This window comes from Ictidomys tridecemlineatus, chromosome 11, assembly GCF_052094955.1.
Source record: "Ictidomys tridecemlineatus isolate mIctTri1 chromosome 11, mIctTri1.hap1, whole genome shotgun sequence".
Lineage (NCBI taxonomy): Eukaryota > Metazoa > Chordata > Mammalia > Rodentia > Sciuridae > Ictidomys > Ictidomys tridecemlineatus.
In genome coordinates this window covers 117,099,681-117,171,769 of record NC_135487.1, presented here as the reverse complement: position 1 = coordinate 117,171,769, position 72,089 = coordinate 117,099,681, and the positions used below count along the sequence as shown (strand labels likewise).

The 72,089-nt window shown below is 40.1% G+C and overlaps 2 protein-coding genes across 3 annotated transcripts; one reads left to right on the top strand and one right to left on the bottom strand.

Annotated features, from left to right (window-relative positions):
• Window positions 1–18,676: 18,676 nt before the first annotated feature.
• Window positions 18,677–31,068, bottom strand: LOC120890507 (T-lymphocyte surface antigen Ly-9-like). Its single transcript, XM_040287276.2, has 6 exons — window positions 30,962–31,068; window positions 26,478–26,828; window positions 23,020–23,292; window positions 22,441–22,782; window positions 22,072–22,338; window positions 18,677–19,090 (listed from the first exon to the last, which is right to left on the bottom strand). The coding sequence occupies exons 1-6, from the start codon at window positions 31,008–31,010 to the stop codon at window positions 19,011–19,013; spliced, it is 1,362 nt and encodes a 453-aa protein (XP_040143210.2). The 5' UTR covers window positions 31,011–31,068; the 3' UTR covers window positions 18,677–19,010.
• Window positions 31,069–44,692: 13,624 nt separating this feature from the next.
• Ly9 (lymphocyte antigen 9) lies at window positions 44,693–71,037 on the top strand. 2 transcript variants are annotated; one of them, XM_078027159.1, is made up of 10 exons: window positions 44,693–44,823; window positions 46,856–47,182; window positions 57,743–58,009; window positions 58,511–58,846; window positions 60,442–60,711; window positions 62,164–62,265; window positions 63,222–63,275; window positions 66,337–66,623; window positions 67,487–67,558; window positions 70,711–71,037. In XM_078027159.1, the coding sequence occupies exons 1-10, from the start codon at window positions 44,703–44,705 to the stop codon at window positions 70,777–70,779; spliced, it is 1,905 nt and encodes a 634-aa protein (XP_077883285.1). In that variant the 5' UTR covers window positions 44,693–44,702; the 3' UTR covers window positions 70,780–71,037. The 2 variants fall into 2 exon arrangements, with proteins under 2 accessions (XP_077883285.1, XP_077883286.1); XM_078027160.1 differs by having other exon boundaries at window positions 66,295–66,623.
• Window positions 71,038–72,089: the final 1,052 nt, after the last annotated feature.

Genomic DNA, 72,089 nt, shown 5'->3' with positions numbered 1-72,089 from the left:
AAAGTAGATTTCAAATCAAAGTTAATCAGAAGAAACAAAGAAGAACATTTTGTACTTCTTAAGGAAAGTATACATAAGCAAGACATAACAATTATAAATATTTATGCCCCAAAACAATGGAGCATCTATGTACATCAAACAAACCCTTCTCAATTTCAAGAATCAAATAGACCACAATATAATAATACTGAGTGACTTTAACACAACTTTCTCACTACTAGACAGATCTTCCAAACAAAAACTAAATAAGGAGACTATAGAACTGAATAATACAATCAATAATTTAGACTTAACAGACATATATAGAATATTTTATCCATCAATGAGCAAATATACTTTCTTCTCAGCAGCACATGGCTCCTCTTCTAAAATAGAACATATCTAATGCCACAAAGCAACTCTTAGTAAGTAAAAAAAAAAAAACCAGGGATAATACCCTGCATTCTATCAGACCACAATGGAATGAAATTAGGAATCAATGATAAAATAAAAAATAGAAGCTTCTGTAACAAAATAGAGACTAAATAATACACAATTAAATAAATGGGTAGTAGAAGAAATCAAAGATGAAATAAAAAAATTCATAGAGGTACACTGATACAACATATCAAAATCTCTGGGACACTATAAAGACAGTACAAGAGGAAAGTTTATTGCATTGAGCTCATTCATTAAAAGAATAAAAAGTCAACAAATAAATGACCTAACACTACATCTCAAAGCCCTGGGGAAAAAAAAAAAAATCAACACCAAAAGCAGTAGAAGACAGGAAATAATTAAAATCAGAGCTGAAATCAATGATATTGAAACAATTGAAAAAATTAACAAAACAAAAAATTGGTTTTTTGATAAAATAGATAAACCCTTGGCATGCAAACAAGGAGAAAAGAGAGAAAACTCAAATTACTAAAATACAAGATGAATAAGGAAATATCACAATGGACATGTCAGAAATACAGAAGATAATTAGAAACTATTTTGAAAATTTATACTCAAGTAAAATAGAAAATGTCAAAGACATCAACAATTTTTCAGATATATGACCTACCCAAACTGAGTAAGGAGATTATACATGATTTAAACAGATCAATTTCAAATAATGAATAGAAAAAGCGATCAAAACCTACCAACCAAGATAAGCCCAGGACCAGAAGGATTCTCAGCCAAGTTCTAAAAGACTTTCAAAGAAGAATTAACATGGATACTCCTCAAAGTATTCCATGAAATAGAAAAGGAGGGAACCCTTCCAAACTCATTCTATGACACTAATTATCATACTGACACTAAAACCAAACAAAGACACATAAAGGAAAGAAAACTTCAGACCAATATCCCTGAAGAACATAGATGCAAAAATTCTCAATAAAATTTTCGCAAATCACATACAAAAACATATTAAAAAGATAGTGCACCATGATCAAGTGGGATTCATCCCAGGGATGCAGGGTTGGTTCAACATAGAGAAATCAATAAATGTAATTCATCATATTAGTAGACTTAAAAACAAGAATCATAGGTTCATCTGAATAGATGCAGAAAAAGAATTTGACAAAATACAGCATGTTCAAAACACTAGAAAAACTAGGGATAATAGAAACATACCTCAACATTGTAAAAGCTACCTGTGCTAAACCCAAGGCCAGCATCATTCTAAATGGAGAAAAAATGAAAGCATTCTGCTAAAAACTGGAACAAGACAAGGATGTCCTCTTACACCACTTTTATTCAATATCAACCTTGAAATTCTAGCCAGAGCAATTAGACAAACAAAAAAAATAAAGGGATATAAATAGGTAAAGAAGAACTCAAGCTATCTACATGTGCTGATGACATGATTCTAAAAAATTCCACCAGAAAACTTCTAGAACTAATAAATAAATTCAGCAAAGTATCAGGATATAAAATCAACACCCATAAATCAATGCATTTCTATACATCAGACTTTTAGAATATAAAAGTTAGTCCAGTTGCAAACTCTTATCAATATTTAATTAATTGTATAGGCCTTTAGAAATATTTTGAACCAAATAATTAAGAAAATAAGCTTAATTATATTATATTCTTTTTATAATTTACAGGATATTATAGTCCAATGATAAGAGAATTAAATATAGGCTTCCAGGCCACAGTAGGAACCCTCCTGCCCATGAAGTTAGATATGGGGCCATTTGCAGGATGGGGAAAATGAGGCAACAATTGAATGCCAGAGATCTCTTTTTGGATATCACCTTTCCTGAAAGTTAGAATATTACCAATGAAATTTTGAGGGGTCATAGTATCATAAGAGAATGAATTATGTTCATAAACAAGGTGAATATTGAGGCAGATACAGGCCTAAAAGAATACATTAAGATATATAAGACAGAGATTATCATCAAATAAGATATAACTGTTGTAAATCAGTTTCCCTGGCTTTATTTTGGCCTTCACTGTATGGCTGTAAATAATACCCAAACAATAGGGAGTAATTTAAATCATATGGATTTTTAAAGAGTAAACATGATAGTATGTCTAATCTTATTTTGTTTCCTAAAAATAGTTATATAACTGAATTATATTTTTAGCTTCTTAGATCCTTATTAAATTAAGAATCCAAATTAAACATGGTTAATTACAAATTTCTTTTAAGAAGTATAAGTGAAACGTTCAGTGGCAGTGCATCCACATTGAGTCCTCCTGGCTTTGAATTTTCTATAGGAAGTGGCATCTGGATATAACTGTCTTTTATCAATTTTTTGAAGATCAATCCAAGACATATCTGTCACCTCTAGGGGTTTTACATTGACTGGCAAAGCATTTAAATACTTCATTCATTAAGGAAGATGCCAAATTTTATTGTAGAATGATTAGAGTAGTAAAATATTGGTGGATATTCTGTGGAAATAACTGGGTTGTATGGTAAAATTCTACTTTATTAATCATTCTATTTTTAACAACTATCCAGATATATAAATACAGTCTTAAATTTTAAGGATGAGTATGCTCACTGTGGGACCAACAAACATGTAGTTAGGTTTCTACTGCAACTAGTATGCTTAAAGCCCATCATGTAGATGGGTGTACTATGAGTATCTGTCATGTTCCTCACGACTAAAACACTCAGGGTCACTCCAGGGGAACTGGGCTGCATGAAATAACCACACAAGAGACAGAGATACCTTTTTCTTTGGGGTCCTGTGACTGCACCTCTGACCTTAAGGGTTCACAGAAAGAGATAGAGATAGAGATAGAGAGAGAGAGAGAGAGAGAGAGAGAGAGAGAGAGAGAGAGAGAAGGCACACGTGCTGAACACTTTTATTGAGGAGAAGCCATTCAAATGAGGCAAGGGGTCAGGTTTCAGGGGGTTGAGTCTAGCTTGACTGACATCTAGAAAGTCCCCACCCAAAGGCAGAGCAAGAGAAGGGGACACACAAAGGGCATTTCCATGAAACATTCTATCCCAAACAGGGCAAAAGGGTAGTATTACAAAGGAATAGGTGAATGTAGCTCAACTCCATGGGTGACACACCTACATATGAAGACATGCCCTCAACTTCCTGGACTAGGACAATGTCCAGGTCACTATGAAATGTAGTGACTGGTCAAAGCCTCTCACTTCAGGATGGAAGGTGTGGGTCATTCAGAGTGGCTCCCCACATATTCCCCCTTTCCTAATATTTAAAGGCAATTGGGGAATTATATGTTTCAGTCACTGGATTCTTGATCTGATTGATCTACAAATGATCTACAATTGATCTACAATTGAAACACAAAAGGAATTAGTAGAAAATATATTATCTCAATGACATAATTAACTTGGAAAATCCAGGTTATTATTACTATTACTCTGTCAAACATTCATCAGAAGATACTTAATCTTTTCCCAATTTTATTGGGAAGCATTGCATTTGGCCATAGTAAAACAGACATCTTCAAATTTCATGGCATTTAAGCCTTTCCACAAACCATAGAGCAGAGGGCTCATTCACATTATTCATTACATTGTCTTCTAGAGCATTTTAATTTAGTTCCCATCCTTCCATCAGCACTTATCTGACTATGAAGGATCTTGGAAGTAATTTAAGTCAAACATTAAGAAAATCCATATGTTATAAGTTTTAAAACATAGCCACAAAACTGTAATTATAGAAGTAAAGAATAATATTTAAAGTAGTCACTTCAAGGATCATGAGAGCAAGAGTTTTCCTAGGTCTGGTTAATTGGCATGCACCTGTTTTAAAGCTTGAACATTAACTTCAGCATATTATAGCTCTGAAATATTAGCTGGCAATAACCAGTGATACAATAAGATAAGTTGCATTCTTATAGGATACAGTATATTCATCATCTTTTCTCTTATTTCTCACATTTAAGGAGTCTATTAGGTCTATCAGTAATGTAAATACTCTGAAGGTAGAAGTCAAACATCAAAACATCTTTTTGGATGCCATCTCACTGAGAGTTAAAGTTTCTAGGAGTTATGGCATCCTCATGTAATTGTTCTTGTCCATTCTAGGACCAGCCTAAAATATATCCACTATTTCTAGACATCTTGGGTTGTACTGACTAGACATGTACAATACATCCACTCAGAAAAGGTGTCAACTTCTATTGTAAAATGCTTAGGGCAACAATACATTGGTGTGTACCTTATGTAAATAACTGGCCTGTACAGGAAAAAATATATTTTAATAATCTTTTTGACAATTGTCCATATAGGTAAATATAGTCTTAATCTTTAAGGACCAGCATGATTGGCTGATTTAGGTTTCTTATATGCTGTCTTTTTCTCAAAAGATACTCCTAGTCAGCCTGTTTACCATAGGAACAACATACAGGTATAACTGACCATTGTAGTCAGTACAGTTAATCTAGTTATATGGTTGGACTTTCCAGTCCACACTACAATGTACATTAAAAATGGACCTGAGAAATGGGTCCACAGAAGTCTCTTAATAATTTTTACTTACCTGATAAGCTCGTGAAGCTGCGTGGTTGTAAACTGTGCAGTTGAAAATTTACCTTCCTGTGCCAGGTTTCTCAGTCATTATCATGATGATTGGTTTAAACTCTCCTTTGAAATCTGATTTAATTTACTGAATCATGTTCAGTAACATTAAGACTCTCAATATAACAATTTAAGAAAAAAATTTAAGACATTTGTAAGATCTAGTGTGTGCCTGTGGGGTCCTGTTTTACCCCCTTTCTTTATTTAATAAAATTGAGTAAAGGCCTTCTTTATTGGTAGTAATTGAGGTTATATATGAAAATTAGATATCTTTTATTGATTATTATAATTTCCCAATATACAAACCAGTTAATCCATCTTAACAATTTAAAAATAACCCTCAATCTCTTTCTGAGAAGTCTGTTCCAGAATATTATCCTTTACTTAGGTTTCTCTTAATTTTCTTTTAGAAAATATGATTGTTTACTTCCCAGTATAGGGAGTAGTATATAAATCTTACCATATTTTTTATGGATAATAAGTCCAGTCAGAGAACTGGATAACACCAATTAATTTTTAACAAGTTTTGCAACTTTTATTGTTTAAAACTAACACACAACTCTAATTTGGAGAACCTCGTCCTAATAAAATATTCTCCCAAATCTCATAATTATCCCAACAAACAAAAGTAATATGTAAGAGTTAACAGTGTCTTTGAATTCAATCAAATTTAGTCTCCAAGGAGAATTGTCAAAATTGGGACCTAAGTTAGCAGTTTAATATATTTAGTGCTTAATTAAGGATCTGAATTTATTCACCAAATTTAATCTTTGCCTTAAGCAGTAAGAATCATTAGGCAATAAATACCTTTCTTAAATGAATTAAACTTCACATTTTAATAGGTCTTTATCATGTCAAAATATGGACAAAATTTTAGCTTACATCAGCATAGTAAAATAGAAAAATAGTTTGAAATATCCTTGAATTAATCAGTTGAAAATTTTATAGTCAGTCCAGTACATATGTCTTTTTCTCAATTGTTTTGACTTTCTATATCATCTGTCTAGATAATGATAAAAAGATCTTTTTATTTAGTAAAATATTTTTATCATTAAAATCTAGAATATAAAGACCTTGTTTCACCTAAAGATGATTTCTTTTTTCTTCTTAGAACTTCTATTGTGTGCTTCCTCTCTGTTGAAGCATCTTCTTTTCCTTTTAGAACTCTTTCTGATTATACTTTGGAATAACTTCTGAAAACCTTAGAATCTAAACAAATTATTGTACCTTTATAAAAAATGTCTCAATGAAAATCTAGTTAAAGACCTTAGACATTCCTGTAGGCAGAGTCATATCTGTTTACCATTTTATAAAAGTTTGTAAAAATAACTTTGAGAATTAGACATTGCTTGAAGGTTGTATTTTCTCTTGAAAGCAAATTTATAGTAAAATATATTTATCTCAAATATCTGTAACTAAAGGCAGAGCATCAGATAAATGCATGTATAAAAGGTATGAATTATGGGTTTTCTGTTGAAGAAAAACAATTAGAAAAATATATATTAACTAAACAATTAGACATGTTAATTATTTTATGGATTAACAACTATAGGTTGTTAAATAACTATGAGTTATTTAAATACCTAGAATATATATATATATATTATAATTTATGCCCTTAATATATATATATTAAGGGCATAAATTATAATTGTATTAACTTTTTGTACCAAGTGGTTCTTAAGATATTTGGAACCATTTCAACTTATTTTTAACTAGGAGTGCACTCTCCTATGTGACATCACATGATGTAGCTGAAATAAGATCCTCATGTATATTTTACTTATTTTTTGTAATTATATAGTTAGGAACAAGAATAAGGATTTTTTGTTCATCACAGGAACATTGCCGGCTTTTGTTCCTGTGGCAAGCAGATGCACCCTCATAACCTCCAAAATTAAAAGCAAAATATAAAGAAGAATATGTTTGATATCTCTTATCAGTAGAACCTTATTTAGTAACACACATAGAGAAAAGTCAGGAAATTTAATTCAAAAATAATTTAAATTTAGGGCTGCAACGTAGAACCCTGTGGAATTAGATTTTGCCTGAAAAAGATATCTTTTGTTAGCATTTATAGGTGAGCATTCTTAAAAATTTAGGAGCTGGGTAATTCCTGGTAGAAGGTCTGAAACAGAAAGTATTACGAGTTAGTGAATGGGAAGCAGGACCAGAAGTCCTGTCTGAGTGACAGTAGAAGGACCAACGGGAAGCCCGTGTGAAAATGTGGGAGGCGAGACCAGAAGATGCGTCTCCCTGCCAGGCTTTGGGTGGTTACCATGGTGAGGGCAACAACCTGGAGCCTGCTGCCCATTGAGAAAAGCTCCCCGAGTTTCTCTAGACAGTTACATTTCACTTGATTTGTTTATATTTCCCCTGGGCAGGATTGCATGGTGGGTAGCAGCTTGCCTTGTCTCTGACCTGCGCTTGCAGCTTGTGTCCTCCTGTATTTTGTACTTTTCCTTACAGCACCGTGGGACTTTACAAGTGAGTTTTAACGGCAGACACCAGTGTTACTATCAGATCTTAAGGCAGTCTGCCTTTGGCACCTAGGTCAGGTTGCTTAAGGATTAAAGGCACTGCTGGTGGTGGGTCTAGTTACAGACCCCATAGAGAACAGCTGCTAAGTTACAGCCATCTGTTCTGTAGGACAAGAATGTAGCAAAGGGGTTCAGTACAAACTTCCTGAGCATTTACAAAAATAAGAAAAAAAATAAAATTCAGTTCTCTACAGGTGAAGAATCCTTGCATCAAGTCTCATCACACAATTTTCTTTCCATTTTTCTCGCTCTCCAAGCACAAACCTCTAGTACATAAATACCAAAAAGTTTTTTATATTTCAAAATATAAAGATTTACAAAAACAATCCAAAAAAGTCCACAAAAGTCCTTTTCCCATGGGAGAGGACTCAACAACATATCCCATTAATTATCTTAATAACTCTTTACATTTATTTAGGGTCTTTAAAATTATAAAAATAATTTTTATCTTTCTAAAGATGAAGTATTCCCAAATATTGAAAAGCTTAACTTCACAGATTCTTCTTCTGTCTAATTCACTTACTTTCTACAATTCAGCCCACAATACTCTGAAACCCTAAGCATGCTTAACTTCCAGATAGAAATTCCAAACCCACTAAATTTCTAAAAATCACTCTGGAGTCCCTGTACGAGCCATCAATTGTCACGTTCCTCACTACTAAAATACTCAGGGTCACTCCAGGTGAACTGAGCTGCTTCCACACTGGAAGGAGGAGAGGGAGCCTGTGTTTGCTTCATTTATACAAGGGGGCTTCAGAGGACTTCACTGGAATGTTATTTTCCAAATAAGGTAGGAGGGGGGCTATCCAAGCCCAATGGGTAATGCCCAAGTTCAGAGCTACAGAGCAGCCTCTCTAGCCGAGTGAAAACTGAGGTCACCACGTCCTTTGCATTATAAGCCACAAAAGGACTTACAATTCAAGGCCAACATCTCCTTGGCTCCAAGGTTGAGTAGAGACTATTCAAATAGCTTAGGCATGGCCACCCACAGGAAGCCACTGTGGTGATACCAACTGGTGACACCAATTACCCCACGGTGGCAAGGTTGCTTTCACTGGTGATGACAGTGAAGGCCTCTTCCACTGGGGAGACAAAATAATCTCATTAGAAATTAGGAAATTAATATCTAAAGCTTCCTTGAGGTCTCCTCATAATTCCCCATTCCAACTCACAAAATTCCATGCTTTTCCAATCAATGCCCTCACATTTACAGATACCTGTGAGGCTGGAAGTTCCATTCAGTCAATTCCAGAACAAGGTTCTGAGTTTGCTTTTCAGTAATCTTATCCCTATGACTGCAGGAAGTAGGAGACTCCTAGAGGCTCCTTTGTCACTTGAGTTGGGAATTTGAATCTCTAAGTTCATCTTTTTCTCTCACCATTTTACTTACGCTATCCAGAAGCCTCAGAACCAAGGCAGAAAACTCATCCTTAAAATTGCATTCTTGCAGAACCACTCTTGTTAACAAAATCTGTATTTGTTGACATTCCTCATAGAAATAGAAAAAGCAATCATAAAATTCATCTGGAAAAATAGGAGACCCAGAATAGCCAAAGCAATCCGTAGCAAGAAGAATGAAGCTGGTGGCATCACTATTCCAGACCTTAAACTGTACTACAGAGTAACAGTAACAAAAACAGCATGGTATTGGCATCTAAATAGACCTGGAGACCAATGATACAAAATAGAGGACACAGAGACAAACCCACATAATTACAGTTATTTCATATTAGACAAAGGCTCCAAAAACACATATTGGAGAAAAGATCATCTCTTCAAAAAACAGTGCTGGGAAAACTGGAAATCCACATGTAACAAAATGATTAAACCTCTATCTCTCACCATGCACAAAACTCAACTCAAAGTGGAACAAGGACCAAGGAATTAAACCAGAGACCTTGTACCTAATGGAAGAAAAAGTAGACCCAAACCTCCATCATGTCGGATTAGGCCCCAATTTCCATAATAAGACTCCTATAGCACAAGAATTAAAACCAAGAATCAATAAATGGGATGGATTCAAACTAAAAAGCTCCTTCTCAGCAAAAAGAAACAATCAGTGAGGTGAATAGAGAGCCAACAGCTTGGGAGCAAATCTTTACCACAAGCACATCAGATAGAGCACTAATCTCTAGGATCTATAAAGCACTCAAAAATCTTAACCTCCAAAAAACAATCAATAAATGGGCCAAGGAACTAAACAGACATTTCTAAGAAGAGGATATACAATCAATCAACAAACATATGAAAAAATGTTCAACAACTCTAGCAACTAGAGATAATGCAAATCAAAACTACTCTAAGATTTCATTTCACTCCAGTCGGAATGGCAGCTATTAAGAATACAAACAATAATAAGCATTGGCAACGATGTGGGGGAAAAGGCACACTCATACATTGCTGGTGGGACTGCAAGTTGGTGCAGCCAAACTGGAAAGCAGTATGAGATGCCTTGGAAAACTGGGAAAGGAACCATCATTTGACCCAGCTATCCCATTTCTCGGTCTATACATAAAGGACTTAAAAACAGCATACTACAGAGACACAGCCACATGGATGTTTATAGCAGCACAATTCACATTAGCTAAACTGTGAGACCAACCTAGATGCCCTTCAGTGGATGGATAAAGAAACTGTGGTACATATACACAATGGAATATTACTCAGCAATAAAAGAGAATAAAATCATGGGATTTTCAGGATAATGGATGGAGTTGGAGAATATAATGCTAAGTGAAGTAAGCCAATCCCAATAAACCAAAGGCTGAATGTTTTCTTTAATATGAGGATGCTGACTCATAATGGCAATGGAGGGGGAGCATGGAAGGATTAGATGAACTCTAGATAGGGCAAAGGGGAGGGAGGGGAAAGATGGAGGCATGGGAGTAGGAATGATGTGGAATGAGTTAGACAGTATTACTCTAACTTACATGTATGAAGACACAAATGGTGTGAAAATACTTTGTGTACAGTGACTTGAAAAATTGTGCTTTATATGTGTTATATGAAATGAATTGCATTCTGCCGTCTTGTATAACAAATTAGAATAAATAAATAATTTAATTTAAAAAATCACAAATATTGGAGATAAACTCCCCCAGTTTGAACCCTGGGCTCTGCTAATTATAGCACTGGACAAGTTATTTAAGCTTCTGAGCTTCAGTTTCAACATTCACAATAGGTATGTTAATGTAGACATTACTTACTACATAGGATTTTTGTGAGGATTTCCTGAGTGTTAACTAATTAATTAATATGTAAAGTAACTTTAAGAACTGCCTGGCACTTATTATTAAATAAATGTTTTCAGGTGCAACTCTGGAAGAGGAAAAAAAAAGAAGAAAATGTTCTATTAAGATGATGAAGTGTTTGTTTTTTCTTAAATACCAACAAGTGACCGCTGCTGGCATTCTATAATTTGACAATAAATAAATTTCAAAACAAAAAATTAGATATTATATTACCTTTTTATTAAAAAAAAATGGACTTCACGGTTTTATATGTATAGAGAATGCAGTGATGTTCTTTGGATATTAAAACTTTTTTATTAGAAAAAAATGTTCTAACTTTATTTCATAAGATAAATTATATCCTGTAAATGTAATTAGAAAATGAGTTCTATAAATTACTAAAATCCTAGTTTCTTGTAAATATTGAGTAGCAATTACAACATATGAAAGGAATAAAATTCGCCATCTTTATTTTCTTGGATTCTAAAAAAAAAAAAAAAGAGGGTATGGTGCCAGTGGTGTGCTGCCTGTCTTCCCCAGGGTTAAGGACACCTAAATTTGTTGCTGTTGCTCTTGTATACCCCGCGCATCCCAAATGAGGCAGAATGAAAAAAAAAAAATGGATGAGCTGACAGAGAAACTTAGAGAAAAAAATAAATAAAAGAATTTTCAATTAAAAATGAGAAAAAGGAAAAAGCTTATGCTCCCAATAGTGATTGATGACCAGCCAACATTACTTTTGCTACCCTGAAACCAGGTGAGAAAAAGAAAAAGAAAAGTAATTCTTGGCATCATATATCTTTTAATCCTGTGAGTATAAGCAAGGTGCTTGGTTGTTCCCCGCCCCCCACCATATTTGCTCATTTGCTTGCTTTGGGGGTTAATGTAAGGGGGGTTGTGTGGTGCTGAGGAGCAAACCCAGGGCCTTAGGTGTGTATGAAAGCACTCTACCACAAAGCCACATCCCCAGCCTTGCTTAGGGTCTCTGAACCTCAGTTTCCTCTTCTATAAACTGAGAAAAATAGTTTCTACCTCAGAGTGTTATATAGTAAGATTAAGTGTTAAATGTAAATTATATACATTATTTATATAAATGTAAATTTTATAAATAAAGGATTAAACAGAGTATTTTCAACATTTTGACAAAAGTTACTTCATTTTAAGGATATTTCCTATTTATATATTTCACTCAAACTCAGCCTCTAGACATTTAAGTGTAAAGAGCAAATAAAAACCTGATAACAGCTGTTAATCAGACATTTAACAGGCCTGTGATAAGAGGTGGCTGACCAATACCCACAAGCCAAGGAAACTAGCTAATGATCCAGTTTTATTTATTCATACAGCCTTTATGAAAGGCTTATCAGCTATGAGGCTCTGAGCTCTTTGGCGCCCATCTGGCTCCTCCTGCCCCTAGCTATATGCATGTGCTACTTTCGCTCCCAGTAACTGCATGTAGAACTTCCCCAGGAGCAGATACAAGCCCTGCTGAAGGAGGCTCAATAGTCTTTGCACATCTGGAAGTGTTGCAGGCACAACTATCTGCCCTTACATTTCTCCTCCTGGGCAGTCAGGCACCAACCCCTCTGATTTTCTGGCTCTTCTCCCCACCCCATAAGGTTTCCTGCTTGACCTAGTACCTGGACATATCATATCTACTGACTCATGGTCAAATCCTGCCTGACTTCCCACCCAGGCCTGAAGTGCCCACTGCCCACACCCTCCAGGTCACTGTGGCGGCATAGAATCCCTATTTGGTGCAAGGACCCCACTGGAAAACAAGCTTCAAGAGTGGAGGATTATTGGGTTTTTCATTCTCTGTTCTGTCCCCAGAGCCTAAATCCGTGCAAAATTTTTATTCAAAACTTACACAGAGAATTTGAGGACTATAAGAAACTCTAGGGATTGCTTACCCCAACTCCTTCATCTCAGAGGGAAAATGAAAGCAAGATGCTTAGAGTAGTTAGAGGTTTTTCACCAAGTCTAACTCCTGGTTAGCTCTCTGCTGCCCCCTTTGGGCTCCAGCTGACAAATCACACACAAATTCAGTCATTTTATTAATCAATATTTGGATTTGTTAGGTTTTGTTTTGGAAAAAATATGTAAAACCTGGTCAAAAAAACCTGCACATTAAGTTTCATGAGCACTATGCAAAATATATGGTATTACCATGAGTAAAACTGTCAAATGGTATCCGTTTCTTAAAGTCTTCTGGGGGAAGAATAGTGAAATAATGTAATAAGGAAGAAATCTCAGAAGAATACAGGAAAAGAATGGTTTAGAAGAGAAAATGTAATTGCTCTAGGAGACAGGTAATTCCCATAAGATAAGAAGAGAAAAAAATCCAAATATCGCTTAATACTGTCTGTTTCTGAACTTCCTTATTGCTTCAAAATTTAAAATAAACATTCAGCAAAGATATAAAAACTCCCTAACCAAACTCAGAATGGTGGAATAGGCAAATAGTAATGGACAGGTAGTTTTTCCAAAGAGACTTTCATTCAATCATTCATTTTTCAGTCAGTCACTCAGCAGACGTTTAGTGAGCACCTCCTATGTATGACCAAGAAGCTGAGACAAAGAGGGCGTGCACATGATCCCTAACCGCAAAGAGCTCCCATCTGATTAAAAAAAAAAAAAAAAATCATGAAGAAACAGCTAGACACAGATTGAGTTTAGAGAAAGAACTGTGGGAACACAAAGGAGGAAACTCTTCACGCAGGAAGAGCCTAATAGGATGAGGTAGGAGCCCAACGGAGAAAGGATGAGGAGCCCCAGAGAAGAAGTTTGTGACCCACAGGGCATGCGCAGTGACCATAAGAATTTAAAGGTTGCACTCGGAGGTGCAGAGAGGGGTGGATAAAACTGTAGAGAAACCAAACTGTGGCTTTTACTTTTCAGCCAAAAAAAAAGTAAAGGTGGGAGAGCCCAACAGGTTTTTTTGTTGTTGTTTTGTTTTGTTTTGTTTTTTTCTGTATGGTCTGCACTGTCAACTTACTTTTATAGGATGACAATTTATTTCTAAGGGTCAGCCATTGCCTTCTCTTTCTCCCTGTTTTCTCCTTCCAGCCGTACAGAAGAGAAGCCAGACAGGAGCTGCTGCTGCAAGCAGCTGAGCAACTCGAAAACAGAGCTCACACCTCACACCTCAAATAATGTCACTAGATGCCTATATCCCTGGGTTTGGGGGAGGCTACTGCGGGAGTTGAGGTATCTGGGGCTTTCCATACCTCAGGACTCTCTCCGTCAGGAATCAGCCTCTTGTTCTGCCATCAAGCTGAGGTTGGAGGCTGGCCAACGAAGCATTTCACTCTCACAAAACACTGTTGATTTCTCCAAGATCTTGAAAAGAGACACTGAACTAATTCTTCCTCCTTGCCTATGAGTTAAGGGATGCTGGTTCTCATCAGATGCAAAGAGCAAACAGTGCTCTGTGACAGGTGTGGGTTTACAAGTCTGTGCCTTCAACAACTGTGCATTAGCTTTTGGAATTCCTGCTGTCTGGGGTGTCCAAATAACAGATGTGTGGAACAGTAAGCAAGGTAGCTGATACTCTGAATTTCTTCCCTAGCTCTAAAATTTTATTAGTTTTTTTTAAAAATAAGCACAAATATTAACTAGTTAGTAATGTTGAATTTTGTTGAATGCATAATTGAAACAAGATTTGGTTCCAGCTCTGTATTTATTTGCTTTAACTAAAAATTTAGTGGTTAATCTCTGCTCTTTGTTTAAACTATTAATTCTTCCTGCAGAACCCTCCCTCCCTTTTACTTCAGGTCAATTTCCTAGACCTTTGAGGAGTTTGTTGTTGATATTGTTCTTTATTTCTTGGTGTGTTTTTTTTTTACTTTTTTTTTTTTTTTTTTTTTTTGGAACTGGCAATTGAACCCAGGGGTGCTTTACCACTAAACTACATACCCATCCCTTTTTTTATTTTTCTATTTTAAGACAGGACCCCATTAAGTTACTAAGGCTGACCTTGAATTTGCAATCCTAATGCCTCAACCTCCGGAGTCATTGGGATTACAGGTATCTGCCATTGCACCCAGATTTTTTTTTTAACATTTTAAGTATTTCAAAATACTACGTAGATAGTTTTTAAATTCAACTTGTACAATAAACTTGTGATTTAAAAAAAATAGCAAAACTCTGACACATCACACCCAGAACTGCTACTTCTCATAGGCAACAAATATGAATTATTTGATCTATTTATTTTTCTTTTTTTGATACTGGGGATTGAACTCATGGGCACTTAATCACTGACCCACATCCCTAGCTCTTTTTTTATTTTATTTTATTTTATTTAGAGACAGTGTCTCACTGAGTTGCTTAGGGCATCCCTAAGTTGCTGAGGCTGGCACTGAACTTGTGATCCTCCTTCCTCAGCTTCCTGAGCCACTGGGATTATTTATTGTGATATCATCTTAATATTTAGCAATAATATATTTGCTCTACCATTTTTTCTAAATTTTAAACATAATTTATTGATTCCTGCTATGAACATAAGTACTTCATTCCCATTTCCCTGTCCCCACCCTGTCCCCCTTCGTTCTCTCTATGGCTCCTCACCAACACACAGACCTTTCTGCCCACTTTGTAAGGACATGTGATGCCATAGCTTTTTTTAAATTAGACTCAATGTTTGTGCTAATGTGCATGCACACTTGAGTCACGTAGAGTATTATAATTCCATGATTGTACTTCTAACAACTCTGTTTTTCCTGTAGTTGACAATGTCTTTTCCCAGTTATCTGGTCTTGCTGCACAGCTCTCACTCTGAGACTTCTTCAGTTCACCATTCTGACAAGTCCTTTGCCCCCAGGAACACTTACACACTTTTGGTGTGAATATAAATGAGCACAATGATGATGGAAATCAGTATGGAGGCTCCTTTAAAGACTAGGAAATGGAACCCCCATATGACCCAGCTATACCACTCCTTGGTGTTTATCCTAATGAATTAAAGCCAGCGCACAATAGCAATACATGCAAACCCATGTTTATAGCCAAGCAATTCACAACAGCCTAGGTGTCCGTCAACAGAGGAATGGATAAAGAAGATGTGATGTATATACACACACAATGGATGTCATTTGTATGAAAATTGTTGGAACTCGGAAAAAAATCATGTGAAATTAACCAGACTCAGAAAGTCAAGGGTTATATGTTTTCTGTCATATGTGGTAGCTAGAGAGGGAAACAAAAGTGGGGGGAAATGGATCTCATGAAAATGGAAGGAAGATGAAAAAGATAGGGGAAGGGGTCCAGGGGAAGGAGGAAGTAGGAGAAAGGGAAGTACTGGTGAATGAAATTGATCAAATTATGTTATTTGCGTATATTTGACAATGAATCCCGGTATCATGTAGAATCATTATGGTCCAATAAAATTTTAAACTACTACATCTGAAAACTACTACATCTGAAAATGTCAGAAATACTGGTAGGAGTAATAATTCAGAGTGTACCTATAATATATCATTATAGTGTATCATTATAATATCATTATAGTTTCCTTTACTTAAGTAAATGAAAAAGATTGAGGGGTTTTTTAATGCTTCAAAACATCTACAAAATATTTTTATGTATCAACTGGCAACTTGTTACAGCACTTTTTATACAGATATATTTGTATTTTGTAGTGTGCTAGGTCCAAATAAATGAGTGGACAGGAAGGAGAAGTCCTTTCCCTCTCTTGTTTCCTGTATCTCTTGTTTTTCTCTCTTAGTTTGCTGTCTGAGTGTGGTGAGACCTCAATCCAGTTGGTTTGGAGACTGTCTTTCATGTTACAGGCTATCCTCCAATAGTCTGTGATCTTGTCTGTCTATTTATATTTCAGAATAAATTGCCAAAGAGTTTATAATAGGTGAAGTTTGTCAATTCTCACCGTGAGTGAAGTAGGAAACAAGGTAATCAGGTGAGAGTGAGAAAACAAGAAGAGATCCAAGGTTTCTCTCATGCCTAAATTTTCCTTCTGGTTCAGTTGTTTATGTACGGCTCGAATCCTTCATCAACCTACCTAGCTCTCTAGAGCAGCTTGCTGTCAAAACCAGCTATAAATGCCTATTTTTGCCCTTTTTCTTCATCAAGTAATTTAGCATTCAAGGAAATTTTAGGATAAAGATTCCATTTCCTTCTTCCTTCTATCAAAAGCAGAAAAAAGAAAACATACTCTAGTGTGTAGGTCCCAGGGCTTTGTGAAACCTCCAGATAGTCTTTAAATCTTATCAGAAAATAATACCAACTCTCATCCATCCATTCATTTGTTCAGTGAATATTGAATTCTCTTTACTAGTCAGATACTCTGCCAGCTCCTGGGCTTACAGTTATGAAGAAAACAGAAACAGGACTTGTCTGCCTCTCCCACCAGACGATCAGCTGGTTGGCGGGGGAACAGACAGTAATCAAGGAAGCCAACAAATAAGTGCATACTGGCAAACTGTGATAAGGGCTTTGTCAAAAATGAGCCGACCATACCGTGAGAACAGAAAGGAGACCCATTGCATAGAGGAAGGGGATTCGGAGGAGGAAAGGGCGAGGGGAAGTACTGGGAAGCAAAACTAATTAAATTATCAGTGTGTGCAGAAATCCCACAATGAAACCCACTATTCTGTATAATTATTATGCACCGATAAGAAATGATTCAAAAATGAGATGGCAACTGTTGAAAAATAAAGCTAAGCACATTGAAATTGTTTAAGTTATATTTGAGGCAACAGTGATTCAAAATCAGGCAGCTCTACACCACAAGAAGTTCAGGGTTACGGGGGAATATGAGGGGAAATCATTTTTAAAGTGTTTATGGGAGTAAGACAAATAAAACATCTATTTGGTTAAAAAAGGAAAGTCCCTAGCTAGAGCTCAACTGGTAATTTCTGACTGGTTGGGTCACACTGGGTTGAGTTTCTGTTTGCTTCTTGAGTTACCTAGAACACGGAAGCCATCTCAGCCTAATGATTTTATTATGTTTTTATTAGTGAGTTATAAATTCTGTATAATAGTTGGGGCTCATTGTGACATATCCACACATGCACATGACATAATTTGCTCCATTTCGTTCTGCAGTACTTCTCCTTTCTCTCTCTTCTTCCCATCCTCCTGATCTTCCTCTTTTCTACTGGTCTTCTATTTATGTTTTTATATATATTTTTTATTTTACTTATTTATTTATTTTAGTACCAGGGATTGAACTTAGGAACACTTAATCATTGAGCCACATTTCCAGCCTTTTTTCGGTTTTTTAATTTATTATTATTATTTATTTTAAGATAGGGTCTCACTAAGTTGCCTAGGGCCTCTACTAAATTGCTGACACTAGCCTTGAACTTGTGATCCTCCTGCCTCAGTCTCCCAAGCTGCATGGGCCATTATGCCTGGCCTATTTGATTATTTTTTTAATTGGTATATGATAATTCTACACAAAGTAGAACTCATTGTTATATGTTATGTTATATATTCATATTTGTACATAGTATAATCTGGAGGGTTTCATTCACTAGTATCACCCCTTTCCTTCTCCTCCCTTCCCCTCGATCTCCTTGCCAAAATTATACTATAGAGCTATAGTAATAAAAACTGCATGGAATTGGCATCAAAACTGACAACAGAATAAAATAGAAGACACAGAGATAAGCACACAGATACAGTCATCCCATCCTTGACAAAGGTGCCAAAAACTTACCTTGGGAAAAGACAGTCTTTTTAATAATGGTGCTGGAAAAACTAGGTATCCAAATGAACAAGAAGAAAACTAGATCCTTATCTCTTACCCTGCACAAAAATCAATTCAGAATGGATCAAAGACCCAGGAATTAGACCAGAACTTTGTAACTGCTCAAAGGAAACATAGGATTAACACTCCAACATATGGATGCAGACATCAACCAATAAGACTGTTAACATTAATAATGTATACAAACAACACTTAATAATTTTATTAACTTTTTATGTTTCAAATCATTCCATTTTCCTTAAGTGAATAAGCTTCCTTTTTCTTTCTGACCATTTTAAAACACACGTAAACAAAACATAAACAGATTATTTTGAACAATTAGAGGCGTAGCAGCTTGTTGGTAATTTTGAACTTAGTTTGCAAATAAAATAGATTTTATCCTTCAGTCAATATCAGAGTCCCTCGCTCACCCACCTCGGAAGGGGCTGCATCCCCTGTGCTCCGTGTGCAGAATTCTTAATCTCTGCCTCCAGCTGACTGCTTGCTTTCTATTCTTCTTCTTGCCCTCTGCAGTGTCAAATTCAAATCCACTCAATCCTCAAAGCTCCCAGGATCCAAAAGAGGAGAAACTCTTTCCTCAGGGAACAAGATAGGAGGGAAGCTGGATGAACAATGACCACTGGTTAGGAATTGGAATAAAAGGTAGAGGAAAAACTGGGGAAACAAAACCAAACAACAACAACAACAACAAAATAGGAAAATGGATTTTCAAGGTGGAAAAGCCAGAGGCATGAACAGGAAGGATGGCTCCTTTAGAAAATGAAATCTATGAATAGAGCTGGAATATCCTCCAGGCCTCACAGAGTGAGAGGGAAAATGTCAATATCTGAAATTAATATCATATTTCCTTGTGTCCTGTGACCCCCAGAACAGATGTTCCAGGGTTTTTTTTTTAAGTGCACTGTAGTTATACATTATAGGGGTTCATTTTGACATATTCATAAATGCGTATAACATAGTTTTCTCCATTTTTGAGACCTTCCCTCCGCCATCTCCAACCCCTTCCTCTACTCTGTTGGTCTTCTGTTTATTTATAACTGACTGGAATGCATTGTGACATATTTATACTTGCACACAGAATAATTTGCAGACCCACGTCTTCAAAGACCTATTACCTGTTGTGTATTGGAGATGCAGAGAAAGATAAGAATGGATTTCAATGACAGTTCAGTGTAGGAGGCAAACACATAAAGCCCAGAACATAGCACATTCAGTGCTGTGTTTAACACAATACTATACTAAAGTCATTTACTAACATTAACCGGAAGACAAGTTGGTCAAAAACTGTCGGATACAGGTTGTATTGACTGTAACTGTGAGTTCCCTGAGGGCTGGGAATTATCAGAATCTTCTTCACTTCTACTTCGGTGGAACAACAAGGGTGCATAAAACATCCTCAGTGAATATCTATTACTAAAATGAATAAATAGATGCTAAGATACTTATACCTTAGATAGTGGGCAGATACCATAGACATGTTTTTTCTTTAACATTTAAAATTTTATTATTAGCCAGGTGCAGTGGCACACACATACAGGTGCCACTGCACTTGGCTAATAATAAAATTTTAAATGTTTATTATTTTAAAATTATTAATATTTTTATATTTAATTTTTATTTAAAAATATTTAAATTTATTATTTAAAATTAATAATAATAAATTAGTATTATTTTTAAAAAATTTAAATGACCCAACTCGGGAGGATCACAAGGAGGATTACAAGGTCCAGACCATCCTTAGCAACTTAATGAGACCCTGTCTCAAAATAAAAAATAAAGAGGGTTGAAGATGTAGCTCAATAGTAAAGTGCCCCTGGGTTCAATCCCCAGCATTCCCCCAAAATATCAATGTTTTTAATTAACACATCATATTTATACATATGTATGAGGTATAATGTGATATTTTGATATATGTATACAATGTGACATGATTAAATCAAGTTAATTGGGGCTGGGAATGTGGCTCAAGCGGTAGCGTGCTCGCCTGGCATGCGTGCGGCCCGGGTTCGATCCTCAGCACCACATACCAACAAAGATGTTGTGTCTGCCGAGAACTAAAAAATAAATATTAAAAATTCTCTCTCTCTCTCTCTCTCTCTCTCTCTCTCTCTCTCTCCTCTCTCACTCTCTCTTTAAAAAATAAATAAATAAATAAGTTAATTAACATATTCATCACTTCCTTCAACTATCTTTTTATGGTGAGACATGTGAGATTAATTCTCTTGATTATTTTGAAATATATAACACATTTTTTTTTTGTTGTTGCTAGGAACTGAACCCAGGGCCTCATGCATGCTAGCTAGGCAAGTGCTGTACCACTGAGACACATCCTGTGCCCCCTATAATATATTATTATTGACTATAGCAGCCCTGCTAACCAATAGATCTCAAAATCTATCATCTTGTCTATCTGAAACTGTGCACTTTTCATTAAACATCTCTCTATTCCCTACAGCATCATAGGATTTTAAGCACAAGCACTTCTTAAGTTTGAACTAACCCTCTGGCAGTGCAATCAGGAAGATGATTGGGAAAGAAAGTGGTTAGGAGGCTACAGGTTGTGGCTCAAACAGTTACAGGAAAGTAAACAATCGACTGGTGGTGGTGGGAAAGAGGAAGCCTCAAAATGCCACCTGAATTTATGCCTTGAGCAACAGAAGAAAATGGAAGGAGTAGAGAAAGGCCCAACAGAAGAGCAGCACCAGTCCTGAGCAGGATTGTGATCTGGAAGAAGAGGTCCCCATGAGAGCGTCACCCAGGTGACTAAGGAAATGTGTCAAGTGCTGGGAGAATTCAGAATCCACTGAATTTTTAAAAAATGTTTTTGTAGTTGTAGATGGACAGAATGCCTTTATTTTACTTGTTTATTTTTATGTGGTGCTGAGGATGGAACCCAGTGCCTCACACATGCCAGGCAAGTGCTCTGTCACTGAGCTACAGCCCCAGCCCCAGAATCCACTGAATTTAACCACTGGGATATTGCTGGGGGCAAACCAGCAGCAAGGGATTGCAAAATGAATGGTTGAATAACTGGAGAGGGTGGGCAGCTGCTGTTTCAGAAGTCACTGTTTCTAAAAAAAGGAGAGAAACAGAATGTGTTTTAACCAAGATGATTTCCTGCCAAGGCCTGTGACCCAATTGAAAAGGAGAAGCCAGGGGAGGTCATGACTGCCCAGCAGAGGATCCCAGTATTGGTCCCTCTCAGACCAGCTCTAGGCAGGGGGAAAGAGCTAAGGCTTCTCTAAGGACACAGTCAAGGGAGGCCTGGGATCCCTCCTTGTGGACTCTGCAGGACTGAGTGGGAATGGGGAGCACCTTCCTCCAGGGACTTCCCCAAATGAGCAGAAGCCCAGCTGAGTCTGCAGCAGATAGAGGAGAAAAGGATCAGAGACTGACAGAGAAAGTGGACAGAGTGGGCCCTGCGATGGTGGTTCCAAAGCCCTCATCTCCAGGTGCAAATTACAAACTCTCCCTTTTTCTTCCTTTTTTAAAAAATCTGGATCCAAGAGGAAGGAAGGAAGGAAGGCTGAGAATTTGGACCTCACCATGAAGAAGTAAAGGGTTACAGAAGAAAGCCATTACCTGAACAGAGGGGCCTCATGGGGATGGAACTAGAGTTCTGGCTGACTGGATTCCTGGCAGTGCAGCGGTAGCTGCCACTGTCCTCAGATCTCCAGGAGACCCTGAGAGTGGTTCCTCCATGGGACACAACTTCCCCCTGGCCGTGGGGGTCCCAGCTGTACTGAACATCTTCTCCAGCTTCTTCCACGAAGCAGGCCAAGGTGACGAAGCAGGTCCTGTTCCTCATGATCTGGGAGCGGACAGTGATATTGGGCTTCTTCAGCCTCCCTGTGCCAAAAAGAGTCTCAAGCTATAAGAGAGCTCAGGTCCAGGGAAGTAAGAAAGGACAAGGATGAAAAAATTAATGTGCATCCCTCCTCCCCTCCTCACCGTAGACATGCAGGGTGAAATCCTTGGTGATGTTGGTCAGGGGAGAACGCAGACTTATGCAAGCTTTATAAGTGCCAGAGTCCCTCAGCCCCAAGGGGCTAATTTGAAGAGAATAATCATAATGAGGGTTGCTCAGTCGTCCACTGTATGGTCCCTGAATCTCAGAAACCAGGACTGGCTTGCCAGCTGGTCCGGGTTGCAAAACAGCAATAAGCCCTTTGGAGCTCCATGTGACACTTTCTATCTCCTGCTCCACTGGGACCTCCAGGGGCAGAATGGCTGACTCCCCAAGGGTGCCAATCACTATCTTTCCCACTGTGACTTCTCCCAGGATTCCTGACCCTGCAGACAGAGAAAGGAAAGTGTCAGTGTCTCCCTGCCCACTAAGGAAAGCCACAGACTTTGTCACTCCAGGCCCACCCACTCTAGGCCCATCTTATCTTCTCAAGGGTGTTATTCTCCCCTCCCCAGGGCCTGGAGAGAATCAGGATTGCTTCTCCACCTTCTGTCTACTCTAGAGCTGCTGTTCAGGGTGCATGCTTGAGTTCCTGGGGTACCTGTACTTAAGGATCCAGGTACCTGTACAAATGTGTGGCACTGAGACCAGGTGGGAGCTGCTGTTGCTGACTGGGTTCTTGATTATGCAGGTAAAGGTCAGAGCACTGTCCTCTGGCCTCAAGGAAACACTGAGGACAGACCCTCCATGGGATATCACAGTCCGGGGACCCAGTGGTGTCCAGCTGTAGGCCACAGTGTCTCCTCCACTTTCTGCCACACATGTCAGGATGATGATGCAGTTTCCATTATCACCAATCCTGGAGCTCAGTGTGACGCGGGGTGGGACCAGCTTTTCTGAGTGTGCAAAATGGAACAGAGTGAGGACTGGGAAACCCTATGGACTTCTACTTTACAAGATAGAAAACACAATACATTGCAACCCAAAACCCTGCACCACCCCTGAGTTTACAAAAGGAACAACAGAGGCAGGATCTGCCCACATCTACTCTAGAGTTTTAGGCTTTACGAGGTAATGTCACTTAATATCTCTTTTGATTTCCAGAACAATTCCATGAGCCACATAAGGATGTGTTATATCTGTTCTATTTCACAGGCTTAGAATGGTTAAGTAATTTGCCCAAAGTGATGAATCCCAAACTCAGACCCAGTGGATTTGGCCTGGGTTCCTACCCCTATATGGAATAAAGAGACACATGCCTGGGACTGTGTTGTAATTACATCTTTCCCCAGTAGGGGGCTCTATGGCATGCCCTGAGCTTCCAAATATTGACCGGGGCCTGGAGAGGATGTGGTCCTGTGTTTTTGAGGTTTCTTCCACCCACTTCCACTGCCTTGCTATCCTCTTCCCCCTGGCCCATGCATCCCATACTATTCCTCAGATGCCCCCTTCCCATTATTTGCCAGAACCAGGAGCATTTGGGAGAGGAAGCAAGAACAACAGACAACCCAGACAGGATTGACCAAGCCATAGAGCATGGGAGGAGGACACTCTGCTATTCATCCTCAGTCCTGTGGCCCAGCTCACTGCAGCCCCGAGTGTCCCCTGGGAGGAAGCAACTTGAACTCCCACTGGTTAGTAACTTTCTGCTGCCTCACCGCAGTGTCTTATAGACCAAACTCTAGCATGGAAACCCTTTCCCCTTTGATTTTTGCAGGCTCTCTTCTTAGATCCTTCACTAGTTCAGAGAGCTAAAGATTGTCACATGCCAGTGTGAGAAACGCACTCATCTGTCAAACCCAAAGAATGGACTGAGCGACATGAGGTCTAGCAAAAAGCAAGGAGTTTTTCAAGTGCAGGTGTCTGGGGAAGCAGGCACACCCAGATTGGGTACAACCAGCATTCTGTCCCCTAGAGCACAAGGTCCCTCCTCTGGTTCTTCATTGTCTGAGTACTATGGGGTATACAGCCTTCCCGAACGCCAGCTAAGTTTTACTATCTCCAGTTGGGTTATTCAAAGAAATACACCTTTTGTTGTCCTTACTTCCCTGGGTTCTCTGGTGGCAGGAAAGTCCCTTTGGATTGAGTCCCTTTGGGTGAGAACACAGTGCATCTCTGTTGGTCAAGCTGGGCCCCCTTCTTCTCACCTCCTGTTTGTCAAGAGGCTATGGATTTCTATATTTGGTATTAACTGTAATTCTTTTCATTCTCTCCCCTTCAGCTGCCTTTCTTACATGCCAAGTCATTTTACATTTTAAGCTAAATATTGCATTTTGAAAATGGACCACCAGACTTTTTATGTCTCATAACGGGAAGCCAAGGAACCAGGGCACAAGACACAGCATCAGGATACCTAAATTCTTGTTATGGTTTTGATATGAGGTGTCCCTCAAAAGCTCCCATGTTAATGTAGGAGGTGATATGGTTAAATTATAAGAGCTGTATCCTAATCAGTGGATTAATTCATTTGATGAACTAATAATTTGAATGCACTACCTAGGTGGTAACTATAGGTAGGTGGGGCATGACTGGAGGAATAACTCTCTGGGCATGCCCTTGGGGATCATATCTTCCCCAGGCTCCTCCCTCTCTCTCCCTGCTTCTCAGGCACCATGACATTCTGCCTCACCTCAGGCCCAGAGCCATGGATTCAGCCAGCCAAGGTCTGAACCTCTGAAACAGTGAACCAAAATAAACTTTTCCTCCTAGCAATGACTGTGAGACTGACTGGTTGGATATTTTAGGTCACAACAACAGAAAAACTAACACCGTTCTCTTTCCAAGTCTTCCACCTGCTGAGTTCTGTGTGGTGGACTTAGTTTCCTTAACTGAGAATACAAACCCTTGCCTGCCCACTGGCAGGGCTGTTGTAAGGCACCAGTGACGTGGGAAATGCTCTGTGAAGGATAAAATCCTGGCTTATTTTTATGGTTGTGCCCCTGGGCATCAACCCAGAGTGAAAGGCTTAGGGGAGTGCCTCCCCCTGGTAGATCAGTAGACCCCCATCTCTTGCCCACAAACCGATCAACACTATTCCATGTGGAGCACATCTTGCCAGGATAGCCATCAGCATGTTGAGAGGCCTTTCCCACCAGCTTTGGGCCCACCCTAGTGAACATCCTACCCAGGTTCCCACAGCTCCACCCCTCTTGTTGCTAAGAACTGGCTGTAACCAGCCCAGGCCCCAAATCTCCAATCGTGTGTACCTGACAAGGGAGCAATCCCAACATCCCCCACTAGACCAATGGCTCCATCTCATGGGAATATTTTCTAACACACAACCAAGGAGAATGGCAAGACTCCCACCTTCCTCGGTCAGTTAGTTTCCCTGGGTCCCCCTCAGTCAGCCTCCCTACCTTGCCCACCTAACCACTGCGGGGGAACCACTCTGCCATGACACCCAGAGACCTTGAACATCTTCCTCAGGCTAAATTTGAACCACAGCTAGTCTGTATTGGGCCAAAATTTCAGAACACAAGAGGCTAAAAGAACTATCCCTTCTCTCCCTCTCCCTCCCTCTCCCTCTCTCTCCCTCTCCCTCCCTCTCTCTCCCTCTCCCTCCCTCTCCCTCTCTCTCCCTCTCTCCCCCTCTCTTCCCTGGAAGGCAATCAGGAGACACTTCCTTGTAGCCTTGGGCTCTAATGAGGTATGCGGCTTCCCCTGCAGAAGAGAGCAGTGGACCATAAAACCTCCTCATTGCAAGAACAGACTCCCCAGCATCATGTGTCTCACAGCTTGCATCACAGTCATCTGACTCCTTCTGCTCCAGTGGTATCTTTTCTGGTGAGTGGAACAAGGAACTGGGGAGGCCTTTTGGTGTTTCTTCCTTTGACTATCTGTGTAAGTAATGAACTGTCTGAATCACAAAGTGACTCAAGGTATCTTCCAGATCAGCCAGGTGCTGACCCAGGCTTTGACATTTTTTAGGAGATTCTCTCTGGTAACCTTAATTTAGATATTTTTTTAGAGTAAGCCTATGTCAGTCTTCTAATTGGAAAGTAAAGTGTAAATGTTACTAAATATGACTAACAGTGACTGTGAAACTGACACGGCCCCCATCCACCTGCCCCAGAACACTCACCAAAGACTTGCAGCTGGTACTCCTGGATATGAGTGATAAGGGAAGTCCTCAGGTTAATGTGGGCCCGGTAGTACCCTGCATCCTCTTGGCTCAGATTGCCGATCTGCAGGGAGTGGCCTGGACCCACCACATTCATGCGGCCCCAGTACCGGCTCTCCGCCTGGTAAAAGGTGTCTCGCCCTCCACCTTCTACTATGGTGACTGTGGCAATTGCCCCAGGGACTGAACGGGACATCCAGGAGATGCTCTCTACCTGCTGTTCTGGCAGCACATGCAGGGGCAGAGTGACAGACCCTCCTAGAGTCCCAGTTATCACCAGAGGTGCTGGGTCCTCTCTGGACATTCTTGGACCTGTGGACACAGAATAAAAACTTCAGGGCATTCTGACTGAGCCAGGAGGTTACAATGGGCCTGAGTCAGGAAAGGGATGACCATCCCCATGTCATAGATGAGAAAATGGAGACCTCAAGCATATTGAGGTGGCCTGCCCAAGGCTCCATAGCTAGTTAGTGGTAGAACTAGAGCAGGAGCGAGTACCCACCCCTTCACGTAGGAGGCTCTTCTTCAGTATCAAACTCATTAACATATGATGAAATAGCTACCCAAAAGCTATCCAAGGACTCCCAGGTGCCAAGTGCAAGGGAAACTAGGGCAATTCTGGGGAAGTACCTGATGATCCCTGCTGTCACTGGCTGACAGGCTAGGTCAGAACTCACCCGACCCAGCCCCATCTACAACATAGACTGTCTGTCGTACAGCATCCCCAGAATTGTTTGTCTGTCCAGCCACCTCTCAAACGGAAACCAGCTCCTGTGAGGCCCATCAAGATTCCTGAAGTGCATTTTTCTGGGGCAGGGGGACTAGTGTAGTGCTGGCCAAGCCAGTTTAGGGTGCTCAGTGGGCCAGAGGTTGAGATCCCAGCCTACAATGAACTTAAGAGAAGAGTGTAAGCCCTCAGGCACCAGGCAGACTGCTCAAGTTCAAACTTTTGCACTACTAGCTGTGTGATCTCAGGCAGGTAGCCCTCTGAATCTCAGTTTTTTCTCCTGTAAAATAGAAATGTCATCTAGGATTTCATAAAGGTTAAATGAAATAAAGCAAGAAAACATTATCTAATATTAGTACTTATAATAATTATTAGAGTAAATTATTAGAATTCCTTCTCTTCCTCCTCCCTCTCTTCCTCTTCCCCCTCCCCCTTTTGAGGACTGGGAAATGAACACAGGATCTTGCACAAGCAGAGCAAGTGCTCTACCAGCTCTTTTAAATTTTTTAATTTTTTGACAAGGTCTTACTAGGTTGCATAGGCTGACCTCAAACTTGCACGATCCTCCTTCCTCAGCCTCTCAAGTACACTCTTAGTACTTTTTTTTCTTTGAGACAAAAAGACAAAACTCACTAAGTTGCTTAAGGCCTCACTAAACTGCTAAGGCTGGTCTAGAACTTGTGATCCTCCTGCCTCGGTCTCCCCAATCACTAGGATGACAGGCAAGCACCACTGTGCCTGGCACTCTTAGTATTCTTAAAGATACGTAACATCATTGGAATAAATTAGTGAGTGCACCAAATTTGCACTCCATTAAATCTAGTCATCATCCTTGTAGAACACTTTTTAAGGATTTTTAAAAATTTTCATTCATGCACTATGATCATATACAATAGTGGGTTTTGTTGTGATGTATTTGTACATGCACATGACATAACTTGACCAGTTTCATTCCCCAGTACCTCTTCTTTCCCTTCTCTTTTCCCCTGATTCCCTTCCTCAACTCTAATGGTCTCCTTTCAATTTTTGTGAGGTCTCTTTTTAAATTCTTTTCTAACTTCCACATAGGAGAGAAAACTCCTGACCCTGGACTTTCTGAGACTGGTTTGTTTCACTCAACAAGATGCTGTCCGATTTCATCCATTTTTCCTCAAATGACATAATTTCCTTCTTTGTGGCCCAGTAAAACTCCATTGTGTATAAATACCACATTTTCTGTGTCCATTTATCTGTTGAGAGATGCCTAGGGTGGTTTCATAACTCGGTTGTTGTGAATTGTGCTGCCATTTCTCAGTAGCATGGACCATCTCTGTATTTTTGCCACATACACATGCAATCCCAGAAGGCAGAAACTCTGAAACTGACACAAGGGCTGTCACACAGTTATTTAGAGAGAAAAGGCAGCACGGCTCAGGGAGGGATCTGGGTCCTGATTTGAACTTGGATTTGGAAGCACTGCTCATATCACTATCACCTAAGTCAGATGAGGAGCCTCCTTGTTAAAAGTAGAACCAAGAAGTTCTGTGGTCACCATGAGTGGGAGGATGCACACCATGCTGGGGACCACAGCATCTTGGTGTGTTCACCATAGAACCCACTGGACAGCTCAATGCTCACGTCCTCCATGGAGGACGTGAGGCTAGCTCTGCCTGGAGCCAGCTTGTGGGAAGCATCCCACAGCAGGGTGATACTGACCAGTAGACCTTCCTCTCTCCAAACTGGGCCCTAGGTCTGATATCGAGCCTGGGGGAACCCTACCAGGGACAAGCAGCTTTGTGTACCCTTAAACCCTCAAGTACAATAACTCCCTGGGCTCAGTTCAGGTTCTGTTCCCTTGATGCAGCCTTGTCCAAGCTCCATACTTCTAGCCCAGCCATGCCTTCCCCTATTTCTGAGATTTTATTGGCTAATTTTGTTTTAAACATGTACTTCCTTCTGCCTCACACAAATATGTGTGTAGTGTGTCTTTCCCCAGATTCCGTAGCTCCCCAAAGAGAGAAGACGGTGGAAGGGATTAATGCCTGACTAATAAAACAAGTCAGGCTGGGTGGGTTCACCTCATGGGTAGGTGTGGTGGGGTGAGTGTCAGGCTCCTTGGCGTGAATCCTGTTTTCTGACACTGATGAAAGGAAAGTGAAACAGAGGAGTCAGAGGCAGGACACAAATCCCAACAGCCAGACACTTGGCTGAGCACTCTGTACACATATTTCATTTAATCCTCCTCAAAAACTTGTAAAGTAGTTATTCTTCTTCCCGATTTCCATATGGAGATCATGAAATTTAAAGAATTTAAGAAACTCGCTCATACTCCTCAGCTAGGGAGGGTAGAGTTCAAACTAAACCCAGGTGCTTCTGACCCTAAAATTGATGCTCTGTATGCTACCCTGTACTGTCAACAGCAGGATTTCCCACACTGAATTCCTCCCTCATGTCACACTGACACCCCTTTTCTAAAACACACACAGTGATCACTAAGGAAGGGCCTGACCAGAAACCATGACATGGAGACAGCTCCATGTGCATGCTCTGCAGTTGAAGCGGGGGGGTGTTACAAGAATCCAGCTTCTGGTTTCAGTTCTCTCTTTAATGGTGGCTCTGTGGTTCTCTGAGACTCTTGTTGCTGCCCTGTTCCCATAGTTGCATTCTGCTGAATAGTTGCACTGTGCTGACTTTCAGTTTCACTGACCACCTGCCTGTGCCAGTGCATGGTCACTGAGGCTCCCAGCCCTGTCTATCATCTGAAAACCTGGTGTAATACTACTACCTGCCTTATTCACATCCTAGTGTTGCATTAGAGATCAAAATGTTTTACACATAAGTGAAAGTCTTTATTAACATCTGCAAGTTTTAAACACATTAAAGAGGTTTATCAACGTGTTAAAGGCCGGAGTAGGGACAATCTTGAAGGCAAGTGACTCTGATAGCCAGTATACTCTGGCCCCACCCCCTGCCCACCCCACTCCCACCCCACTCACCCTGGAGGGGGAACAAAACTGAAAGCTTGGAACTCAGGAGATAGACCAGAACACAGCCCCTCACCACAAATTTCTCAAGAACTATCTTCTTTTAACCCACATGCCAAGCCATCTCCTGCCAGGGATCAGATCCTCATCAGGGGCAAGCAGTGAGAATCCAGAGGGGCAGGAAGAGCCCACAAGGCGTTGGGCTTGAGATCCTCTACTGAAGTCATTTGGGGGACAAAGAAGTCCCTATCCATCATGAGAGGTGACTCTTAGGGACTAGCAAGAGAAGTAAAAGGTGGAACAAGACACAGAGCACCTACTACAGAACACAAACCCCAAGCAGCATCCCTATGGGTCCTTAAAAACCTGAATGTCTCAGGAAACACACTTGAAAGGGCAAGAAGCAGAAAAGGCAGGTCCTGGAAGTGGGTGTGGCTGATCCCCTGTCTGGTGCCCCCATCACTCAGCCTCTCTGGAAATGTCCAGGGTTCTTGTGCAACATCAGTAGAAGAAATGTGAGGATCACAAGGACATGGCTGGGCCTGCATGACCTAAGATCATTGCAGAGGCGTAAGCACATGTGTGCACATGCATGCACGTGCGCACATACACACAACACACACACACACACACACACACACACACACACACAGAGTCTGGTTCCCACAGAGGCAGCACCTTCAATGAAAACTGCTCATTCTTAGACTAAACCATTGTGCAGGGCAGGTAGAAGATTGTGGGAGGGATGCACTTACCCATGAGAAGACTAAGGAGGAGCCAAGACCATGGCAGAGAAGGTGCCATAAGGATGGGCCAGCCTTGCAGCAGCAGGAAGATTGTGTGTGTGAATGTGAGCCCACAATGTGAGCCCACAAACATTTCCTGTATTTGGTGTCACCACTTTAATCATACGTAGTTTTCAAGTCACAAGATGTGAAGATGAGGGGGACACAAAAGAAGGAAGGATGAGAATCACCACAGTGAGCTATTTAAAAACCCAAACCACTGCACATGTGGTGCGAGGCTACATCACGTACAACCAGAGAAATGAAAAGTTGAGCTGCAATTGTGCACAATGAGTCCAAATGCATTCTGCTGTCCTATATACCTAATTAAAATAAATTAATTAATTAAAAAACAAACAAACACAAAGCTAATGATGCCACAGACTTACTTTAAACCCTTCAGGGGTCTACTATCCCTTACAAGGCAAAGAAGTCCAGAATCAAAATCCCGGTGGGCAAGGCCCTTTATGATCAGCTTGCATCTTGTTCACAATCCCAGCTTCATGTTTCATCATCAAATGTCACACCTTGTGTGACTCCAGTCATGCAGAATATTTCTAAAGCAGTCCCCACCTGCTTTTCACTATTTGTTAAGTTGTAGATGGGCACAATACCTTTATTATATTTATTTACTTTTATGTGGTACTGAGGATTGAACCCAGTGCCTCACACATGCTAGGAAAGCGTTCAACCACTGAGCTACAACCCCAGTCCTGGAAATTAGTGCTCTATCTGACCTGCAATTCATTTTTCTTAATTTTTTTATTTGTTTTCATTAGTTATACATGATGGTAAAATGCATTTAGGCACTTTGATATATCATACATAAATGGGGTATAATTTCTCATTTTTCTGATTGAGCATGTTAGAGAATCACATGGGTCATGCAGTCATTTTATGTACATGAGGTAATAATGTCTGCTTCATTTTACAATCTTTCCTATCCCAATAACCCCTCCTCTCCTTTCACTCCCCTCTACCTAATTTAATAATACAAGTTTTCCCTAGCACCACTCCCCTTATTGTGAAATGGCATCCACATATAAAAGAAAACATTTGGCCTTTGTATTTTTGGGATTGGTTTATTTCACTTAGCATGATATTCTCCAACTTTCTCCGTTTTACCTGAAAATGCCATAATTTAATTCTATTTAAAGCTGAGTAATATTCCATTGAATATATATATATATATATATATATATATCACATTTTCTTTATGCATTCATCTATTGAAGGACACCTAAGTTGGTTCCATAGTTTAGCTATTGTGAATTGAGTTGCTATGAACATTGACATGGTCACTGTAGTATGCTGATTTTAAGCCCTTTGGGTATAAACTGAGGAGTGGGATAGCTGGGTCAAATGGTAGTTCCATTCCAAGTTTCCTGAGGGATTTCCATACTGCTTTCCATAGTGGCTGCACCAATTTGCAGTCCCACCAGCAATGAATCAGTGTATCTTTTTCCCCACATACTCGCCATCACTTATTGTTGCTTGTATTCTTGATAACTGCCATTCTGACTGGCATGAGATAAGATCTTAGAGTAGATTTGATTTGCAATTCTCTAAGTGCTAGAGATATTGAACATTTTTTCATATATTTGTTGATCCATTGTATTTCTTCTTCTGTGAAGTGTCTGTTCAGCTCCTTAGCCCATTTATTGATGGGTTATTTGTTTTTTTGTATGTGTGTTAAGTTTTTCTTTTTTTATTTATTTTTCTTTTTTTTAGTTCTTTATATATCCTGGAGAATAGTGCTCTATTTGACCTGCATGTGGAAAAAATTTGCTCCCAAAATGCAGGCTCTCTCTTCACATTATTGATTGTTTCTTTGAGAAGACACTTTTTAGTTTGAATCCATCCATTGATTCTTGATTTTATTTCTTGACTTTAGGGATATTGTTATGGAAGTCAGATCTTAAGCTGATGTGGTTAAGAGTTGGGCCTATTTTTCCTTCTATCAGGCACAGGGTGTCTGTTCTAGTGCCTAAGTCTTTGATCCACTTTGAGTTGATTTTTGTGCAAGACGAGAGACAGAGGTTTAATTTCATTTTGTTACATGTGGCTTTCCATTTTTCTCAGCACCATTTGTTGAATAGGCTATCTTTTCTCCAGCAAATAAACATTGGCACCTTTATCTAGTATGAGAAAGTGTATTTGTGTAGGTTTGTCTCTGTGTCTTCTATTCTGTACCATTGGTCTATGTATCTGTTTTGGTGCCCATACCATAGGGATTTTGTGACTATAGTTCTGTAGTATAGTATAAAGTCTGGGATTGTGATGCATCCTGCTTCACTTTTCTTGCTAAGGATTGCTTTGGCTATTATGGGTCTCTTATTTTTCCAAATCAATTTCATGATTGCTTTTTCTATTTATATGAAGAATGTTGTTGGGATTTTAGTTGAAATTTTATTAAATCTGTAAAATGCTTTTGGTAGTATGGCCATTTCAACAATACTAATTCTGCCTATCCAGGAGCATGGGAGATCTTTCCATCTTCTAAGGTCTTTTACAGTTTCTTTCTTTAGTGTTCTGTAATTTTCATTGTAGAGGTCTTTCACCTCTTTTGTATTGATTGCCAAATATTTTATTTATTTTTGACACTATTGTGAATGAGGTAGTTTTTCTAATTTCTCTTTCAGTGGATTCATTGCTGATGTATAGGAACACATTTGATTTATGGGTGTTGATTTTATATCCTACTACTTTGCTGAATTTATTTATTAGATCTAGAAATTTTCTGGTGGAATATTTTGGATCCTCTAAGTATAGAATCATGTCATCAGCAAATAGTGATGAGTTCTTCTTTACCTATTTGTATCCCTTTAATTTCTTTCTTCTAATTTCTCTGGCTAGAGTTTTAAGGATAATGTTGAATAAAAGTGGTGAAAGAGGGCATCTTTGTCTTGTTTGAATTTTTAGAGGGAATTCTTTCCATTTTTCTCTGTTTAGAATTATGCTGGCCTTGGGTTTAGCATTCATAGATTTCACAATGTTGAGGTATATTTCTACTATCCCTAGTTTTTTAGTGCTTTGAACATTAAGGGATGCTGTATTTTGTCAAGTGTTTTTTTCTATTGATATGATGAATTACATTTATTGATTTTCATATGTTGAACCAACCTTGCATCCCTGGGATGAACCCCACTTGATTATGGTGCACTACAGTTTTAATATGTTTTTGTCTAAGATTTTCCAGTAGTTTATGGAAAATTTTTGTATCCATGTTCATCAGAGATATTGGTCTGAAGTTTTCCCTCCTTGATATGTCTTTGTCTGGTTTTGGTATCAGGGTGATAATTAGTGTCATAGAATGAATTTGGAAGGGTTCCCTCTTTTTCTATTTCATGCAATACTTTGAGGAGTATAGGTGTTAATTTTTCTTTGAAGCTCTTTGGAACCTGGCTGAGAATCCATCTGGTCCTGGGCTTTCCTTGATTGGTAGGCTTTTATGTTGTTTTCTATTTCATTACCTGAATTGATCTGTTTAAATCATGTGTGACCTCCTCTTTCAGTTTGGGTGGATCATATGTTTCTAGAAATATGTTAATGTCTTTGAGATTTTCTATTTTATTAGAGTATATATTTTCAAAATAGTTTCTGATTATGTTCTGTATTTTAGATCTGTCCATTGTGATATTTCGTTTTTAATAACATATTTTAGTAATGTGAGTTTTCTCTCGTATTTGTTAGTGTGGCTAAGGATTTATCAATTTTATTTATTTTTTTCAAAGAACCAACTTTTCATTTTGTCAATTTTTTTAATTGTTTCTTTTGTTTTAGTTCTGTTGATTTCAGCTCTGATTTTAATTATTTTGTTTCTTCTACTGCTTTTGGTGGTGATTTGTACGTTTTCTAGGGCTTTGAGATATATTGTTGGGTCATTTATTTGTTGACTTTTTATTCTTTTAATGAATGAGCTCAATGCAATAAACTTTCCTCTTAGTACTGCCTTCACAGTGTCCCAGAGATTTTGATATGTTGTGTCAGTGTCCTCTAAAAATTTTTTTTATTTATCCTTGATTTCTTCTACTATCCATTCATCATCCAATAGTGTATTATTTAGCCTTCATTTGTTAGAGTACCTTCTATTTTTGTTCTATCATTGATTTCTAATTTTATTCCATTATGATCTGAAAAAATGTAGATATTATCTCCAAATTTTTGTATTTACTAAGAATTACTTTATGGCATAAGATATGGCCTATTTTAGAGAAGAATTCATGTGCTGCTAAGAAGAAAGTTATTCACTTATCAGTGGATGAAATATTCTATATATGTCTATTAAGTCTAAGTTATTTATTGAATTATTCTTTCTATCGTTTCTTTGTTTAGTTTTTGTTTGGAGGACCTGTCCTGTAGTGAGAGAGGTGTGTTAAAGTCACCCAGTATTATTGTATTGTGGTCTATTTCATTCTTGAAATTGAGAAGGGTTTGTTTGATGTACATAGATATTTCATTGTTTGGAGCATAAATATATACAATTGTTATGTCTTGCTAATATATAATTCCCTTAAGTAGTATGAACTGTCCTTCTTTGTACCTTCTGATTTAACTTTGGCTTGAAGTCCACTTTATCTATGAGGATGGAAACCCCTGCTATTTAACATGGTCCATATGAGTGATATGTTTTTTTTCCCCATCCTTTTACTTTCAGTGTGTGGATATATTTGCCTATGATATGAGTCTCTTGGAGACAACATACTGTTGGGTCTTCTTTTCAATCCAATCTACCAGTCTATGTCTTTTGATTGATAAGTTTAGGCCATTAACATTCAATGTTATTATTGAGATATGATTTGTATTTTCTGTTATTTTAACTTATTTCTCATTTTTAATTTGACTTAGTTTTTCCTTTGATTGACTTTAGTGTACTTCCTCCCTTTGCTGATTTTCACTATTTTTTTTTTCACTTCATCCTCATGGAATATTTTGTTGAGAATGTTTCATAATGCAGGCTTTCTAATTGTGAATTCTTTTAACTTTTGTTTACTACGGAAGGCCTTTATTTTGTCATCAAATTCAAAGCTTAATTTTACTGGATGTGAAATTCTTGGTTGGCATCATTTTCTTTCAGAGCTTGAAATATATTATTCCAGGACCTCCTAACCTTGAGGGTCTGGGTTGAGAAATCTGCTGAGATCTGAATTGGTTTCCCCCATACATATTTTTTTTCCTTCTCCGGTCTTTAAGATTTTATCCTTATTCTGTATTTTAGTCATTCTCATTATAATATGTGTTTGTGTGGGTCTGCTGTAATTTTGTGCATTCGGGGTCCTGAAAGCCTCTTGTATTTGATTTTCCATTTCATTCTTCAGGTTTGGGGAATTTTCAGATATTATGTCATTGAAAAGATTGTGCATTACTTTAGTTTGTATCTTTGCTCCTTCATCTATCCTGATAATTCTTTTTTTAATTTTTTTTAGTTATAGATGGACACAATATCTTTGTTTTTTATTTTTTTATTTTTTTATGTGGTGCTGAGGATGGAACCCAGTGCCTCACGCATGCAAGGCAAGTGCTCAACCACTAAGCTACAATCCCAGCCCCTCCTGATAATTCTCAATTTTGGTCTTTTTCATGTTATCCCATAATTCTTGAAAGTTCTTTTCATGGATTCTTACCATCTTCTCTGCATGGTCAACTTTATTTTCAATATTATACGTTTTGTCTTCATTGCCTGAGGTTCTGTCTTCCAAGAGATCTAGTCTGTTGGTGATGCTTCCCATTGAATTTATAATTTGATTTATTGATTAATTCATTTCAAGGGGTTCTACTTGGTTTTTTTCTTTTGTGTGTGTGTGTGAGAGAGAGAGAGAGAGAGAGTATTTGGGCTTTTATCTCTAATTATTTATTGAAGTGATCTTTCACTTTGTGTATTTTCTCTTTGAGTCCACTCTTTATGCCATCCTTTACTGCACAGATGAGTTTATGTACAATCTAAACTCCTTCTCAGACATTTCTTCCACTGTGTTGTCAGTGGATTTTGTTATTGGAGCATCTTGTTTTGTGTGATGTACTTTGTTCCCTTATTTTTTCATGTTGTTTGTGTGTTTTCCCATCTAGCAATGTGGACCTGAGGCAGTACAGATTCTACCCTGTAGGCTTATATTGTCCCTGAAGGTTTCCAGGACCTCACCTTTAAGGGTGAGACCAATATCAACAACACTCAGTGTAAATAATGTGTAGCCTCATACTAATAGCTCTCACTAAGGCGTCTACTACTTTCTCACAATAAACCAAGATGATGAGTTCGATAGCTGTCTACAGTATAAACAGAAAATTTGTTAAAATGGTTTATAATTTCAAAGGGTGGATGAGAGGACAGAAGTAGCATAGTACACAATATTCATGAGGGAGGAAGAGAGAAGCTGGAGGCAAAAATTTACATCTTAGTTGAATAGACTGACTGGGTGTACGAGGAACTGACAGAGATTGGCTGTTGGTGGGAGAAAAGATAGAGAGAGAACCCAGGAAAAAAGACAAGTGAGAGGAAGAATATAAACAAAGAAAAAAATTAAAATGGAACAATACAACAAAACCGCAAAATACCATTCATATATCACCATCTTCCACACATTGATGCATAAAAAACAACCTGCTCCAAATATGGTAAAGATGTTAGAGAATAAAAAATAAAATAAATCTTGATGGAAATTAAACTGTCTCTGTCCTGGCTCAAAACTTTCCCAGGCCTGTCTCTGATGTCTCAGGGGATTTCCAGGCCCAGATCAGCCCTTGCAGACCCAGTCACTATCCCATGGATCTGGATTTCAGATACCCAAGGCTCAGCCACGCTGCAGTCCCAAGATCTCAACAGTTGCTCCCACTTGCAGAAAGACCACCAGGGATATGCTCACATAAAGGAGCGACCCTGAGAAGCAGCGGCAAGATAGGGACCACCAGCACTACCAACAGGAAGACCCCAAGCACAGCAAAACCCACAGGCACTCCCACACTGGACCGCCACATCCCGGCCAGAGTCCCCAGACAGAGGCAGCTGCAGCAGCAAACCTGCTGGCACCCTGGCCCCACAGGCCCTGGCCAACATCCCAAGATGGATGCTGCCACATGCAACCAAACCTGGAGTCTCCCTGGCAGTAGGCCTCTGGGGAGTGGTGGTAGTGGTAGTGGTGGGGGTTGGTAGCAGCAGATGGTGCATCAGTGGCAGTTGTAGTGGGACAGTAGCAGCAGAGGCTGCAGCTGCAGAGACAACATCACCCAGGAGACCTTAGGGTGTTGACAGTAATGGTGTAGAAAGCAGCCTTGCCCAGAAAAAAAGGCCTCCAGGCTTGGCAGCAGCATCGCCCCTCATGCAATTTCATTTATAGGATTATCCTTGTCCCTACCTGTCTTGGTGCCAAGACATCCATATTCTCCTGCTCCTGTATTTTGGTACCTCTTATTCTTTAGACTTTGTTATGGTTTGGATGTGAGGTGTCCCCCCAGAGCTCCTGTGTTGATGCAGGAATTTTCAGAGGTGAAATGATTTTATTGCAAGAATTGGAACATAACCAGTCAGTCCATCCTAGTTGAATAGATTGACTGGATGGTAGCTGTAGGCAGGTGGAGCATGGCGGTAAGAGGGAGGTCAATGGTTGCACACCCTGGAAGCATTCGTTTTACCTGTGGTTACTCTCTTCCCCCCCTTCCCTGCTGTAATGAGGTGAGCAGCTCTCCTCTGCTATGATATTCTGCCTTACCTCCAGCATAGATTGATGGAACTGGCCAACCATGAACTGAACCTCTAAAACCTGTTCATACAGCCTTCAGTTGTGGAATAGGAAACATTTACCACCATCCCACCTCCCAATTCTCAGGCCTTTGGATTTGGACTGGAACTTAAACCATCAACATCCCTGGTTTTCCTTCCTTCAGACTCAGACTATGTTACACCACTAACTTTTCCCATTTTCCAACTTGCAGAAGACAAATCACAGGACCTCACCCTTCATAATTGCATCAGTCAATTCCTATAAATAATCTTTCTATCTCAGATGATATGGCAAATATATAGAATCTCCTGTTTCTCTATACATTATATTACTGAGAGTGGTTCTAGAGAAGCAGAGCTTTGTTTGGTTTGGTTTTGGGATGGGTTTTCACTATGTCTCCCAGGCTGGCCTTGAACTCAATCCTCCCACCTCAGCCTCCTGAGTTGCTGGGATTACAGATGTACACCATGGTACCCACAGAACTTTAAGGAAGAGTTTTCTGAGTTGTTTTGGGGAATCCTGAAATTGGTTCCCTAATCTGATTAGATTTAAAATGATAATGAATCTATTTCCAAAGAGCCAAGTGACTCTGTATATGACACTTTTAAGCATTTTAGGAAAACTAAGTAATATAATGATGTTGATTGGCTTGCCCTAATATTACTGGACAAAGTGGTGAAAGAAAAGAGTTCAGGGATTCAAATTCCCAGCTTGAGGATTCCATAAATGAGGTAAGAACCTATGTGCATACTCTGAAGTAGAGATTATTTCCTGTAGCCACAGGGATGAAATTACTGAAAAATAAACACTGAACTCATCTTCTGTTGGCCGAACTACAATGCAAGTAGGACTCTCTTATGGTTTGGATGGGATTTGTCGCCAAAAAGCTTATGGGTGAGACAATGTGAGAAAGTTCAGAGTAAAATGATTGGGTTGTGAGAGCTTTAACCCAATAAGTGAATTGATCCCCTGATGGGGCTAACTGAATGGTGACCAGAGAAGATGGGACATTGGGGGCATGGCTTTGGGCTATATATTTGTATCTGGTGAGTGGAGTCACTCCCTCTTTGCTTCCTGATCATCATGTGAGCTGGTTCCCTTTGTCACACTCTTCCACCATGATGTTCTGCCTCACTTTGAGCCCCAAGGATTGAAGCCTACTGTCTATGGATTGAGACCTCTGAAACTATGAGTCCCTAAATAAGTTTTTCCTCCCCTGAAATTGTTCTGGTCAGAACTTTTAGTTATAGTAACAAAATAGCTGATTAAAGTAAATTCCCAGTCTTGAAAGTTGTCTACTTTAACAATGAAAGCAGGTATTGGAGCAAATGGGATCCTAGATGTATGCTAGTCAGCTTTCTGTTACTGTGACAAAATACCTGAGAAAAACAACTTAAAGGAAGATGTAACTCAGTGCTAAAGTGCCCCTTGGTTTAATAATAATAATAATAATAATAATAATAATCTTTTTCCCTCTACCTGGAGATCTTCAGGGAAAGAAAGTTAACAGTGAAAATGGGTCAAAATGCCCCTACCTACTAATTTCACAGACTTTGTGTGGGAAATTAGATGACTTTTACCAATGCCATTGTCCTGTTGAAAGAAAGAAAGATTAACTTTGGATTATAGTTGTAGAACTTTCAGCCCATGATTGGCAGGCTCCATTTTTTCTGGGCCTGAGGTGAAGCACAACATTGTGGCAGAACCGTAAGGCCAAGGAAAGCTTTCCAAATTATGACAGCCAGGAAGCAGAGAGAAAGCAAGGAAGGGGCCAGAGACAGGACAAACCCTTCCAGGGCAAACCCCCATGACCTACTTCCTCCAACTGGATTCTACCTCGTTTCTGCCCCCTCCCAATAATGCCATCAAATCAAATCATCAATATGTCAATGGGCCAACCCTTTGGAGAGTTTAAAGCCTTCATGATCCAATCACTTCCCCCAAATCCCCAGATCTGAACATTGTTATACTAGGACCACGCCTTCATTCAACACATGATCTTTGGGGGCTCATGACCTAAACCATGGCAAAGTTTGAGAAGACCCAGATGAGCTGGGGATACCGAGGCTACAGATTCTCATGAGTCTTAACCAGAAAGAAGGCTTCCCATAGGCAGTGAATGCAGCTTGTGATTCCCTGCAAAATTAGCTTCCCAACCCCAGTGGAAGTGGACTCCCCAACCCAATGGCAGCAGCATCCCCACCCACAGTGGTAGCAGCTTCATCAATCACAAATGGTGCTGGAAAAACTGAAAATGCATATGCAGCAAAATGAAACTAAACCCCTATCTTTCAGCAGGCACAAAACTCAACTCAAAGTGGATCAAGGACCTAGGAATCAGACCAGAGACCCTGCACCTTATAGAGGAAAAAAGTAGGCCCAAATCTGCATCACATCATATTAGGCCCCGACTTCCTTAACAAGACTCCTAAAGCACAAGAATTAAAATCAAGAATCAATAAGTGGGATGGATTCAAACTAAAAAGCTTCTTCTCAGCAAAAGAAATAATCAATGAGATGAAGAGAAAGCCTACATTTTGGGAGTAAATTTTTGCTACACACATATCAGATAGAGCACTAATCTCCAGGATGTATAAAGAACTCAAAAAACTTCACACCAAAAAATCCACAGGACCTAATCAATAGATGGGCTAAGGAGCTGAACAGACACTTCTCAGAAGAAGATATACAATTGATCAACAAATACACTGAAAAATGTTCAACATATCTAGTAATTAGAGAAATGAAAATCAAACCTAAGATTTCATCTCTTGCCAGTCAGAATGGCAATTATAGAGAATACAAGCAAAAATAAGTGTTGGCAAGGATGTGGGGGAAAGGCACACTCATATATTGCTGGTAGGATTGCAAATTGGTGCAACCACTCTGGAAAGCAGTATGGAGATTTCTTAGAAAACTATGAATAAAACCACCATTTGACCCAGCTGTCCCTTTTCTCAGTCTATACCCTTGTGGGGAGCCACTCTGAATGACCCACACCTTCCATCCTGAAGCAAGAGGCTCTGACCACATTTTGGGGTGATTTGGGCGTTGTCCCAGCCCAGGAAGTAGAAGGCGTGTCTTCAGGAGCTACACTCACCTATTCCTTTGTAATCCTACCCCTTTGCCCTGTTTGGGATAGAATGTTCCATGGAAATACTCTTTGTGTGTCTCCTTCTCTTGCTCTGACTTTGGGTATGGCCTTCCTACATGTCAGTCAACCTGCTGACAGCAGACATCATGAAGCTAGACTCAGCCCCCTGAAATCTGACCCCTTGCCTCATTTGAAGGCTTCTCCTTAATAAAAGAGTTCAGCACATGCTCGCTCTCTCTCTCTCTTTTCTTTTCACAGACCCCTAAGGTCAGAGGAGCCATCACAGGACCCAAAGAAAAAGGTATCTCTGTCTCTTGTGTGATTATTTCATGCATCTCAGTTCACCTGGAGTGACCCTGAGTGTTTTAGTTGTGAGGAACCTGACATACCCTAAAGACTTAAAAACAGTATACTATAGTAAGGCAACCTCTTCAATGTTTACAGTGGCACAATTCACAATTACTAAACTGGGAACCAACCTAGATGCCCTTCAATAGATGAATGAATAAAGAAATTGTGTTATATATACACAATGGAATATTACTCAGCATTAAAAGGAAATAAAACTATGGTATTTGCAGGTAAATGGATGGAGTTGGAGAATATCATGCTAAATTAAATAAGCCAAACTCAAGAAACCAGGGGTTGAATGTTTTCTCTGTTAAATGGATGCTAATCCATATGGGGGGCATGGAACAAGTGGAGAAACTTTGGATGGGGCAGAGGGAAGCAGGGGGAGGGCAAAGGGGCAGAAAAGATGATGGGATGAGACGATCATATTTACCCTAGGTGTATATACGTATGATGTGCGATCGATGTGACTTCATGCACAACCATAAAAGTGAAAAATTCTGCTCAATTTGTATAAAAAAAAATTTTTAAAAAGTTTTAAAAAAAAGTATGACACTGTGGGAGGCCACCCTGCCCACGGGCTGAGCATCCTCTCTCAGCCTTGAGTAAGGCAGGTGTGTGGTCCAGTATCACACGCCATGCACTGTGCAAAGAAAGTGGCCTCCACCTTCACTCGGCAAAGAAGTTTGCTCTTGCCCTGGACTTGGGCATTACCAATGGGATTTGATAACTCCCCTTTGAAACCCTATCCACTGTCTTATTTAGTGAAGAACATTCCATTGAGGCTCCTTTGTGTGTTCCCCCCATAAAATAAAGACATTCTAGGTGCACACTCTCTTGCCTTCCAGCGTGGAAGAGGACCCTTGAGGTCACAGAGCAGTCCCACCCTCAACCTGAGAAACTCATGTCTGCGTGTTGCATGATTTCTTTACTGTTTTCTTATCTTAATGTTGCAGCCAGCTCTTTTGAAGCCGGTTCATCTTGTAAGAGTGGGCGGCTGGTGAGACATTACATTACAAAAAAAAAAATATTGCTTAGAGTTTTTTCATTTATACTGCAGAAATACAAGGACCATATGTATGAATGGATACCCAGACTATGGTACTGGTATAAGGTACATAAAATCAGGCCAAATTTCTTGATTAGGCTCACTATGATGATACTACACTTAATATTGCAACCCAGGGATTTAAAAGGTCTCTATTGGTTGGTTGGTCAGATGAAGTATGGACCAAAAGATCAACCACCACAAGCAAATTGGAAAAGCCTAACCTCCTTTAGCTTAATGTAGATAAAAATGTCTCAGACCTGGGACTATTGGATTGTTAGAGTGGATTTGTAATTTAAGACCTACTTGCTCACACTGGGAGAATCCAAAAGACAGAACTTCACAGCCTCTCAATGGGTTCCCAGAGTTGAGCCAGTTTGTAGACTCAGAATCCTTGAACAAAGACAGGCTGAATCCCCTGCAGGAAGGACCCCAAAACCCTAATGAAATTTTATGCTGTTAATTTTTCTCCCAATATTCCCCCAAAGAAGGACTTACAGCCCTTGAAAAGGTCAACTATGGATGCGGTGGGGAGGGGGAGATAACCAGATCTTTCAGAGTGGCTTTTAGAGATGCAAAGTCACAATGGCCCTTTAGTAGAAGGGGACTATGGAAGTCAGGTTGTCACAAGAAAACAGGGAATTGATACTCCAAACCTCGGATCTTGCTTTCTGACGACAGAAAATTTAAAGTCAGACACCAAAAGTCATGCAAGAGAATTCTATTATAGGTGAAAGTAAAGTAAAAGCAAAGTGAGGCTCAAGCAGAGAGCACTCTCAAGAGAGAGCGAGGGCCATCTCTAAGCAGAGAAGGACAAAGGACACACGCCGTCTCCATGTTTATTACTTTTGCTGTTTACCAGGAGAACTGGGGACCACATTCTGTACTCTCTGCCAATCAGGTGTTTAACTCCTCCTTCCAGCAGGCAGTGGAGTTTTGTCTACAGGGAAGAAAGAAGGTGGGGGATCCATGAAAAATCAAGACACCTCCACTCCCTCAGGCACCAGCTCTGGATCCCAGCTCCTCTCCAGAGGAGTCTGCTATCTCCGTTCTGCTACTTAAATAGAACTTATTTTTTATGCTTGCCTCAGCATTTCTCAGGTGTTTAATCTTCAACACCAGGGGAACAAGGACCCAATCCTGTTTTCCAAGATTAGGATCAGTGACATTCCATGTCACTGTCGCCAGAAGCGACATCCATATTCTGTTCACTGTAAGCAGTCACTGGATCCAGCCCTCACTGGAGAAAAGGTGATTACCCAAGGGCATGACGCCAGGTGGGGCAGATCGTTAGCAGTCATCTTCAGGGGTCAGGGTTAGAACCCCAGTGCCCTGATGCTTACCCCAGCCTGAGGAGTTGAGGAGATCTGTGGTGCTAACACAGACAAGGGTCCCTGGAACACACGCATCCACGCATGCACAAACGTGCACACATACTCACATACTTCCGGAAGCTGAGGTAACTGCTTCCTCCTTCAGCCTCAGATCTGAAAACCGACGGTCATGGAGGGCCCAGAGAATCATGCGGACAACTGGGCTGTAGGAGTGTTCTTCGATAAACCACAAGAGAGTCAGCCGCAAATATGTTCTGTGCTGTGGACCTCTCTCCTCTTCCTGTTTGTGGGTAAGTCCACATTATGGCAACCATCACCTGTTAGTGGAATTCCTTGGAGGCTTGTAACATTTCCTGCCTGAAAGATTCTCATTTGATAAAAATCAAGAAACTCACCTCCTTGTCGTGATTACTCTGCGGATTCCACTTTATTTTGAGTTCTGTTTGTGTGTGTGTGTGTGTGTGTGTGTGTGTGTGTGTGCATTCACACACCATGAAGAGGCGATTTTCCTAGCCCCAGTCTCAAAAAACTCAGGGCTCAAACTAGTTCTTCTCACCCTCACATTTCCTGCCAAGAAATGCTAAGTTATGAGAAATGCTAAGTTATGAGTTATGAGTTGGTTTCTGGTACAGTGTGGATACATCCACCGAAAGATGCAGGGAAGTTCTGCTGATGAAAAACCACCTGGCAATTCCCTAAAGAGGGGTCACCACTGCTAGACCTTCTTTCCACTTCCTGTCTTGTTTTCCACATATCCTGTACTACTAAGACTTCACTGAGAATCTGGAGGTGGTCAGGGACCCTGAGCAAGGTAGCCTCTGTCTGGATAACCTTTTTTCCCCCCACATTCTTCCTCTCCATCAAGTCCCAACTTTTGGGCTGGGCTTGGTGGTAATGCCTGTAATCCCAGCAACCCGGGAGGCTTTATGATGATATATGTAAAGTGCTTGGTGGAAGCTGTGATTGTTGTTGTGATAATTACTGTTTTGTGCATTCTTTGAAAGCAATTAAGGGATGGGTAAGTCATATGTAGTTATTACAGTCTTTGAACCCTCCTTTTGTATTGGTCAAATGGTACTGTTCAAAAAAAAGTGATGTTGTCACTATGCTAGGAGCTACATGGCACTGTTCTGTGAAACCCACATCCTGCTCCTTCTTCTGACAGCCTATGAGGCTTTAATGTGAGAAGATATGAATTCAAAGTGGGTTATATGCACCCATCCAAGACCCAGCATCTTCTGGGCTTCCAAGATAGGAGTGATTAATTTCTTTAATTCTTTAAATTTTAGCTCCTTGTCTGTAAATAAAGATATATTCTGAAGCCCCTGGGTTTTCAGAGTTCATCTTATCCTCCTTCCTCCCCTCCACAATATATTTGTGCCTCTCCTCTTTCTCTGTCTTCTATGTATTTTTCTACCTAGAATTCCTGTAATAGCCTGGGTCTTGAACCTACCTGATTTTGTCTACAATTTCCAGAGTTCTAGCAGAGCCGGAGAAACCCAGAGCTCCGGGAACCCAGGGTAGGCCATACAGCAGATGTCTATAAGGTTTCTAGGAGAAAATGAGCTGCACTAGCCAAATGCCAGGCTCTGGTCAGCCTTGGAAACCAGGTTTTATCAGAAATATGCTTCTTCCCTAAAATGATAAAATCAGGAGCCTGCATCAATGATATTAATTATTCCTAACACCCAGACTTAGACAAAGTCAGTCTGAGATCCCCTGGACAATGAGGGGAAAGGTAGGCTGAGACAGAGGTGAGGAAACTCATTTTATTCCCAACCCTCGGTTATGAAAATTGTCAAACACTCAGATAAATTGAAAATATTTTGCAATGAGCACTCACAGGCCTCCCACCTAGATTCTACCCTTATACCACTCGCCTGTCCTTCTCACCATCCCACTAGGCATTCAAATTGTTTTTAAAAGAACTTTACCCATTCTTTCCAATTCACAGCAACTGCTTTCATTTAATTTCTACCATATTCCTTGAGGAAGATGATGCAGACTGGAGCCCTTCAATCCTGTAGATAAATAAACTTGATTCTCAGAAAAATTCTGAAATGCACCCAAAGTCACAAGGCTAATTCCCCTGTTGGGACAGAAACATAAAAGTTCTGTTTTTCTGGTTGCTGTAGCTACTTTCATGGGGGAAAGTGTTCGGTGAATGAATGAATGACTTTGTTAGGCACTGGACCTAAAAAAGGAATCTCGTTTCATTTCTCACATCTAGCATTTTTGCCTGAAACATGTTTGTTGATGAGTGAATGAAGGCTGGCTTGAGGAGTCCAGCTGCTCCTCTAAGTCCTTCTTCTGTCTCTGCAGGACTAGGAGCCTCTGAAAAAGACTCAACCCCAATGGTGGTGTCAGGGATCTTAGGGGGGTCTGTGATCTTCCCCCTAAACATCTCCGTTGACACGGAGATTGAACACGTTATCTGGACTGGCCCTGATGAAGCTCTTGTCTTAGCACATCCTGGAAAAGATCCGATCTTTTTGGTCAAAAGCTATGAGATCCGAATAAACATCAGTGGAAACTACTCCTTGTACATGAGACACCTAACCCAGAAAGATGAAGGATCCTACAAAGCTCAAATAAACCAAAAGAATTCTCATGTTACCACTAAGAAGGAATTCATCCTGCACGTCTATGGTGAGTTCTAGAGAGCTTGTGGGGATTCTGACCTTTTGGGTTTTTTTTGTTTTTTTTGTTTTTTTTTTTATTTTTTATTTTTTATATTGGTTGTTCACAACATTACAAAGCTCTTGACATATCATATTTCATACATGACCTTTTGTTTTTAAAAACAGATTTATTTGTTTCTCTAGGCTAAATATGACCACTATATTAATCATTTTAACCCAATTCCATAGACATTGATATCAAGAGTGGAAAACATAACCATAAAAGCCTTACGTGTTTTAAAATTGCCATGATTTATGTAACCGATCTCTTACTTGTAAACATTTAGATCATTTCCAGTCGTTTCCTCTGACAAACTCTGCTTTAATGAATATTCCTGTGGACCTATCTTTCTTTTCATGTGTATGTGAGTGGGTTATATTCTGAAAGAAAATCTATAGGATTGCTGCGGTTCGGACATGAGGTATCCCCCAAATGCCTCTGTTAATGCAGAAATATTCAGAGGTGAAATTATTAAATCATGAGAGCTGTATCTAATCAGTCCACTCTAGTTTGAACAGACTGACTGGTTGGTAACTGTAGGCAGGTGACCTGTGGCTAAAGGAAGTGGGTCACTGGGGTCTGCCGTGTGAGGATGCATCCCCTGCTTCACCTCCCACTCCTGCTTGCTGACTCCACTGGCCTTTCCCCCATGATGCATTGCCTCCCCTCAGGCCCAGAGCAAGGGAGACTGCCATCTATGGACTGTGATCTCTGAAACCCAAATAAAACTGGTCATCCAACAAAAAAAAAAAAATTACTGAAAACAGGGATATATTCGTGGAGGCAAGTCGCTGAGTTAAAAAGTGTATGCATTTTTTTTTATGTTGCTAGATATTTCCTGAGGCCCCCTTGGCTCTTAGATGGCTGCCCTTTCACTTTGTTCTCATATAGGAGTTCTTCTATGTTGTCCGTGTCCTCATCTCCTCTTCACATAAGGACATTAGTCATTTTGTATTAAGGCTCACCCCAACAACCCCATTTTAACATAACTGCCTTCTTAAAAGCCCCGTGTCCAAATGCAGTCACATTCTGAGATACTGGTATGAGAACTTTAACATGAAGTTAGGGAGGACAGATTCAGTCCTAACAACTCTGGCCTCTGGTCCCCCAAAATCCATGTCCTTCTCATATGCAAAATACCCGCACCCTGTCTGAACAGCCCCTTAAGTCTTAACTCATTCCAGCATCAACTCTAAATCCAAAACCTCATCTGAATATCTTTGAAATGGGGTATGAGTGAGACTTGAGGTACTATTCATCCTGAGGCAAAATTCCTCTGTGGTTGTGAACCTGTGAAACAAGTTAACTACTTCCAAAAAAACAGTGTTGGGACATCATAGGACTGACACTACCATTCAAAAGAGAAAAAAAAAATGGAAAGTAGAAAAGGGTTACCGGTCCCAAGCAAGTCTGAAATCCAGCAGGGCAATTTCCATTAAATTTTAAGGCTAAAGAACAATTCTCTTTGGCTTCGTGCCCTAGGCCCACTGGGGTGAACGCCCCATCCCCGTGGCCGTAGGCATCAAGAAGAAAACTGCCCAACCCTATCCCAGGCCTGTGTCCTCTAGGCCCATGGTGACAGTGGCAGCTCTGACAACCTCTGAACTTTGGTGTTATTCTTTTCCTTACTACAGTAGAGTTCTACTGACTTCGTTCAGAAGTCTGACAGCCTTCCTTTGTTTGTCCTGTAACTGTCCCCTCAGTCCAAGCTTGTGGCACGTGCCAAAACACCCAAGAAAAAACAACTTAGAGGAGGAAAAGGGTTTTTTTTTTGGGGGGGGGGGTTTTGGTTTTTTTGTGTTTTGTTTTTGGCTCATGGTTTCAGAGATACCAGTCACTTGGCCCCCGCTGCTGTGAGCTTGCGGTGAGGCAAGGAAGCTGTGGCGGTGCTCTCCTCCTGCTGACCAGGAAGCAGAGAGGGGCTGGGATGAAGAATGCAGGAACAAAATAAACTCTTCAGAGACCCACCCCCAGTGGCCCACCTCTTCCAATCAAGCTTCGCCTTCTAAAGCTTCCACCCTTCCCAACAGCTCAATCAGATCAGGGACAAGCCTTCAGCACGTGAGCTTTTAGGCACCTTCCAGATCCAGAATATAACACAACATTTCTACGGTTGATTGGATCCATAAGCCACTCTCATAACCTATTAAGCAAGCATTGTCCAGCCACATGCTGTGTTTCCTCCAAACACACTTTCTTCGTTTTTGCAATATGAATAGCTGAAAATTTCCCAAATCTTCAAGTATCTGGTTTCATCTTGTGTAATAATTCCTTCTTCAAGGTATCTCTTTCCTCTGACATTTTGTGTAAACAGCAGGTACTCATACATGCAGTACCTTCAATATTTTACTTAGATAAGTAAACATATTATTTCTAAAATAATATTTGTTTTATCCTCAGCTAAATACCCATGTTAGTCATTTAAACTTTCTGTTTTCCACAAAAGACTCAAACACAATTCAGCCAAGTGGCATAGGCCACTTTATGTCCCCTAGTTTCCACAAACATATTCCTCATTTCTGTCTGAGACCTCACTAGAATCACCTTAAGTATTTATATTTCCACCAACATTCCATTCAGAATGACTCATAAGTAGCTCTAGGATAATAGAAGATTTTCCTACAGCTCTCTTGTTTTCTTTCCAAGCCCTCAGCAGAATCCCTTTAACATCTATATTTCTACCAAAAGCCTCTTTAATACAATCCGGGCTTTTCCTATCATGACCCTCAAAATTCTTCGAGTCTTTACCATTAAGCAGATCCCAAGTCACTTTCCATATTTCTATATATTTTTTTTTTTTTTGGTATTTGTTACACCAGCACCCCCCTTCTTCCGGTATCCAAATCTGTATTTGTTTTGTTTCCAAAACAATCTACTACAAATGGAGTAGTTAACAGAAATGTAGCTGGACACAGTGGCACATGCCTATAATCTCAGCAGCTCAGGAGGCTGAGGCAGGAGGATGGAGAATTCAAGGCCAGCCTCAGCAATTTACGCAACTCAGTGAGACCCTGTCTCTAAATAAAATACAAAATAGAGTTGGGGATGTGACTCAGGGGTTGAGTGCCCCGGAGTTCAATCCCCAGTACCCACCCCCCCAAAAAAAATAATAGAAATGCATTTTCTTATGATTCTGGAGGCCAGTCAAAATGTCAGCAGGCTTGATTTCTTCTGAGGTCCCTCCTTAGCTTGAAGATGGCCAATGCTTCCTTTGCTCTATGTCCCCATATGACTGTCATCTGTCCTCATATCCTAATTTCTCCTTCTTGTAAGTATACAGTCATACTTAATTAGGGCCCACCCTAATGGCCCCATTTTAATTGAATCATCTCACTGTCTAAGTACAGACATAGCTCCAAATACAGTAACATTCTGAGGTACTAAAGTTTAGGACTTCAACATATGGACTTTGAAGGTTCATGATTCACGTCATAATACTTTCTATCAGGTAGTTGACCATTTTATTGATTTGTGGGATACTCTTCATATATTTAGGAAATAGAATTCTCTATAGCTAATAGAACTAGAATGAACCAATTCATTATTTACTGACATACAATTTCCAAGATGTATTATTTTTTTCAGAGTGAATCCAGGGCCTCAAGCATGCTAGGCAAGCTCTCTACTACCTAGCTACACCCCTCACCACCAGCCCTTTTATATTTTATATTCAGTTATTTTTATTTTTTTAAGTTACTTGTTTTTTAATATTTTTACTGTTGGTTGTTCAAAACATTACATAGTTCTTGATATATCATATTTCACACTTTGATTCAAGTGGGTTATGAACTCCCATTTTTACCCCGTGTACAGATTGCAGAATCACATCAGTTACACTTCCATTGATTTACATATTGCCATACTAGTGTCTGTTGTATTCTGCTGCCTTTCCTATGCTCTACTATCCCCCCTCCTCTCCCCTCCCCTCCCCTCTTCTCTCTCTACCCCCTCTACTGTAATTCATTTCTCCCCTTGTATTATTTTTCCCTTTCCCCTCACTTTCTCTTGTATGTAATTTTGTATAACCCTGAGGGTCTCCTTCCATTTACATGCAGTTTCCCTTCTCTCTCCCTCTCCCTCCCACCTCTCATCCCTGTTTAATGTTAATCTTCTCATGCTCTTTGTCCCTACTCTGTTCTTAGTTACTCTCCTTATATCAAAGAAGACATTTAGCATTTGTTTTTTAGGGATTGGCTGGCTTCACTTAGCATAATCTGCTCTAATGCCATCCATTTCCCTCCAAATTCTATGATTTTGTCATTTTTTAATGCAGAGTAATACTCCATTGTGTATAAATGCCACATTTTTTTATCCATTCGTCTATTGAAGGGCATCTAGGTTGGTTCCACAGTCTTGCTATTGTGAATTGTGCTGCTATGAACATCGATGTAGCAGTGTCCCTGTAGCATGTTCCTTTTAGGTCTTTAGGGAATAGAGCGAAAAGGGGAATAGCTGGGTCAAATAGTGGTTCCATTCCCAGCTTTCCAAGAAATCTCCATACTGCTTTCCAAATTGGCTGCACCAATTTGCAGTCCCACCAACAATGAACAAGTGTACCCTTTTCCCCGCATCCTTGCCAGCACTTGTTGTTGTTTGACTTCGTAATGGCTGCCAATCTTACTGGAGTGAGATGGTATCTTAGGGTGGTTTTGATTTGCATTTCTCTGACTGCTAGAGATGGTGAGCATTTTTTCATGTACTTGTTGATTGATTGTATGTCCTCCTCTGAGAAGTGTCTGTTCAGGTCCTTGGCCCATTTGTTGATTGGGTTATTTGTTATCTTATTGTCTAATTTTTTGAGTTCTTTATATACTCTGGATATTAGGGCTCTATCTGAAGTGTGAGGAGTAAAGATTTGTTCCCAGGATGTAGGCTCCCTATTTACCTCTCTTATTGTTTCTTTTGCTGAGAAAAAACTTTTTAGTTTGAGTAAGTCCCATTTGTTGATTCTAGATGTTAACTCTTGTGCTATGGGTGTCCTATTGAGGAATTTGGAGCCCGACCCCACAGTATGTAGATCGTAGCCAACTTTTTCTTCTATCAGATGCCATGTCTCTGATTTTATATCAAGCTCCTTGATCCATTTTGAGTTAACTTTTGTGCATGGCGAGAGAAAGGGATTCAGTTTCATTTTGTTGCATATGGATTTCCAGTTTTCCCAGCACCATTTGTTGAAGATGCTATCCTTCCTCCATTGCATGCTTTTAGTCCCTTTAACAAATATAAGATAGTTGTAGTTTTGTGGATTGGTTTCTGTGTTCTCTATTCTGTACCATTGGTCCACCCACCTGTTTTGGTACCAGTACCATGCTGTTTTTGTTACTATTGCTCTGTAGTATAGTTTGAAGTCTGGTGTCGCTATACCGCCTGATTCATACTTCCTGCTTAGCATTGTTTTTGCTATTCTGGGTCTTTTATTTTTCCATATAAATTTCATGATTGCTTTCTCTATTTCTACAAGAAATGCCCTTGGGATTTTGATTGGCATTGCATTAACCTATAGAGAACTTTTGGTAATATCGCCATTTTGATGATGTTAGTTCTGCCTATCCATGAACAGGGTATATTTTTCCATCTTCTAAGATCTTCTATTTCTCTCTTTAGGGTTCTGTAGTTTTCATTGTATAAGTCTTTCACCTCTTTTGTTAGGTTGATTCCCAAGTATTTTATTTTTTTTGAGGATATTATGAATGGAGTGGTTGTCTTCATTTCCATTTCAGAGGATTTGTCGCTGATATACAGGAATGCCTTTGATTTATGCGTGTTGATTTTATATCCTGCCACTTTGCTGAATTCATTTATTAGCTCTAATAGTTTCTTTGTAGACCCTTTTGGGTCTGCTAGGTATAGAATCATGTCATCTGCAAATAGTGATAATTTAAGTTCTTCTTTTCCTATTTTTATGCCTTTAATTTCTTTCGTCTAATTGCTCTGGCCAGTGTTTCAAGAACTATGTTGAACAGAAGTGGTGAGAGAGGGCATCCCTGTCTTGTTCCAGATTTTAGAGGGAATGCCTTCAATTTTTCTCCATTCAGAATGATGCTAGCCTGAGGCTTAGCATAGATTGCTTTTACAATGTTGAGGTATGTTCCTGTTATCCCTAGTTTTTCTAGAGTTTTGAACATAAAGGGATGCTGTACTTTGTCGAATGCTTTTTCTGCATCTATTGAGATGATCATATGGTTTTTATTTTTAAGTCTATTGATGTGGTGAATAACATTTATTGATTTCCGTATATTGAACCAGCCTTGCATCCCAGGAATGAATCCTACTTGATCATGGTGCACAATTTTTTTGATATGTTTTTGAATCCGATTCGCCAGAATTTTATTGAGGATTTTTGCATCTAGGTTCATTAGAGATATTGGTCTGTAGTTTTCTTTCTTTGAAGTGTCTTTGTCTGGTTTAGGAATCAGGGTGATGTTGGCCTCGTAGAATGAATTTGGAAGTTCTCCCTCTTTTTCTATTTCCTGAAATAGCTTGAGAAGTATTGGTATTAGTTCCTCTTTAAAGGTTTTGTAAAACTCTGCTGTATACCCATCTGGTCCTGGGCTTTTCTTAGTTGGTAGTCTTTTGATGGTTTCTTCTATTTCCTCAATTGATATTGGTCTGTTTAGGTTGTCTATATCCTCCTGACTCAATCTGGGCAGATCATATGACAAGAAATTTATTGATGCCTTCACTATCTCTGTTTTATTGGAGTATAAGGATTCAAAATAATTTCTGATTATCTTCTGTATTTCTGAAGTATCTGTTGTGATATTGCCTTTTTCATCCCGTATGCTAGTAATTTGAGTTCTCTCTCTTCTTCTCTTCATTAGCATGGCTAAGGGTCTGTCGATTTTATTTATTTTTTCAAAGAACCAACTTTTAGTTTTGTCAATTTTTTCAATTGTTTCTTTTGTTTCGATTTCATTAATTTCAGCTCTGATTTTAATTATTTCTTGCCATCTACTTCTTTTGCTGTTGTTTTGCTCTTCTTTTTCTAGGATTTTGAGATGAAGTATGAGATCATTTATTTGTTGGTTTTTTCTTTTTTTAAAGAATGAACTCCAAGCAATGAATTTTCCTCTTTGAACTGCTTTCAATGTGTCCCATAGATTCCGATATGTTGTGTCTGTGTTTTCATTTATTTCTAAGAATTTTTTAATTTCCTCCTTGATGTCTTCTATAACCCATTGATCATTCAGTAACCTATTGTTCATTCTCCAAGTGATGCATGATTTTTCCTTCCTTCTTTTATGGTTGATTTTCAGTTTCATTCCATTATGATCAGATAAGATGCATGGTTTTATCTCTACTCCTTTATATTGTCTAAGAGTTGCCCTGTGACATAATATATGATCTATTTTTGAGAAGGATCCATGTGCTGCTGAGAAAAAAGTGTAACTGCTTAATGTTCGGTGGTATATTCTATATATGTCAATTAAGTCTAGGTTATTAATTGTGTTATTGAGTTCTATTGTTTCCTTATTCAACTTTTGTTTGGAAGATCTGTCCAGTGGTGAGAGAGGTGTGTTGAAGTCTCCCATGATTATTGTATGGTGTTCTATTAGACTCTTGAACTTAAGAAGAGTTTGTTTGATGAACATAGCTGCACCATTGTTTGGGGCATATATATTTATGATTGTTATGTCTTGTTGGTGTATAGTTCCCTTGAGCAGTATGTAGTGTCCCTCTTTATCCCTTTTGATTAACTTTGGCTTGAAATCTATTTTATTGATATGAGTATGGACACTCCTGCTTGTTTCCGAAGTCGATATGAGTGATATGATTTTTCCCAACTTTTCACCTTCAGTCTATGTATGTCTTTTCCTATCAAATGCGTCTCCTGTAGGCAGCATATTGTTGGATCTTGTTTTGTGATCCATTCTACTAGCCTGTGTCTCTTAATTGGTGAGTTTACGCCATTAACATTTAGGGTTATTATTGATATATGGTTTTTCTTCCAACCATATTTGTTTATTTATGTTACTAAACATGGTTTGTTTTCCTCTTTGATTATTTCCCCCCTTTACTGTCCTACCTCCCACTGTTGGTTTTCATTGTTATTTTCCATTTCCTCTTCCTGTAATGTTTTGCCAAGGATGTTTTGAAGAGATGGTTTTCTAGCTGCAAATTCTTTTAACTTGTGTTTATCGTGGAAGGTTTTAAGTTCATCTTCCATCCTGAAGCTTAATTTTGCTGGATACACGATTCTTGGTTGGAACCCATTTTCTTTCACTGTTTGAAATATGTTATTCCAGGATTTTCTAGCTTTTAGAGTCTGTGTTGAAAGATCAGCTGTTATCCTGATTGGTTTACCCCTAAATGTAATCTGCTTCCTTTGGCTTGAAATCTATTTTATTGATATGAGTATGGACACTCCTGCTTGTTTCCGAAGTCGATATGAGTGATATGATTTTTTGTAGCTTTTAAAATTCTCTCCTTATTCTGTATTTTAGGCATCTTCATTATAATGTGTCTAGGTGTGGATCTCTTATGATTTTGCACATTCTAGGATTTGGGATTCTGTCTCGTTCTTCAAGTCTGGGAAGTTTTCTCATATTATTTCATTGAATAGATTGCCCATTCCTTTGGTTTGGACCTCTATACCTTCCTGTATCCCAATGACTCTTAAGTTTGGTCTCTTTATGTTATCCCATATTTCTTGGATGTTCTGCTCATGGTTTCTTAACAGTCTTGCTGAGCTGTCTATGTTCTTTCAAGTTGAAATACTGTGTCTTCATTGTCTGATGTTCTATCTTCTAAGTGTTCTATTCTGCTGGTAGTATTCTCAATTGAGTTGTTAAGTTGGTTTATTGCTTCCTGCATTTCTAGGATTTCTGTTTGTTTGTTTTTTATTACCTCTATCTCCCTGTATAGTTTATCTTTTGCTTCTTGGATTTGTTTATGTAACTCATTGTCGAAGTGACCTTTCATTGTCTGATTTTGCTGTCTAATGTCTTCCTTGAGACTCCAGATCATCTGAAGCATGTATATCCTGAATTCTTTATCTGACATTCCATCTGCTGCAGCTATTACCTCTTCTAAAGTTGAGTTGACCTGCATTGCTTGTGGTCCTTCTTTCCTTGTCTTTTCATACTGCTCACATTTCTTTCTGCTTGGTGAAACTGTTGTGTTTTTTAAATTTTCCCCCTATATATTTACATTGCTCTTGTATAGTTGAAAAGTCTCCCTTGCAGGGGCGGGCAGCGGCTGTGCTCCTCCTCCAATTGGGGTGATCTGTCTACCACGCTGGCAGACCCCTGGGCCTGTTCTGCCAGTCGGTCACAGGTCTGCCTACCTTGCAGGCGCGGGCGGCAGCTCTGCTCTGCCCCTACTCCAATTGGGGTGACGTGACTACCACGCCGGCGGGCCACTGGGCCTTTTCCGGGTGCAGGTGTTCAGTTATTTTTAGACAGGATTTTGCAACTTAGTTACCCAGTCTGGCTTCCAACTTGCAATCCTCCTGCCTCAGCCTAGGTAGCTGGGATTACAAGAAAGTGCCACTGCACCCAGCTTATTTTTAATTTTTTAAAAGGTTTCAGAGAGTGTTACATTACACTATTATATGTAGGCATATATAATATAAATATATATTATAGATATAAATATATATTTGTATACATTATGTATAAATATATATTATACAAGACTACTATATTATATTTATGTGTATGTATTATACAATATGCATTATATATAGTATTTATAATATAGTATTTACAATATGCATTATATATAGTATTTATAATGTGAAATGATACAATATATTACATTATATATATTATGTGTATATTTATATTCTCTGTAGAGATCAACAAGAAACTAACAGTAACTGCTTCCGGGGACAGAAATTCTTGAGAAGAAATAGGTGAATGAAGGCAAAAAAGAACTTACTTTTCTTTCATTATTTACCATTTTCTATCTTTTCAATTTTGTGCATGTATTACCTGTTCAAAGAAAAAGAAATAGAATATACACACATGCACATGTACGCACAGACACATATACACATATATGTACACATGGGTTGAACAGAGGAGAAGGAATAAATGGGAAAGAGACGATCAGAAAGAAGGTCTAGAAACACAGCAGGCCCTAAATTAAGACCAAAAGGCATGGAAAACTCAGATTCTAGAGATTAAGCCCCCCTCTCCCTAGGGTTTGGGGCTGGGCCATTCATCCATTGATTCAACAAACATTCATGAGCATTTTCCAAGGACCATGCTGGGTGTTGGATATTCAGATGCAGGCATGGTCCCTGTCCTAAAGGAGCCTGCATACGGTTAGGGGAGAGAGAAAAAATAATATATATAAATAGGCTACAATTCGTGAATAGGCTACTATTCATCTTAAGCCATGACGATAACACCTGTAGAGGATATCATGGAGGCACAGAAGAGAAACACCCAACCTAAGCTGCAGAAAACACTTCCCTGGAACAAGTAACGTCAGCCTCCCTGCTGCCCCCAGCTTCTTCTGACAGTCCTTTCCTGCTAAGGAAGGGATCTGAGTGTCCTCTCAATGTGATTGTCCTTGCAGAATGCGTGCAGGAGCCTCAAGTCACCCTGAAGTCCATAACTGTGTCTGAGAATGCTTTCTGTAACATCACCCTGATGTGCTTTGTGAATGGTGCAGAAAATGGTGTCCAATTCAGCTGGACCTCAAGTACTTCTGAATCCTATAGCGGCTCTATCCTCACTGTCTCCCCAAAGCCCTGTGATCCAGGCCTGTCATACACCTGCACAGCCCGGAATCCAGTCAGCCAGAGCAGCTCCCGCCCTCTGCATGCCTGGCAGTTCTGTGCAGGTAACAGCTCCACTTAAGCCTTTCAGGGAGTTCCAGAAATAGTCTAGCCACTGTGGGATCTAAACCTCTGGGTTCCTGGAGAACTCAGATGGGACAGAGAAAGAAGAAGACAGGCCCCCAAAACTCTGTTGTCCACTCTCAAGAGCCTCAAATAGGCTACCAGGACTTGGGAACACTCAGGACACTGTGAAACTCTTAAGAGTAGAGCAAGGGAGAAGACAGTGTACACGGAGGGGTCCAGATGGGTCTTGGCTTGAGTGGAGGAGTCCCCTGTGGTCTCCTCAGAAGGGCCAAGAGGACTAGACAAGTCAAGTATGCAATGGGCAGAGCCAGGCCAGACACGTGGTTATGGGGAAGCAGCCGGGATGCCACATCACAGGAGGAGCCGGGGGAAAGAGGTAGAGGAGGAGGACTCCCAGGCCCCTTCAGGATGGCTGGGGGTCAAGGAAGGTGGGGAAAGTGGCTAAAGCCGCAATATCTCTTCTCTGACTGCAATTCTAGGAACCTCCAAAGGAAACACAATGGAGGAGACGGTGGTAGGGATGCTGGGAGAGCCAGTCACCCTGCCCCTGGCCCTCCCAGCCAGTCAAGACACAGAGAACATTGTCTGGATGTTTAACACATCTCTTATCAGCAAAGAGTGGAAAGGATCAGCAACGGCAGAGCCACTCGTTACACCCAAGGGTTCTGATGAGAGCAGGGTGTGGGTCTCCAGCCAAGACTACTCCCTGAAGATCAGCCAGCTCAAGACGGAGGATGCTGGCCCCTACCATGCCTATGTGTGCTCAAAGGCCTCCAGAGTCACCAGCATGAAACACGTCATCCTGCTCGTCTACCGTGAGTCTCTGGGTAGAGCGCCCATCACGTGAAACTTCTCTCCCTGAGAAGTTTCTCCTCTGATGCCCCCCCCACCCTTTCTCTTAGGCCTCTCTTTGTACCAAAATGCCTCCAACTAGTAGGACAGCTATTCAGTTCACACCAGTGAATTCACAAGAGGAGAAATTACTGCCAGCAGCAGAACAAAACCTACCTATCAAGGTGCCCCTTGCTCTTCACATTAGCCCTCGACCACCCAGCTTTCATTATCGGCCTTGTCCTCTTGCATTGGTTCTCAGATGGCACCAGGAACCTGCACTTTTGTGAACCATTATCATTTTGAATAAGGGTAGAACTGACTGGGACAGAATTAGAGGAGTCTGTGGAGAAACCCTTGATGTCCAAGACACTGTGTGCTCCAGAAGATGGGCCACCAGCCCTGCTGAGTGGGAAAGACAGATGCATATTCTTCCCCCTTGGCTCTGGACCTCATAGGAGCTCAGTGTGACATTTTGCATGGGTGAACTTTTCTGTACCATTCAGATATGGTCGACATAACCCCCCACTGAGTTTACTAGTGTCTAGGTACCCATGAAAAGAATCATCATCTATCCATTGTCCTGTTAAAATATGCAACAAGTTGGTCAAGTCCATGTTCATTGCATATACTCAAATGATAAAAGAACCAGCAAGATTAAATATAAAAAATAGACTAAGAACTGCATCAACCTATTTTTTTTAAAAATAACTTTATTTTAAAATATATTTAATTTAATCTTTAGTTAATAAAATTTCTTTTTAAAATAACATTTTCACTTTTTTTAAAAGAAAGAGAGAGAGAGAATATTTTAATATTTATTTTTTAGTTTTTTTTCGGCGGACACAACATCTTTGTTTTGTCTGCGGTGCTGAGGATCGAACCCTGGTTGCACACATGCCAGGCGAGCACGCTACCACTTGAGCCACATCCCCAGCCCCTTCACTTTTTTTCTTTTGGGCATGTTTTACCACAGGGCTACATCCCCAGTCTGACAGGGTCTCCCTAAGTTGTTGAGGGTCTTACTAAATTGCTGAGGCTGGTCTCAAACTTGTGATCCTCCTGCCTCAGCCTCCCAAGTCCCTGAGATTACAGGCATATGTCACCACACCCAGCTTTAAATAATATTTAAAAGAAACATTTTAAATGTGCTAATGTTTATTGAGCACTTGTTCTGAATTAGGTGCTGTGCTCACCTCTCTATATCCCTTCTCTCATGTAAGCAGACAAATTACATGATAGAACTTCAAATGAACCTTTAACGGGCCTTCAAAGTGAGTGGAAGCATTGACTTATTTGTGTTGATTGGTTTGCTCACTTTCCACAGGTATAGTGTATGGAATAAGATGGTTTCTTTCTTTTTCCCCCTTTTATTAATTGCCTTATTTCACACCTGACCATCAAGGGCCACAGAAGGGAAATGATGTGCTTATGATTAGGTGGTTAGGAATGCTCCTAAATACTTGTGACTCCTGGGGGCACTGTCTGCACAGGGTCAACACACAACTTCATGAATAGGTTTTGAATGAACGAAGCTGTAGGCCTCCCTCCTCATGGCTCTGCCTTTCTCCCCGCACAGGGAGGCTGAAGAAGCCTAACATCACCTGGAGCCTCATGCCCACTGAAGATGACATCTGCAGGCTCAGCCTGACCTGCTCAGTGGAGGATGGTGGTAACAATGTGACCTACACATGGAGCCCCATGCAGAAGGGAGCTATTCTGTCCCAAGGGAGCTCGCACCTCAATGTCTCCTGGAGAAGTGGTGAAAAATACCCCAACCTCACATGCACCGCCAGAAACCCCGTCAGCAACAGCTCCTGCCAGTTTCTGTCTGGGGACATCTGTTCAGGTTGCTCTTCCTGTTTACTCAGGTCACAGGGACTGGGGCCTCAGTTCCAAGAGAGTCTGTATTCCAAGTGGTTCTTTATGAAAATCAGTGAGGGAATGAGGGTGAGAGTCCTCGAGAGCAGCACATTTTGATAGAAATGTATGTAATTTTTAATATTCTAATAACCACATTAGAAGAAGCAAAAAAAAATTTTAATAATGTTTTTTACTTAACCCCAAACCCAAATATCAAATATAATCATTTCATGTTTATTCAAGACAGGAATTATTTACAAGACAATTTACTGTATTTTTACTTTGTCTTTTTTTTTTAAGCCAGTATGCATATATACTGGTGCTGAGTTTTCAGCAGAAGTATTGGATCTGTTTTCAGATTTCAAAAGATTTACAGTTGAAGAAATAACCTTTCATATGCCAATTTTCCCAAATAAACTTATCAGTTTTTCAGGAAGGAATTGAGGGCTGGGATTGTAGCTCAGTGGTAGAACACTTGCCTCACATGTGTGAGGCACTGGGTTCAATCCTCAGCACCACATTTAAAAAAAAAAATAAGTAAAGATATTGGGTTCATCTACAATTAAAAAAAAATTTTAAAAAAAGAAGGAATTGAGTAACCATTTTAATATTTAAATTTAAATTAATTAAAATTAAATAAGCAAAAGCTTCTCAGTCACACTAGCCACATTTCAAAGGCTTATATTTGGCTTATGTCTACCCTATTGGACAGCAAAAAGTTCCAAGATTGATGGGAAACTGACTGGTGTAGGAAGAATAAAGGAACACAGGCTGTGTGAGTGGAACTAGAAAGGAAACCCTGGTAAGTCTTATCAAATACCAGGCCCTATCCTCGATCTCTGAGATTTTGCAAAATCTTTTCAAGAATCAAAGAAAACAGGTATTCTTATTATTCCCCAGTATGTAGACAAAGAAACGGAGACTCAGAAAGGATAAGGTACTTGAGCAAGGTCACACAGTAAAGGCAGGTTGGAACTCTGAGCTCTCTGTCCTCTCCTGTTCCCTAGAGGAAAGCAGAAAAAAGGTAAGATCCACACAGGATCCCAGGAGACGGGGTCAGGCTATATCTGGCAGACAAACCTAGAGTTCCGCTCTGTAGGAACCTGGACTCTTTCGGCCTTGAACTTGGAGGAAGCTCTTAGACAGACAGCCTGCCTTCAAATCCCAGGCCAGATACTTCAAACTGTGATGCTGGGCAAGCCATAAATCTTTCTACCAAGGTAGCATATCTGCCTTATGTACTGCTGTCATCTCAGACCTAGAACAATGCTTACTTTTAAAAAATGTTTATAGAACAAGTGAATGAAAAGAATCATTTTAGGCAATGTCAAGGGAGTGAAAGAGTTAGGTAAGATGGCCACTTACCTGTTCTGTCTGTGTTTTGCTCTGATCTCTTTTGTTATTATTTTTACTAATGTCACTCATTTCCTCTTCAAAGGGTCTAAGAGAAAAAGACATTTTTGGATTTGGCTCTCCCCGGTTATCATCCTTCTGATCTTGGGCATCTCCAGCTGGTACATTTGGAAGAAAAAAGGATCGTGTAGGTTTCTGAGATTAATGGCATCCACCAACATGAGTCCATTTCCCTAGGACCTTTGAAGGCCCCTCTGTCCTCATACAATCCTTTTTTATCCCTTCCATCCCAAGACCTTGCTTCTCCAAGTGATATGGGGATGAGTTTCAGTAGAGACGCTCAGTTAAGGATAATTGAAACCCAACTAACATGAGCTTAGACTTTAAAAGGGATGTGGGGAGGGGCAGGGAACATGACTTATTGTTCCAGGACTCACATAATCAATCTGTGGAGAAGAGGAAGATGGAGTTGGCCTTAATGTACAAATGTTACCAGAGGCTCAAAAGTCACCCGAGCTCTTCATTTCTCATCTCTGTTTTTCTTTTTGATCTCCTACTACAGACAGCCCAAGGGCAAAGGTGGAGGTGAGGGGCAGAGATTTACCACAACACAACAACTGGTGTTTCCAGACTCGCACATACTAACAACGGACACCACAGAAAAGTTCCAATTTGAAAAATGTCAGAAATATTTCTGATTGGCCAGGCTAAGGTCATGTGATTGCTCCGTGGGCCAATCACCATAGTCGAGGGGATGTACTATTAGAGTTGCCAGTTCCCTCTAGAATCTTAGTATTAAAGTAGAAATGAAGGAGTTTCCAGAAAAGAACAGAGAGGCCTCTGAAAGAATTACTCTGAGCAGGCAAACTACTATTAGTGGCTACGAGAGAGGAGTTAGATCTCTCCTTTTTTCAGAAGGAGGGCAGGAAATTCCACAGCTTTCCTCTCAGCCAAAGATGAGCCTAAACTCTGGTCAACTCTTGCCATGGTTTTGTGCTCATGTCAGGGTTCACCCACTTCCTTAAAGTTTCTTCCATGTCTGTGTCCCCAGAAGTCTCTCCCCTCTCCATTGACTCTCACAGAATCAAAGATATCTCTCTCCACACAGCCATCTTGATAACCTTCTTTAACTTGGTTTCCCAGATTCCGTGCCAGCCTCCAGTTCCAGCCACGCTGAGGCCCCATCTGACCCACCAGGTAATATCAATGGCATAGGCTTTGGGGCCCCGGATTGAGATAGAAGCTCCAAAGCCTGGCTGCTGAGAGTGTGGCCTGCCATCTGGCAACATGAGCACCACCCAGGAGTTTGTTAGCTTGTCCGAGTCTTGGGCACTGACCCCAGAATACAGAAAACAAGTCTGCATCTTAGCAGGATCCACAGGTGATTCATATGCCCACTGAAATTTAAGAAGGGACAAACTAAAGGTGGGTGGTTTGGAATCAAAAACCTCAATCAAGATGGACCCCTTTGAAACGGTCACTGGAGCTAGGAGGGTCACTCTGGGATCTCTCGGGTTCTTTGAGCATTGACGGGCATCACTTGAATGTGGGCTACCTTGAGGATGGAGTTATTTTCTCCACTCTTGGGGTAGAGAAACAAAGGACAGATGGAATAACAATGTCCTAAATTTCCACTTTGAACTCCAGAGCTCTAGAGTACTAAGGAACCCCCCAAATCTGCCCACTCGATCACCCCCTGCTTTTGTCTTCGTGGTGGGTATCCCCAAGGAGATGCAATCAGAAGACAGACAGGAGGCTGGGGGCTCAAGTCATCAGACAATGGCAGACTTTCCTGATAGGAAGTGTAACCAAATCAATGGGGTCAAGAAATGCCAATGAGGTTAGACCATAGATCTTCCCACTGGCTCCCTCCTCACATCTGGCAGGACAGAACCCTCATCCCTCCACCCAGTCTGGGCCCCCCTCCTTGAATTCTGCATAAGAGTAGAAGTAACGATGGATTGAGAACAGCTCCATCATTCCTGACCTCCCCCCTCCCCCAGCACCTCTCTTCAACCCCCAAGAACCCTTGCTTCTCCAGTCTCTCCCCTCTCTCCAAGGTCTAATTCTGTACAGTTACTGCCACTGCCTTAGTTTATACTGTCACCAATTTTTTATTTGGTTGAAAAGGTTTTTTTTTTAATTTAAAAGTCATATATTCACATGGTATACTGGTAAAAGTAAATACCTTTCCAAATCTCAACCCTCAGTTTCCAGGTCTGTCTCCCACAGATATCACTGCTAAGCATGATGTATATCAAAATCCATTAAGATGCTCTTAATGTATTTACAGGATATATATATATATATAATTGAACCCAGGGTGCTTAACCACTGAGCCATATCCCTAGTCCTTTTTTAAAATTAATTTTTTATTTGTTTTAATTAGTTATACAGGACAGTAGAATGCATTTATGCACTTTGATATATTATACACAGATGGGATATAATTTCTCATTTTCCTGAGTGTACATGTTGTAGTCATATTGGTCATGTAGTCACATATATACATACAGTAACAATGTCTGTTTCATTCTACTATCTTTCCTATCCCCACACCCCTCCCTCCCCATCCATCACTTTCCTCTACCTAATCTAAGGTAATGTTATTCTTCCCTAGTGCCCTCCACCTTATTGTGAATTAGCATCCACATATTAGAGAAAACATTCGGCCTTTGGTTTTATGGGTTTTGCTTATTTTACTTAGCATGATATTCTCCAACTCCATCCATTTACTGACAAATGCTATAATTTCGCTCTCTAGTCCTTTTTAAATTTTTCATTTCAAGACAGGGTCTTGCTGAATTGCTCAGGGCCTCACTAAATTGCTGAAGTTGGCTTTGAGCTTGCAATCCTCCTGCCTCAGCCTCGTGAGCCGCTGGGATTACAGGAGTGTGCCACTGCACCCAGCCCCTCCTCTCTATACTTTTTACTCACCACTTTCCAAAGCTCAACTCTGACCTACTCTAAAACCACCCACGACTCCTTATGGCCTTTGTCAGTTGTTTAAAAGGCAACATAACCTAGTGGTCAGGTTTATGGGTTCTGAGGTCAGAGAATCCAGTATTTATACTCTACCTCTCTTCCTTATCAGCAATGTGATCTCGGGAAGTTCAGTTTCTTTACCTTGTGAAATGGAGGCATTTACCTCCCAGAGTTGCTTTGTGAATCAAGTGGAGTGATGCCCTCATTGGTCACTCTATAGATAGTAATCATTGTTATTGCTAAGTATTGGGACAAGCCATTCTTTATCTATTTTTTCCTATACAAAACCCCTAGGGGGCAGTATTGAGTAGTGGTTAAGAACATCAGAGACCAAGCTACTTGCATTCACTTACTTGGGCCCACACTTAAACTTTATGTGCTCCATTTTTCTCATCTGCAAATAACAAATAAGCGTAGCTCTTGTCTGTGCCTCATGGAGTTTTAGATAAGCTTACTCATAAAAAGCATTTAGAACAGTGCCTGATACAAAATCGACATTTAGTAAATGTGAACCATGTTTACCCCATACTCAGGTCAAATGGGCTATTCAGTGTATCCAGAGGCAAGGCTGATATTCACTGGATGTGACATGCTAATTTTTCAGAGCAGGTGCCCATTCTGATTGTACTCTGCCCAGGCCATTGAATTCATTAAGTATTTTGAATATCATCCCTTTCCAAAAGTAAGGGTTCTCTAAGATTTATACCTCCTGTAATCATATTATTACCTCTATCAAGAATTCCCTCTCACTCAGCAAAATCCTGCCCCTACTTCAAGGCAAACTCTATTCTACCACTTCAAGAGAGTGCCTCATGGTTCTCCTAACCACAAATCATCACCTCTCCCTTCTGCACTTTCCTCCTTTCCATGTGACACATGTCAGAGCTGGCCCTACACTAACTGACTTATGTGTGGATCTGACCACCACAACTAGATAGTGGACTCCTCCAGAACCAGTTGTAGTTTATCTTAGTGTCTCCCACTGCTTGTGGGGATGTGGTTTATCCAACTAAGAAAGCTCTGATAAGAATTGCTGAATACATCGTATGTCATACTGGATGAATGGGTGTCAGATAAATCAATAAATGAGTGCTTGAAAGGAATGAGAAGGGGAGAAAAACCTAAATGAAGATAGAAAAAAGTCTTCAGTTCATTCAGCCTCATCGGGGCAAAGCAGGTTGAGTCCTTGAAGCAAAAGAACAGTAGAGGTTGGTGCGCTTACATGCTCCAGAATCCACGGCTGGCCATACCATATACACCGTGATCTCCCAAGGATATGAGAAGCTGGACCCTCTCCCGAAAACTGCCAGGGCTTGGTCTAGGCCCCCCTCAGACACCAGCTCCAATAGCAGCATCACGACTGAAGAGGATGAGGAGAGGACCCAGATGCACAATTCTGTCAATGGAAAAGATGAGGTGAATGACTTGGTCACTCAGAAAGACATCGGACAAGACTTGACCACTGAGGGGCAAGCAGAGCTTGTCATTCTAGATGACAGAGCAGTTGGATCTGTGGTCGGAGAGAATTTGGAGTATACACAAGTGGTCCTTAATCTGCAGGTGAGCCCTTCTGATCAATGCACCCTTCTCTAATGGGGGTGAGAGCCAGCATGTCATTGGGGGGTTCTTCTTCTTGCCAAGGAGGGTATAAGCCATCTGAAAACTTAAAGTCTCAAATATTTAGTGAAAAACAACACAGAAATATATTTACCAAAAGCAGAGCCCCTGGTAGATCTAGTCCACATGTGCTCTGGAACGAGACAAAGGAAAGATGGCTCTGGTGGTTTGTTTAAGGGAGTACATCAACGGCAGGGATAAGGTTCCAAGGGCAGAGTCTTGCTTTGTGATATCTTGTAGTCAGCAAGTTGATTGGAATCTTGGCAGGTCACACCCATCTCAGGGGCTGTGTGGGATCTTTGGCAGAGCTTGAGGGGAACATCCACCTGCATCAGGTGGTCTATCCTTGTGGGGGTGCCACGGGAAGTTCCGAATGTCAGACTTATCCCCTCACTAGGCTATGACATGCAACACAGTCCATATACAGCCCACGGATGGCTGGTGACACTTCTCCACCCACTTCCGGGACCATCTAATTAATATCCAGAATCATGAGTTCCTCCAAACTGGGGGACCAAGCCTGGGTGTGGGACAAGGGATATACCAACAGGAACTCATGGCTCTATCTATGTTTACCAAACCTTGGGGTCCCTTGGAATGCAGAAATTGACTCCTCAGTTTCCATTCTTGGGACGTTAATAAGGGAGGAGTTGGAGAACCAGGAGCCCTATCCACTGAACCGCAGCAGCTCCCACCTTTTATCTGAGCCAAGAACCTGGTGGGATGTCCTCTCTCCTCAGTGGTTGAGGGTGAAACTCTCTCTCTCCTTTGGAAATTAAAACTAGTCTGACATTGTTCTGTTGTAGGAAAAGAACCCAATTCCTCAGAAGAAAGAGAACTCAGCCACAATCTATTGCTCTGTACAGAAACCTCAAAAGGTGAGAACAATTTTCTGTCTTCCAAAGCCCATAAAGCCAGTGGTGGTAGCATATGCCTATAAGCAACTCAGGAGACTGAGGAAGGAGGATTGTAAACTCAAAGCCAGCCTCAGCAACTTAGTGAGACCGTGACTCAAAATAAAAATAAAAAGGGCTGGGGATGAGGCTGAATGGCGAAGTGTCCTGAGTTCAATCCCAATCCTCAGTACAAAAAAAGAAAGAAAGAAACTATTTCTCAGACCTTTTGAACTAAAAGTTATAGATTTCCATGACTGAGGAGCTTAGATTCTACCCAATTAGATATCACTCTGATATATTCCAGAGGCAACAAAGGTGCTTAAACAAATATTCCTGATTTGCATCTATGTGAATAAAGGTTGAACATTTCCAATCAATTTAATAATATCTTGATATGTTGATTATTCTTCACCTTGACCAGAATGAGAGACTATAAACACAAACACTGTTTTATATATGTGTCTACACACATGTAAATGTAAATACTGTCCTATATGATGTGATTTTATTATATTATAATATTTTGTTATATTATATTATTATATATAATAATATATATTATAATATAATAAATATTATAATATATATTATATTATATCTGCCTAATCCACCAAAACAGTGACTTTCCAAAACAACTAGAAATTAGCCAACAATTCTATGTCGAGAATATGTACTACAAACTACAACACATAGGTTTTATTAGAGTGTTAAAAAGATCCCTCAAGGTAGAATTTACCTTTAAATAATAATGATGATAATTACTTTTATATCAATCTGTACAGTTTACAAAACATGAACAAACACTGTCACTTCTGATCTTTGTAACACCTCTAGAAATATGTTGTCATCCACATTTGAGAGCTAAAGGAACTGAGATTCAGAGAAGCTCATTTGGCCTACAGTCACACAGATAGTCGTTGGAAGTTCCAGTACTGAGAACCACAAGGAGTTTAAAGAAAATCTTGAATAATCCTTAACAGTTAACTTTGATCCATATCTGGATAGCCACTCCATTTTCACCTTCCTGAAAACATGGAGTCCATTCATGCTTTTGCTTCCAAATTTCCCCCACCTCCAAATTCCCTCCTTGTAACACATTCCAAAAAAAAGAGTTTTAAAAACAAAATTCTAAAAGTTTTTTTTTTAATTATGCTACTTATCTGTAATTGATGAATCAATCAGTAGGTATTTATTGAGTCTCTTTTGTCTGCCTAAAACTGGCCAAGTGCTATGGGGACTCAGACATGTTTAAAGTACCATCCTTGGCCTTGACAGGACTGTAGCTCAGTGGCAGAGCACTTGCCTGGCACATGTGAGAAACTGGATTGGATCCTTAGCAGCACCACATAAAAATAAATAAATAAAATAAAGGTATTGTATCCATCTACAACTAAAAATATGTGGGGGAAAGGGCACACTCTTACATTACTGGTGGGACTGCAAATTGGTACAACCAATCTGGAAAGCAGTATGGAAATTCCTTGGAAAACTGGGAATGGAACTACCGTTTAACCCAGCTATTCCACTCCTCAGTTTATACCCAAAGGACTTAAAAATAGCATACTACAGGGACACAGCCACATCAATGTTTATAGCAGCACAATTTACAATAGCTAAATTATGGATCCAACCTAAAGAAAATGTGGTATATATACACAATGGAATATTACTCAACATTAAAGGAGAATAAAATCATGGCATTTGCAGGCAAATGGATGGAATTCGAGAATATGATGCTAAGTGAAATAAGCCAATCCCCCCAAAAAAACAAATGCTGAATGTCTTCTCTGATATAAGGATGCTCATTCACAATGGAGATGGGGGAAGCATGGGAGGAATAAACAAACTTTAGATAGGGCAAAGGGAAGGGAGGGGAAGGGGGGTTATGAGGGAAGGAAAGATAGTAGAATGAGACAGACATCATTATCCCCAAGTACATGTGTGAAAACATACAAGAAAAAGAAGACAGGCAGAGTTGATTCCATCAGCTGAAAAGGGAAAAGTGTGGAATTCCAAATAGAAGTGGGGGAAGTGATGGACATTACTGCAGAAAGTTTTCATGAAAAAGAAATTTAAACCGGACTTTTAAAGATGGATCCAATGTGCTCAGTAAACACTTGCTCAGATATACATTTCAGTTCACCTATCACTTGCCTCATCCTGACTTCCAAGATTGGGATCGAATGCTTAGCCAGCAAAGGACTTCACCTTATCTGTTCTATTCTCTGCATTCCCAGAGCTGCTTTCCACTCTGGTCTGGTCCTTTGTGTTTAGGTCAAAACGGGTTAAACTGAAGGTCATGGACTTTAAGGTCATTAGTTCCTGCTGAGTTTCCCAATGACCATGAGTTGCCACACTTGGTCACTCCTCTATGGCACTCACACCATTCCAGAGACTTGGATCCCCTAAACCCACTGTCACTTGCAGTGTAAGAGGAAATCAATGCATTTTCTCAGCCAAGATTTTGAAAGAATTTATCCCTGTCTTTCCGAATTTTCAGGACCAGGAATTCTAGTTCTGGGTCTTCTAAGGCCACTATTGCCTACTTGATCAAGAAAATTCTTAAACCTGCTTTAGTTTTCTGACACATTCTTTTGCACAATATCTCAAGGAAGGTCTATGCTATTCCCAAGCTGCTCTTGGTACCTAACTTCCCCCTCCTCAGATTTCATCTGTTCTTCAGAGCCTTCCCTGGGCTCTCTCAGACAAGGGTTTCAGAACCCTTGGAACCTGGAGATCGAATGACCTTGGAACTTAACCTCTACTATCTGAATTATCTCCATATAAATGTTTCCCTTGTTTCTCCAGCTAGTGCGTAGATTGAGATCATTCAACAGTAGCTTCTTGAAGGCAAGGCATTTTATTGTCATTTAATCCCCTGTATTTTCTCTACTAAAATGTCTAGTATTGCCCTTGTAGAGAGTCCAGCCCACAGCATTTACCATTAAAGGAATCTCCATAAGTGCTTGCTTGATGGCTCAATACCTAGGCCCTTCCATATGACCCTACTCCTACAGCATAGACCAACCAGAGTCTGGCCTTGCCTTCCTCTGTCTCATCAGCACAGGGCTAAGGGAACCAAAATCTTGAAAGGATTTATTAATCAAATTCTTGTGTGTTCTTTTGGCTCCCAGGTGGTGCCACCCCCACCACAGGATGGTCTTGAGTCTCCTGAAATCCCTACCTATGAAAATTTAACCTGAAAAGAAAAACAATTGCCACCTCTTTCCTGGGTCCCCGTCATTTTGGAAAAGCAGCTGGACCTTATAAAAGTGGAGTGTTCCTACAGATAGAAGCACATCAGACTTTCTGCAGCGACTCGGACATGCTGGGTTTGACCCCTCCCCCTACTTCTCACCCCTGTGGCCTCCTAGACCCATTACTATTTCAGACACAGGCTCCTTCTTGGATCTACATAAAATGATGATCACATAGTATTTAAAATAAAGAGTGCAAAATAATCTAAATGTCCAATTTGTGAGAGTCTTGTTAAATATATGATAATATACCCAAGCAGTGAAAAACCCTACCACTTGGAAAGAAAGCAAAGACTAACAAACTAGTATGGAATGAGCTCTAAAATACACTGTTGACTGCAAAGAACAAAGTCCAGGACAGTGCACACTGTATGCTACTAGTTGGATTAGAAAACATGTCTCTATGTTCAGGTAGACATAAAGAAGTTCTGGAAGAAAAGGAAAAAAAAATCTTACCTCCTGGGGAGGAACTAGAAATCCCATTTTTTTTCTGCATACTTTTTTTTTTTTGCATTGCTGGATTTTTTATAACCCTATGTGTATTATTCTATTGATAGTTCTCAAACAATGTTTATATGGCTCTTTCACGTGAGATACCCATATTTATTCAAAGAGCTTCCCTCCTTACTGTCAGTCTGGATATAGAGCAGCCACCGTATCTCTCCTCTTCCCAAATTATGACTGCAGTCCTCTCCCCCTGCCTGTAAGATGCCCTATACTTGACATGTTCGTGTTTCTATAGTGTACATTTGTGATTACATGCACTTTGCAGCCACTTATGTCCTTTAATGTTGTGTTTCTACTGCCATACCCTTCTGGCCATGGGCCTTGGAGTCGGTATGGCTTCTAGAACCTGCGATGGATCCTCCCAGGGATTCAGGAAGTGCTTCATATTCAGCAGAAATTTAATAACTGCTTATTCATCGGCTCATTGCATGGATAATTATAGGTGTTATCATGGAAGTTCAACAGTCTGGCACACAATACGATGCTATACATATCACACTCCAGAATATAGCATACCAAAAGTTTAGGGCCCATAGGATTTCTTCTGCTCCTTAAATACATGTGACCAGTTCAAGATCTACACAGTTCAAGCCACTTGAAAAGCCAGCAGCAGTCAACGATCAGTGTCTCTGGTGTTCATCTGGACTGTTCTTATCCCATCATTTCTTGCTGCCTCTTAATCCAACTCCTAGATTCTACAACTCAGCTACCAATACCTAATTCAGGACCCCAGACTCCTTTTGAATATA

What these genes read in the sequence shown, in the direction of transcription:
- LOC120890507 (XM_040287276.2), bottom strand. Translation starts at nt 31,010, where the DNA reads ATGGCACCTTCTCTGCCATGGTCTTGGCTCCTCCTTAGTCTTCTCATG. An exon ending in AGTGCCACACATTTGTACAG is followed by an intron (nt 22,783 to 23,019) that starts GTACCTGGATCC and finishes CTCTGTCTGCAG; the next exon opens with GGTCAGGAATCCTGGGAGAA. An exon ending in TTTCACCCTGCATGTCTACG is followed by an intron (nt 22,339 to 22,440) that starts GTGAGGAGGGGA and finishes TTTTTGGCACAG; the next exon opens with GGAGGCTGAAGAAGCCCAAT.
- Ly9 (XM_078027160.1), top strand. Translation starts at nt 44,703, where the DNA reads ATGGAGGGCCCAGAGAATCATGCGGACAACTGGGCTGTAGGAGTGTTC. An exon ending in GTCTGGGGACATCTGTTCAG is followed by an intron (nt 60,712 to 62,163) that starts GTTGCTCTTCCT and finishes TCCTCTTCAAAG; the next exon opens with GGTCTAAGAGAAAAAGACAT. An exon ending in CTGTACAGAAACCTCAAAAG is followed by an intron (nt 67,559 to 70,710) that starts GTGAGAACAATT and finishes TTTGGCTCCCAG; the next exon opens with GTGGTGCCACCCCCACCACA.